The following is a 70,508-nucleotide window of genomic DNA, read 5'->3' on the forward strand; positions in this document are numbered from 1 at the left end:
AGCGTGTGTGTAAACGAGATAGCATATCACCGCAACTTTTTATACGCATAACATAGCATCTGTCAATGGGGCCCGCAATTTGCGGATCCGCAGTGATGTTAGCTCCTAACGGAGCAAAGCAAATAAGATAGAGATGCCAGCTAGCTGCTGGTCACGGTTTCACGATATTTGACAGATAGATTCCCCCTGGGTTTGACCTTAGATTATTGAAACATACACGTTGCTTTATTTTAACTCTAATTTGATTAGGATCTACTCAGTTTGGTATTCTTATGCAAAATGTCAAAAAGTGAGTTATCGGGTACTGGATAACTGAGTAACATTTACCCAAATTTTCATAAATACCATGTTTACTCAGTTTTGAGTTATTATACATGATGTTTACTCACCCCTGAGTATATGTATATGTCAAAAGTTTTCAACAGCGATAATATCTGTTTCCGGAGAACAATTGGTGTCGCTTTTTATTCGTTTGCTAGCAGTAAGTATTTGATCTTTCATCAAATCAATAATTTTCTAATCAATTACATTACAAACAACATGTAACAATATTCCATAACAATTTCAGCCCAACATCATTATTGCAGAGGATTTGAAAACATAAAAAACATCTCTTCAAAATGAACAACCGCATGTTGTGTGTCCTGCGATGCCGTTTTAAGTCGGGCTTTTATTCGTGATAATGAACGGAAACATTTGTATCGATGTACAGTGCCCAATACATGCAATCGATACAATTTAAATCATTCGCAGTGTTTGGTGACGGATTATGGCGGATTTTCTGGTGTGCGTACTGTACAAAAACATGAGCCACAGTTCACGGGCAACTGTGAACCGGTTGGTTGCCGCATTATATAAAGACACGTGAATGATTTAAAACTTTTATAATGTTTCGATGAAAAATAAATCTATGATTTTGATTGTTCTGAATTTATTTTATTTATTGAGTCAGATTTACAAAAACCAGAAATCATCAAATTTCCAAATTTAGGCAAACTGGGTAACTTGTGCTCATTTCGTTAATTCTTGGTTTGCATAAACAGAGTAGATTATAATCAGTTTTTGACGTATGACGCCCTTACTCAGAAGTGAGTAACCGTAAAAGTACTCAAATTAGGGTACCTCCACTTTTTTCAAAAATGGGTCATATCTAACTCACTTTAGAGTAACAAATAATGAGCGTGTAGATAATAATAATGATTTATTACAACCAGTGATGGAACCGAAACGAATATGATGCAATCGTCGTTTATTCATCATATGTGCACTTCACGATGTGTACAGGCCGGGACTAAACTCGAATCCTCTCAACCTATAATGAAATGATGATAGGGTGCATAGGTTTCTGGGAGAAAACAAACACATGACTAGACTACATCAGCTCTGAGAAGCGATTCGATCGTTGCGTTTGTCTCTCCATAGGCCGGTAGTTACGGGAATAAAGGATAGCAACAGGAGAAAATCATGTCGCCTGAACAGCAGCAAAGGTGTGGTGCGGTGGGAGGAATGTGTGGGGGAAGGAACTACTTAGGCAGCGGTTGAGTTTAAGCGAGAGTAGGAGAGCATACACTGTCATTTTCTTTCTTTTTCTGACAAAAAATCATATTCATGAGTCAAAAGAATAAGGATATAACAAGTTCTGATCACTCTCTGTAACAGAGAAGAATAACTTCATATACCGAGTTGTGCACATTGAGATCCACGTATTGTGGTGTACACTAATGAATAGAAATATATCGTAAAGAGGAAAGCAAAAAGAGTGCACCAGCACCGATACTTTGTTTTTCGCATACTGACGACGATGTCAACGCATCCTAGGCTTGTTTTATACGTATTCATTAATCGCTAGAGGTGATTTTTTTTTCCTTCGCTGATTACAACAGGACTAAAATAAACGTCAATGAATGAGATGACCATGATATGAATTATTTATTTTGATGATAGTATGACTAATCGTCCATAGTCGTTTCAACAATATGTTTTTAAGCATAAGCAAAGATGACTAGTACACAATACGTTACTCTTGCAGTATGCAGTGGACACGAGTTTCGCTGCGCGTGAACGAAAATTGAACTAATTTATATACTGTTAATTTGGTGATGACGACAAGGTGGTGAAGGTGAAGCATGTTTTCCAATATCATTGTATGGTCCTGTCTTCTAATTTTCAATAACCTTATACGGTATTGCCATCTTGTTTTCGTTTTCATCTAGCGGATTGAGCATGATAAATCGATTTTGCTAATAATCAAAGTTTTAAGGTCATCAGATGGCACCGTTATAAAGGTGTTGCGAGCAAAATGTATGAAGTTGTTGTTTGTACCAATTTTAATAGCCGATTGAGAACCGCTATACAGCTTTAATCCCTTTGCGGAACTGGTTGGGTTAATAATTCTGCCTCAGCCGTCAAATAATGCTGTAGAATGTTCTCCTATTCGGTTTGTAGCTTCCTTTGCAGATTATTTTTTGTGATCTCATTCATTATCAATTTCACTATTCCTTGCTTGAATGTTTAAATCGATTAATTAATATTTGCAAAGAAATCAAATTTGGAAATTTTTACTTATCCTTTTAAGTTCTATTTAAAAACGATACAATATTTATTTTTGTGAATACCGCTAAACGCTATTTTTAACTAAGGTTTTACATTCCTGCGTTGAAAATCGTTGTTATATACGTCTTTTAATATCCTCAAAATTCACTTACAACGAGTAGCAATGCATAGCATAACTTATTTCGTCAAAATTCACGAACGTGAAGTACTACATAAACAATGTTAAAATAATTTAAGTGAATGTGAAGCTTTTTTTTTCTTTTTGTCACCTTCGACAATTCGATGAGAGTATCTATGAGATTTTTACATTTTGGGACTCATGCTAATTTGTAAAATTTCGCGAGGTTTCTTTGCAGTGTTGTTGTAATAAATTGAAATTGCAAATCATCTAGATTATATTGTAAAGTCGATTGAAAACCGCCGTACAAATCTGATTGAAAGTAACATGATATTTTTCTGGGTGTGAGAATATGGTCAAGCTCACCACTGAAATGATAAGGAGTACCATGATATTTTTCCGAGTGTATATGGTTTAGTCCACCCAACGGCCTACAGATGGCAAGTTCATAGTGTTGCTTTGAGATTATATGCAGCGAAGCCCAACTTGGATATCTATGTCTCTTTAGTCTATGGTTTGACCCACCTCCCTGACACCGTAGTCCCATTACCTATAGTTTGACAGTACCCCCATTATGACCAGAGATGCCAGATGTTTTTGAAAAATGTCTGCAACTGCTCGAAAAACCGAAAAAATCTGAAAAAAATCTATTCGTGATTCGAAAAAGTTTCGCTCGCGCTGGTAAAAGTCTGTAAAAATCTGCACACATTTTGAGAAAAACTGCGCAAATATAAGGAGACTCTGACAAAAATCTGCAGAAACTATGGAAAGTCTGTGAATATCTGCAAATCAATAAAAATCTGCACACGAACTCTAAAAATCTGCGTTTTGCAGACAAATCTGCACATCTGGTATCCCTGATTATGACGAACCCCTCGATGCCGAGCCCCAAACAACAATGGCCGCAAAGGGAAGACATCTGACGTGCTCTTCACGCCCGTTCAGTGTTGCCCGTGTTGCCTAATCTATCGATGTCGCTGTTTATAGCAAAGTGATGCACGCAGGGGGGATCTATCTGTCAAACATCGTGTAACCAACATATTCGGCAACATGGCGTTTGTTTTGGTTTTTGTTCTTTTTAGTCATGAAATTGATCGATGTGAAATATTATAGAATTGGAACGATTTTTATCAAAACGCGAGAAACCGCGGAAAACTTTCATGAATGTGTTGTGTAGTGATATTTTTCCCCTTTTTCCCCCATTATTGTTCATAGTTACAAACATCATGGACCAACAAACGTCATGGACCAGAGTTGATCTGCGATAACGCACACATGTATGGAATTTGACAGCAGTGAATCCCCTCTGGATGCACGGCAGTGTAACATCCATTTCATTCTCTCGTATACAAAAATACAGGCTACGAACGTGTCAGGGAGGTGGTTTGACCAAAAAGTAGACGCGGGGAGAGAAAGCGTTTTTTCATTTTGGAGGGTTGGAGACAGGGATACCAGATGTGCAGATTTATCTGCAAAAGGCAGATTTTTAGAGTCCGTGTGTAGATTTTTATTGATTTGCAGATTTTCACAGATTTTCCATAGTTTCTGCAGATTTTTGTCAGAATCGGAATATATATAGTTTGCTTGTCTTTCAGTCACGCGCACGACAAACGAAAGTTACTCAAATTGCATTTTCCCAAGCAAACTCTGAACCTGAGGTACACTAAATTTTGTTATTTTTTAGTGGGTAGCAACGCAAACACTCCTTTTGTGACTACAAGTTACCTTTGCTTTTAGTCCTCCACTCTCCTCCTCTCGCCTGGTATGAAGCCAGTCGTAAGGAAATCAAAGCTAACTGCGTCCTTACTAATATTCGGCACACGTGTTAAATTAGCACATGGCTATAGGTTCTGATGCAGGTGCATCGACAAAAACCGCCAAAAACGTAATAAAGGGCGGGAGGCAATTTTAAGATGTAAGAAAGACATAGTATCAAAGATATTAAGCATGTAAATGAAATTTAAAATAAGCCAAACCACTTTCAGTTGATTACCCAAGTAACAATTTAAGTCGTATTGCATTCTTTCAGCGGTTTTCATGACCAATTTCGCAAAATTGCTGTTAAAACTAAAAATACTATCAGAACCTCCTGATAACCGCTATAAGTTTGCTTTACAGCCAGGTGGCCCACTCTTGCCAAGCTTATTGAATCAATTATAAGAATGGCAATAAAACTGCTTCAAAACCACATGGAAAGAGTACCGCATACTATAAGCAACTGGCATTACCTCTTTAAGAGCGCAATAAGTTTGGTTGCATTATTGCGCTCTGCTACTCGCCACAATAAGTCCAAATCAACTTTTCATTGCTTGACAGCAACCGTAATAAGTTGATTTGTTGTGCCGTTCCTGCACACACACCAGAACATCACGCCACTTTTTTTTAATAAGGAAATATCTCGTCGCGGGAGAAATGTTTCACCTGTGTTGGTTATCATCGTGCAATCCATTTTATTTGATGGTGATATTGTAGAAAGATAAGGAATAAGGAGGGGTTTTTGGTAGGTTTTGTAGCTCTCAAGTATATGCGCATGAAATTTTGTCGTGCATTTTGAGATCATAGGCGCTTAAAATTTATGCGCCATCAAAATAGTACGGGCTTACAAAAATGATCTCATTGTTAGCAAAAATTAATTGGATTGTTTCAGCTCAGTTTTCAGAAAAAAAATCTAGCCGTGTTCTTCAATACAGAGATAGATCAAAATCAACTTTGGATATTCAATTTATTTGTTAGTCGAACGATGATTCGATTTTCGTTTCAAGATTATAAAAAGTTTCAAAAATATCAGTATGGCGCGGTTGGTAATTAGTTGGCATTAATCGTAGCCGCAATAAGCCTAGTTCAATGATATATATATATATATATATATATATATATATATATATATATATATATATATATATATATATATATATATATATATATATATATATATATATATATATATATATATATATATATATATATATATATATATATATATATATATATATATATATATATATATATATATATATATATATATATATATATATATATATATATATATATATATATATATATATATATATATATATATATATATATATATATATATATATATATATATATATATATATATATATGTTGTAAGGCGCGGCAAAGGTTGGATGCCTGCATTATTAGGCCTAGACCTAGACAACTTTATTTTTATGAAAAATCTGACATCACACCGACGATAATGAGGAATCGACAAATTTTGATATAAATAGAGAGGTGCACGAAAAATGCAACGATACATACTTAGTTTAATTGAATATTGAATATATTTCGAAATATATCAATAGTGTCTTGCCCCTACCTTATTTTTAAGGACGCATAATTTAACGACATAGGAAATTATTTTCAACCAAAACAAGACAAACTGGCGATAAAATTTAAAAAAACTACCAAAAAGTACTAAGTTTGCTGTGTTACTTTATTAGATTTTTGGAGTTCTACGTCATCAATGTTCACAAATGCGCTGCAAGATGCTCTAAAGCATTTTACACACATCTTACGGAGACTGCGACAGAATTCTGCATCACACTAAACCAACTAAGCTGCTTTTGTCTCACCTGTATGTATATCATTGCCTGCATATATTTGTTTACAAGTTAGACAGGTTAAAACTGGGCATTTGAATGACCGCAATAAAACTGGTTTCTATGTTATATGACAGCAAGCTGGAGTGGTTTTAAGGGGCAATAGATAGTAATAATAAAACCAATAATAAAGCAAAATCGCATTGACTCTTGCCGGTTTTATTGGAAGTTTTATTAGAGTTTTATTGACAGCTATCAGTGTTTATTATGACTTGCTATTTTTGGCAACGGGTTTAAACGCCATAAAACCGTTGGTAATATTCATTGCTGTGATAAAACCGTTAGAAAACCAAGTAGCTATAGAATTGTTACTTGGGTATGAAAGTTATTTTATAGTTACATGTCCAGAAACTTCTGTAACATAATAATTTTGACATCGAATTTAGGTTGTTAAGTGATGAAGTAATGCAGTACGTACCCGTTGTAATTCATTGAGCATAGACTTCCTTAAATAAATCCTTTCCCAAGTAACAATTCTATAGCTACTTGGTTTTCTAACGGTTTTATCACAGCAATGAATATTACCAACGGTTTTATGGCGGTTAAACCCGTTGCCAAAAATAGCAAGTCGTAATGAACACTGATAGCTGTCAATAAAACTCTAATAAAACTTCCAATAAAACCGGCAAGAGTCAATGCGATTTTGCTTTATTATTGGTTTTATTATTACTATTGCCCCATAAAACCACTCCAGCTTGCTGTCATATAACATAGAAACCAGTTTTATTGCGGTCATTCAAATGCCCAGTTTTAACCTGTCAAACTTGTAAACAAATATATGCAGGCAATGATATACATACAGGTGAGACAAAAGCGGCTGAGTTGGTTTAGTGTGATGCAGAATTCTGTCGCAGTCTCCGTAAGATGTGTGTAAAATGCTTTAGAGCATCTTGCAGCGCATTTGTAAACATTGATGACGTAGAACTCCAAAAATCTAATAAAGTAACACAGCAAACTTAGTACTTTTCGGTAGTTTTTTTTAAATTTTATCGCCAGTTTATCTTGTTCTGGTTGAAAATAATTCCCTATGTCGTTAAATTATGCGTCCTTAAAAATAAGGTAGGGACAAGACACTATTGATATATTTCGAAATATATTCAATATTCAATTAAACTAATTATGTATCGTTGCATTTTTCGTGCACCTCTCTATTAATATCAAAGCTCGTTGATTCCTCATTATCGTCGGTGTGATGTCAGATTTTTCATAAAAATAAAGTTGTCTAGGGCCCAGGGATTTACCATATTTTTCTCTAATAATACAGGCATCCAACCTTTGCCGCACCTTACAACATATATATCATTGAACTAGGCTTATTGCGGCTTCAATAAATGCCAACTAAATACTAACCGCGCCATATTGATATTTTTGAAACTTTTTATAATCTTGAAACGAAAATCGAATCGTCGTCTGACTAACAAATAAATTGAATATCCAAAGATGATTTTGATCTATCTCTGTATTGAAGAACACGGCTAGATTTTTTTTCTGAAAAACTGAGCTGAAACAATCCAATTCATTTTTGCTAACAATGAGATCATTTTTGTAAGCCCGTACTATTTTGATGGCGCATAAATTTCAAGCGCCTATGTTCTCAAAATGCACGACAAAATTTCATGCGTATATGCTTGAGAGCTACAAACCTACTAAAAAACCCCTCTTTATTCCTTATCTTTCTACAATATCGAATAAAATCGATTGCACGATGATAACCAACACAGGTGAAACATTTCTCCCGCGACGAGATATTTCCTTATTAAAAAAGTGACGTGATGTTCTGGTGTGTGTGCAGGAACGGCACAACAAATCAACTTATTACGGTTGCTGTCAAGCAATGAAAAGTTGATTTGGACTTAAGGGCTTTTCCCACTGCTTCCGTTCCGGGACCGGGCCGGGACCGGGCCGTGGCTGTTCCGCGTGTCGTCCGGGCTCGTTTGAGATTGATTGCATGCGTTCTTATGAACGCATTCACACCGACGCGCCGTGCCCAGACCGGGGCAGCGTTGAGTTGTCGTCGTGCTGCCGCAGTGCGAGAGAAAAACTATCGTTGCCGACGATACTTTGTGTTGGCCGGAGAGTGCACGGAAGGCACTCGGGTGGATGCGTGTATGTTGTAGTGACATATATCGCGCGGAGTGAGCTGCGGTATGAAAAAAAGAGAAAGACGTTCATTTACATACACACATCAACATTTCTCAGCCAGAGCGCAGCGCAGGCACGGTTCAAGCACGGCGCAGTGTGAATGCATGAAAAGTCCCGGACGAGCCCGGTCCCGGTATGGAAGCAGTGGGAATAGCCCTTTATTGTGGCAAGTAGCAGAGCGCAATAATGCAACCAAACTTATTGCGCTCTTAAAGAGGTAATGCCAGCTGCTTATAGTATGCGATACTCTTTCCATGTGGTTTTAAAGTAGTTTTATTGCCATTCTTATAATTGATTCAATAAGCTTGGCAAGGGTGGGCCACCTGGCTAGAAAGCGAACTTATAGCGGTTATCAGGAGGTTCTGATAGTATTTTTAGTTTTAACAGTAATTTTGCGAAATTGGTCATGAAAACCGCTAAAAGAATGCAATATGACTTAAATTGTTACTTGGGTTAAGTATACTACGACGTTCACACTGTACGGAGAAAACGATAATTCTTTTGTTGATACGATTTCAGCAGTTATTATAAAATCTACAGTATAAGATTGACCCATTCCCGGCGGGTGATATTCAAACTTTGATTCAAGTTCATGGAAGAAAAGATCTATCTTTAATTTGCAATACAGTTTATTTAAATTGTGTAAATAGTTGATGAGTAATAAGAGTTTGAATTCATTTTTTGAGGTAAAAACTGATTTCACTCCGCCGGGATTGGGTTGGGTCAAGTTATATCGAAGTATTAGAGAGCGATTTGAACTACCCATCAATGATTAAAAGAGAACAGAACTCAGTTATTTCAAGCTTTGCTATGACTATTAACAAATTGCAGTTTGTAAATTTGCACGTGAAAATATTTTCTTTAACAATCCAATAGTTTTTCATGAGCAATTGTTGTTGTAGATTGTATATTTTTTTCAAACACATTTATGTTGTAAGTTTAGTTGAAATATAACATCAAACTATTATTTATGTTTTGAAGTTGAAAAAAAATGAATCGTTCGAAAACAAAATAATCAAATAATGGAGAAAGTCTTTAGATAATGAAAAAAAAAGCTGTGCAGTGGATCCGTATCTGAAGCGAGATGTAAATTCGTTTTCAAGTAAGCAATCAATCCAAGTGTTGTCATGATCCACTGAACGGAGGAATTATCGCAGTTCAGATAATTAAGTTTTAAACCAGCGTTGGCCATCTGCTTCGAATTGTCGATATTGTCATAGTTACATCTTGATCTTCAACTCGATATTTCAAAAAATAATTTATCATTTCGTATTAAATACCAACTTACAAGAGCCCAAAATGCATTTGAAAGTGGCTAGCCACTACGGGCCAACTAGTCTCCTCATATTTGCGCAGTTTTTCTCAAAATGTGTGCAGATTTTTACAGACTTTTACCAGCGCGAGCGAAATTTTTTCGAATCACGAATAGATTTTTGTCAGATTTCAAGCAGATTTTTCCGGTTTTTCGAGTAGTTGCAGACATTTTTCAAAAACATCTGGCATCTCTGGTTGGAGACGAAGCATCACTATGCAACAGCGGATAACTTTTGAAGTAGAATACTTCTCTCAGGAAGTTCGGCTACATAGGGATGTGAAATGAAAATCTAAAACCGAAAAAAGTGAACAATATGTCCAATTTCAAATGCTAATGAGTCGGTTAGTTTTCGATGGATTTCCTTCGTTTTTGCAGCAATAGATTGGAAAATCTTCTAAGATTCTTCCCAAAAGAAGATAATTGTAATTTTATTATTCACACTATTGTACTATTGAAAATAGCCAAGCCTTGTCAAAACGAAAAATTCGATTTCTGATTGGTCGTTATATGATTGCTTTCCCAAGCACGGTCGACAGAGTTATGGACCTAGTAAATTGGGAATGCATTATTTGGCCTATATAAGAGCCTTCATCAGATATTAAACAGACATCAGATATCAGAGAACAACTGAAATTTGAAGAACACAAATGAATATTTGAAGAGTTAATATTTTCTCGTTTTGCGCTATAATCCAAAGTTGATTATCGTCATCTACATGCATGCTCTGGCTATTATTACGTGTTTGCGTCGCTAAGTGTTTGGCTATGGTTATGCAGAACGCAAATGACGGCGCGATGCGATTCGGCAAGACGAAATGTGTTGAAATGTATAGCTCTACTTCGCCTTAAGAAGAGCTGTACATTTCACCACGGTAAGGCGAATCGCATCGCATGTGCATATTACAATTCGGCAGCACTTCAACTTCTCATTTGCGAAAATTTTTAAAAATATTCAATAAAATAGATTCAAAATATCAAACAAAGTGAAATTACAATACTTCCAATGAACGGTCAACGTTTATTTACTAGAAAAAATGACTGACACGCAAGCAACCGGGTTATCTTTCTTGTAAAAGTATTCTACTTCAACCTTGCGGTCGTGGCTTTGCATACAACCTTCCTGTGATTTTTTCGCGTTTGTTGATACGCCCTTACTAACTTGGCAATTGAATACCGCAAATTCAGGTGTCTTTAGTGGAAAATTGTTTCTTAAATTGATGAATATTGGTAGCAAGGTATGTAGCATTGCCATATTTCTGATTTAAATGCATCTAAATGATATATTATGAGATGCGATAATTTTTATGCCTTCTACTCATTTTCTACGAACATCGTTCTAAACTGAGTCAGAGTTGCTCAGTTTATGAGTTATTATTTACGAGCGTGTACATCATGGTATTGACAAGGCGCTAAAAAATTAGATTCTACACGCTCCTTTAATATTACTCTAAATTGAGCAACTTTGACTCAGTTTTACATTGTCTATTGAAACGTCAAAAATTGAGTTAGTTTCGTTTACCGAACTGAGTAACAGTTACTCAGATTGTCATAATTTTCTGCTTTACTTTTTTTTGAGTGGTATTGAAAATATTCAAAATCGTTTCGCTAAAAATAAGTTGTTGTTTGGAAAAACGTGTTGTATTGTTGTTTGAAAAAAGTGTTTTTTATTCGTGTATTAGAGTTCCTCCAAATATGGGAATGGTTATGGATTTTTTGGCATGTGTACTATTGAAAACCTCAAATCACAGTTCCTGGGTAACAGTGAACCGTATTGCTGCGGTTTTTAATGAAGCTGCTAAGGCAGAAGATACACTAATGATTTGATAAGGTTTGTTTTTTATTACAGATATGTATATGCAAAATACAGATTTGAAAAAAAAACTAGTGATTTTGTTATAATTTTATGGAACAATCCTCTGGCAGTTTCATTCATCAATGGGATCATAAGTCAAAACGAGCAAACTGAGTAGCTTTTACTCAGTTTTATTTCAAAGCGTTTTTTAAGAAGAGGGTGATTCCTACTAAATTTCTGACACATGGTGACTCTACCCATAAATGATTAATATCATAAAAACTCTGTTCAGAGTAGGTTCACTTTTAACGAAAGTGAGTGACATCTCACTCGGTTTAGAGTTAAATTTGACGAGCATGTAGGCCTAAACTAGCAATACTCAGAGGGAGAGATATGCGAAGAGAGTGTTGTGGGATGGCAACATGCTATCTCTTTCTATGTTGAATGAGTGAAGAGTCTTCCCGACTAAAGTGAAAAGTATATGGAACTTTTGCTGCGCGCCTGCCTCGGGGCTTTATTTTTAAATAAAGCCTCGATATGTTGTCTACTGTCAAACGTGTAGGGTTTAGATAGGGCTGCCATCCCCTTGGTTGTGAGCCAAACGAACATAACAAAATTCGAGCCGAACGAACCAGAAAGGTAACACATTGAAAGGTATTGCTATAAGGTTCAATACAGAATATTTTAATTTTTACACGTTTTTCATGTTCTATTGCTGAAACATTAATTGAGAATGCTTCAAAGTTGCTTCGTCGGTGTGATTTTTAACTGGTGATTCACAAACCCTTTGTATGGTCTACAGAATAATGATGAAAGTATATATAATTAAACATAAACATAAAATTTAACACCTTCACGGTTTTTGTGATGCACTTTATCATTCTCCAGGACTTCCACCGTCACCATCAGTTATACGAGTCGAATAAAAAAGTTAGTAAACATTGCGCTTTGAGAAAAGATCTGGCACCTCTAATATGTGAAACCTAGTTGCCAAATCAGCGTTTTTTTTCGTCGCTTATCTCTCTCTCTCTCTGAGGATCTCTAGCCTAAACACAATGGATATGTTGCGGCTGCGTTTGCGGCAATTTGACAATTAGCCCATACATTTTCTGTCAAATTACGTTAACGCAACGCAAACGTAACCATATCCATTGTGTTTGGCCGTTTACATACTGACGCGTTCTGCGTTGCGGAGACAGTTCGCCTCGCCGTGGGTTAATCTACAGCGCTAAGTAGAGCTGTACACTAACCCACGGCAAAGCGAACCGCCTCCGCAAGGCAGAACGCGCCAGTATGTGAACGGCCTTTGGCCCTTCTGTCAGCTGTGATAATCCGCAAAAAGGCATTCCATGATTTTTTATTGTTGTATGAAGGATTTGCACTCGCGATAGTAGAGTCGCAGAGAACAGACGTTCATCTTATTTTCGAAGGATGTGTAAAAGTTTGCAACCGTCATTTAATCGTAAGTGGTAATGATCCCGCTATAGACTTTCCTATCTGCGCTAGTATCTGGTCTACACCAAGCTCTATTTGGTGCTCGCGCCAGTGACAAATCTGATATCGATAAAATATCGATACGGCAATATTTATGCAGTGCAACTGGGGCACCACAAGACAGATGTCGTTAATGTATTAACGTATTTTAATTGTCTGTGCTAGAGCTACCGATCGGATAACATCTGTTTTTCACGCTTTGCGACCGGATTGTAGCCAAGTTGCGACCGATCGAACATACATACCCAGGCAAACAGACGTACCACGAAATTTATTTTCGAGGATCAAAATAACGGTCAATTCAAATAAGTTTCAGTTATGCGGAATATTCCCGTCGCAGCAACGATAATGTTCTTAGAATTTTGTACGGAGTGGTACGTCTGTTAGTCTGTGGTGTAGCTACACCAGCACTATCCAGGGGTGGCATTGCGCAGCTCGATTCAAACGATTTTCGAGTACGTCATATACTGCCAGTTTTGCTTTAAGCTCAAAAGGAGCGGTCATTGTTATTTGTCCTTCGGCTCATCTAACCCGCAAAGTCGAAAAAAAAAACTGGGAAAAGGAACATAACGCTCACCAGCGATCATTTAGTTTTGTTCGAGTTGCTCGAAACGAAATGCTAAATGTCACCCCAGCTTTTTACGCGCCATAATGGCGGACGCTATAATGCAAAGTTCGTAATAAATTACCCACCCTTTTGACAACTCTGCTTACGTCAGTTTGTAGTCTTCATATATTTTATCGAAAGAGAAATATATATGGTAACATTTGCGTTGCCAATTTCACAGAAATCGCAAATCTGACGTAAGCAGAGAGGTTCGCATATTACGAACACGCATTATAGCGACCGCCATTAAGGTGCGTAAAAAGCTGGATACTTTTACCTTGCAGCTGTGTTTTGCTGTTCCGGACTATACCCGAAAGAAACAGTGTGTAATTTGAAAAAACCAACAACAAAATAAATGCTCTACGACACAATGGCAGCTGAGTGTAATTTTTCCGTCATTGTTATTTCCGAGCTGCAAAGCGTAATCCGGGACGGTGTGGCACCTTCGCAAAAACGGATTCGTCATTAGTTATTTTGATGACTGTGCACAGCAAGGCTGTTTTACGCCCATTAAAAAGATCACGCTTGACAGCCCCAGGAATGCCAGGTCATTTTTCCAAATGTCTTCACGTTCCAATATAAAATGTCTTCACATGTCTTCCAACCCGAGATGGCCCGTTAGGACCGACCAAAGACTGAAACAGTTACCGGCAAATAAAAAACTGTCAAGCAAAAAAAAAGAAAAAAAGACCACCTCTGCAAAATGCGATCATATCACATATTTTCTAACGTCTTTACATATTTTTGAATTTCTTCCATTTGTCTTCACAAACAAAGATGTCTACGCCGCAGGGTAAATGTTTTCCATTTGAAGAAAAGTCTTCCAATCTGGCATCGCTGGACAGCCCCATCATCTCATTTTTTGTAAATGGGGCGAATAAAACTGTCGCTAGCTCGCTACTGTCAGATTGCGAAGAGAGAGAGAGTTTTCGCTCCTTCGCTATTTCTGAGCTGGCTGTCATGTGAGATCTTTTTTCTTTCGAAATCGCCAGTTTTCCATTGATACTACGGTTTTAAGTACACCATTAGGAACCAGCAGCAAGCATTCGCTTAGTAGTGGATGAGAGCCTGAGCAGCCGACGAGTAGAGTTGTAACAGCAGCAGATTGTGAACTCCAATTTTTCTCCGGTACGGAACAGATTTATTGTACCCTTATTTCGGTGTTCGAAGGATTCCCTTTTAACAATTATATATAATTCCGGCTTCAATTGTTATAATTTCGACTTGGCAACCATATTTTCGCAGGTGAATTCGTATCATAGTACCCTGACAAAATGGCCCTAAGCGACGCAGATGTCCAGAAACAGGTGAGTAACTATCCCAGGGAACTGGTACATAGCATGAGCTAATTTCACATTTAATTCTCGATATTCATTATCTGGTTAGAGTTTTGCAGTTTATCATGAAATTTGAGTTTTTCACCCATTGTAAAGTTTGATTGAAGTGCTGAATAGAGTCAAAAGCTCGATATATAAGCGGATTTTCTTCGTAATTCGTTTTGTTCAGTGTTAAATTGATAGATTCTGATTGGACTGTACCATGTTAGACAAGAAATCCTGGAGTTTTATTGAAAAAATAAAAATTTTACATTTGCTCTTGGTCACGGGATCAACTATCATGTGAAACAATTGACAGCGCATTGAGTGTGTATGTGTATTTATTTAGAGGAATATCAAATTGCACTCTCTGGCTGCAATACTACTGTAACAGCAGTATTTTATTCGATGTTTAATTGTAGACAACAGGTGAACATTAGGCATCCAAAAAACAGATTTATGATTGGAAATCTCAAAACCAACTATTTTGAGTTAAATGTGGAGTTGAACGAGACAAGTGTCACATGACCAATACAATCGCAACTTTCAGAGTCATGTTATTGATGCCCATTTCCAATGCAGGCATTGAAATTATAGTCTGAATTATAATTCAATAATTATTCATCAAATACATAAATCATTCAATGAAATACGAAATATCCTGTTAATTTTAAAACGCAATGAATACCTAATGTTGATATTTCTTTTCTATATTTCGAGTTTTATATATGCATATAGTGTCATAAAATGGTTTGGTGTCTTCAGTCCCAATTTCTGAGAAATGATGAAAAACAAATTTAAATAATTCGACAATGTATCATTTCAGATCAAGCATATGATGGCCTTCATTGAACAGGAGGCCAACGAAAAAGCGGAAGAAATTGACGCCAAAGCCGAAGAAGAGTTCAATATCGAAAAGGGTCGTTTAGTGCAGCAACAGCGTTTAAAGATCATGGAGTACTATGAGAAAAAGGAGAAACAAGTAGAGCTGCAAAAAAAGATTCAATCCTCGAACATGCTGAATCAGGCTCGTCTAAAGGTATGTTGATTGATTTGACTTTGGTTCATTTTTTTGTACAATTCATTTTTCAGGTGCTCAAAGTACGCGATGATCACGTCGCCAACGTACTCGAGGAATGCAGACGTCGGTTGGGGGAAGTCACCCGTGACCAAGTCCGTTACGGTGAGGTTCTTTCCGCTCTCATCACTCAAGGTTTGCTTCAGGTAATCTTTCAGCCAGATTATTGTTCTTACAAGTTGCAGCAATTTTTGCGTTTCGTCATTATAGCTCATGGAAGCCAACGTGTTCGTACGAGGTCGCCAGGCCGATGCTCAGTTGATTCAGAATGTTCTACCGTCAGCGGTTGCAGCATACAAAAAAGCATCCGGTAAAGAAGTCGAAGTAAGACTCGATACGGACACATATTTACCGGCGAACACTACTGGAGGAATCGATCTGATCACTCAGTCAGGTCGCATCAAGGTATGTTTTATCTAACGTTCTTTCTAGTTCGAACCTTAACAATACGTCTTTCAATGAAGATCTCCAATACTTTGGAGTCTCGATTGGAGCTCATCGCCCAGCAGCTGGTACCAGCAATCCGTAATGCTTTGTTCGGGCTTAACGTCAACCGCAAATTCGCCGATTAAACAGTATCCACCATGCAGCAAAAAGTGTGTTTCGTCACCCCAAGCAGTTTTCCTTATTTTCATTTTTTTCTGGCCAAAGCAAACTTTCATAGGGGAAGTTCAAAACAAAGTTCAGCATGAGTTCGAGGCAATTACACGCTAAGGTCAGTTCCATCAGATTCTAAGTTTATGCTGTATTATGCCCACGAGCTGTTGTGTTTATGTAACCGAATAAAACCATACCTTCAGACGGCCGCAGAATCGACATATAACCACGCTGTATTCTACTCAAAACCTTTTACTGTTGTTCTGCGTCCTCCAAAATTCCACCATCTTTCCATCCGGAGGGGGTTCTTTTACGTTATTCGGGGGCCGTCTTTTGGTAGTGGTTTTGCTTCCATGTTATTAAAACATACATTTACAAACAAAAATATTAATCTGTTTTTGCGATTTGCTATTTGTTTATTTGATTGTATATCATTTAATAGTTTAGAAACTTGTTTTATTTCATATCGCTTTAAGAAAAATCTTGTTGTTTAGTGAAATATAAACTGGCGTTAGGGATAATTGATTTTAAGTCGCAGAATCGAAACTATAGGAATAAAATAAATATCGACGATACACATTCCTTTGGTTTTTGGTTCAGTACGGTTCAACGATAGGCTGTGTAATGGATTTCTGCCATAGTTGTTCCTACGTTCAATTATGTATGGTTCGTTTCCGCTAATTTATCCATCTATTCGGCTTGCATGAAAGAATATTATTCCATCCACGACTAACTGAGGGAATGTCAATAATTGAAAACAATTGAATCAACGTCATTTTGGTGGATTTCGAGGTTTCTAGACAGTAACGTCTAAAGTTTTCGAAGCTCATGCTACAGCATCTTGCTTCGCTTACACCAAAATTTCAACAAAAGAAACTTTGCTGAATGTTGAAGCAATAGCATGAACTATAAAAAGTTTAGTTGATACCGGTCATCTAGCTACCGTGAATTTATCAGTATCGGTGTGTGAGTTACGCAAAAAAAAACTATTTTCAGTTCATATTCGTCAACAATAAGATCTGTTGAAAAAATGTTAACCGCAAAGCACTGCAACAATCGAGCCGAATATTGGTATATATTGGCATGTTAAAAAAATCCCAATTTAACTGCGAAATTAATTTTAAGCTAACATTAGCAGGTACAGAGTATGTAAAAGATAACATGTAATTATTATATAGATATTGTTGTAATCATAATGAGTATAATAGTTAAAATATAATGCATATAAATTGATCAATAATACATCCGTAATTGAAAGTTAAAAAAAAAACTTAACAATAATAACTAGGCTATCGTTTGGGAGACGCTTTCGATGGTATCAATTAAACGACAAATATGTATATTCGTAAACACATTTTGACCCAATCATGTAGCGGATTTTTAATTTTGTTTCACTAGTGTTGCACCGGCCCACTTAGTTGGTGGGAACCATCAATCAATTTAAAATTTGTAAAACACACAATACAATAAACTGAGTTTAGTGATTCAAATGGAATTACCGTTCATAAATATGCAAGAACACCTATCTAACAACAACCCAGAACATGTTTAAACGAGCTGTATACTTTGTATTGGGAGAATGGAGAAAAACCAGTTGTGTAGCTCTGATAAACAGGACAAAAACTAATTAAAAATATAGAAAAACCACAGTGGTTCGGGGTGAGGTACCGACCATGGTGAAAGTTTAATTTGTTTTGTGTAATAGAACAGAAAAGAAAATCTTTTTTCTTGATTGAATTTCAATAAATGAATTAATTTTGTTATGTTGAGTGAATGGAACATTTTAATGACTTCCTTATTTGAGGTTGAAGATTCAGCTATAAACTTCAATTACTTAGATCATTTGGGATCAGCGAGTAAGTGCTCCAGAATGAAACAATATCTCTATTCAAATTTTACTACTTTTATTTGGTCATAAACCCATATTTGTATATATAACCGGATTTTTTATGCTGTTACTGTAGCTCCAATTTTGTCTCCTGCACCAGCAGCCGTTACCTCTTTACTGTCTTCAGATTTAGCCGGCTCGGGTGGAGCGTCATCTACACGGTATGTTATGTAAGCCGGTGATTTCGGTGGCATCCAATCCGGAACAATTTTTTCGTGCAGGCGCCAAACTCCGTATTCATTGGACAGGTGTTTCTCGAACACCACGTATTCAAGGCAATCTTTTACTAAGACTTCACTTCCATGCATCAGCCGTCCAAAGCGGTCATAGATGGCAAGCATTTGCTGTGTATGGAAGCGAACCGTAATTTGAGCGAATAGATTTTCTTTGGAAATCACATCCGTAACACGTGCATGTACAACTCGTGGTGGCTCCAACGATTGCAGGAATTTCCAGTGAATTGTTTTATCTGCTACATTATGCATTAATTCTGGATATGCTCGCTCAGTTACTAGCTCGCGAAGTTTGTATTTATTTTTTTCTGCCAATGTGTTGTGTGCATTAATATAAATATCTTGAGCTAGTGCCGCAAACTCTGATGTTTCAAAATCATCATCGTAATTACGAATCTTCCGAATAGCCATCATGGATTTTGTTTTCTTTTCTAGCAGCTCAAACTTTTGCTTAGCCCCCTCTTTTGAAATCGCCGATATTTTACCGTCCCCTTCTGGCGGAACATACGGCTCGAATACACCACCTGTACAGCTAATATGGAAAGGTCGCTCCAGCCATGGCCTAGGAGGTAATAAACCACGTTCTTTCATTCTTGTTTTCATTTGCTCATTACTTAAATCCTCTGCGCGTTCATTCAAATTAGGTATATCCACCTTGACATATTTGGCTTTACGCAATCGCTTCCATTTCGGATCCCAATGTTTGGTACGGCGATGACGTACTTGCTGTTGCTGTAAAGCAAGCATGTTCTGCAGTCCCGGCACTAGCAAACCCGTTTGTGGAAGCTACAAGATTCAACATTGCGATAGATTTCAGTGCAAAGTAATTGTCATGTAGAATACCTGCAGTAATTTGAATCCTATGCGATGAATAGAGGCCATTGAAGCCATGATTATTGTTTGCAATTGCAGGACGAGTTAAGTTTGATCAAAAACACTAGCTTCTTATAGGATTTTATTTTGACAGAAAAGCAATGTCAATTGTCAACAACTGCGGAATTCGTGTATTGAACCGGTTGAACTATCCAGCTTTCCACAAGCGGTAATAAAGGATAGTGCACGCAGCCCATTTTGACGTTTTCTGTAGGTCGGGTAACTTCAACAAACAATGGGCGTTTTGTTATTTAAATTTCGTCGTGAACATGCACGGATCAAAATAAACAAAACTGTTTACTAAAGTTGCTATGCTACGTTGCAAAATTTATATGTTTTTCACTTCGTTACTGCCAGGAGGATGGCAACATGCTATCTCTTTTATGAAAAATGAGTGAAGAGTCTTCCCGACTAAAGTGAAAAGTATATGGAACTATATGGGTAAGTATATGGGCGCCTGCCTCGGGGCTTTATTTTGAATAGACCATTTCACGAACTAACAGGTGTCACGGATCCTGCTGATATTGATGCTGCTTTTACGTGCGTTATGTCAGCGGTTCCGATATTCATTCATGAATTGAGTTCACAAACGTCTCGTAAAATGGTCTATAAAGCTTCGATGTGTTGCCTACTGTCAAACGTGTAGAGTTTAGATAGGGCTGCCATCCCCTTGGTTACTGCGAGCGATTGAAAATCACCCGACCTACAGAAAACGTCAAAATGGATTGCGTGCTCTGTCTTCCATTACCGCTCATGGAAAGCTGGATTGCCATATTTTTTGTACTTCAAAGTACGAAAGAAAAGTGTGAAATTGACTGTCAGAGGGGGGTTTGTATTGAGGGGTTAGGTATATTTATTTTCAGGTGCCATTCTACCAAAACTTGAAGTTTGATATGTCGCAAGCCAAGTTTCAGAACCATTGTGCATATGGTCAGGTTCAGATTTTTGCTTTATCCTCGGCAAGAATGGAAAACTTGGCTGTAGAGCGTGCTCATAGCAGTAATTAGGAAGTTCTGATGGTACGCTTAATTTTAAATGATGCGCCGATAATTCTTGATTCTTCCGGAAAGTTCATGTTTGAGTACTAAATATTCGTACACATTATTATCATTTTTCGGATGGCAGCACCGTACAGTCGTAAACATGGATACTGAAAAAATGTTTCACCATTCAGCAATCATGTATTGGCCGTGTCGTCAGTTGATTTTGACGTTAAGTATACATCATATTAACAGTGTATAAATTAGTTCAACTTTTGCTCACGCGCAGCGACAATCATGTCCGATGAATTCTGCAAGAGTCAGCTATCTTGTTCCAGTCATCTTTGGTTTTACTTGGAAAATGCAGCTCTTTCAGATGATATAAAAAACTGGTATAGCTAAACAACCTAAGAGCTAGACACCTTTATTTTCATGAAAAATATTTCGATGGTACTCGATATCAGTAGATATATTTTGATATTGATCGTTTATCTGTCAATTGACAACACTCTTACGATAGTATAACGTCAATGAGCCATGGTATTTATAGCGGGGTGCCTAAAACTGCAACGATAAATTCTTCGTAATATCGAATATTGGAAATATTTCGCAGTATTGTCGTCGCAGCACTAAATCGAAGTCGCGACTAGAGTTGTGAGCGACTTTTCGCTGCGACTTTACTGTCAAAGTCAAAATAAACTGCATTTCGTTTTCTTCGTTTTCTTTGTTATTCAACATAGGAAGGAGTGCCAATTTTTATTTAAGAAAATAAATAATTAGTGTTGGAGTTAGTTTATGAGCAATTGATAACAATATACTAAATAATGTTCGCCGAAAACATGCAAGTTCCAATACAGTATATCATGCGTTGTATGGGTACTTCTTTTTTGGGAATTCGAAGAAAAGATTTGGCACGAATATACAACAAGGCATTTTCAACCATTTGTGAATGGATATCGAAGTACGAGAAAGATGGATTTTATTCACGTAAACAGCGCCAGCAAGTTTATAAAAAGTTTGGAACAGAAAAGCGTTCCTGGATTATTCAACTGTACCGAAGAGATCTAATTCTGTTCCTTGACGAGGCTAAGGAGAAATTTCAGCTCCATTTTCACCAAAGCATCAGCGTTTCATCTATTTGTGTAATTTTACACGAATCTGAATTTTCATGGAAATTTATTGAACGGAGAGCCATACAGATTCGTGATTGTGAAATCATTCGGTTTGTAAAGGAAATGATGTCTATTCCTTGGGACATCCACAACCTTGTTTTTCTCGATGAGGTAGCTTTCGATAACCGCGATATGCTAAGGAGAAAGGGGTACGGAGTTGTCGGAAAAATATAATAAATATAAATTATTTCAAATCTGATCCAGCGAAAACAATTTTTAAACATTGTGGTTATAAGGCAGGAGGGACTTTTCTACCTGAAAAAGGCCTTAGCCAAGATCATAAGACGATGGACTTTCATATTATTTCTAAATGTAATCGAATTAAAAGAGAAAGAAAATCTAGTGTAATTAGTTGAATAAACAGACAAAAAAGCATTAGACATATGAAATCTTTTATTTTTATCTCAGAAACAATGAATCAATTCACTCGTTTTTCAGATAATTTGGTAAGCATTTTTATAACACAAACACTCACATTCATAAAAAACATATACACGCATTCATACATACACACACAAACACACACACATTTGTACATACACACAATCATACATACACACATACACACATTCATTCATACACACATTCATACATACACACATTCATGCATACACACATTCATACATACACACATTTATTCGTAACCAATATATTTAATTTTTTTAATTTTTTGCAATACAAAGGCTTCTCAAACGTTGTCTATGTCTTCGCAATCTGCTACTCTAGATGACAAAACTTGACTGAGTTCACTCTCCTGGGGTTGCAAGGACGTTTCCATCGTTGTAAATAGTTCGGACCCAGCTGCTCCTCTTTCTCTCATTGCACTCAGTCTACCAGCGACCGATTGTAGTATGTTCAAAGCCAAATTTACATCAGTTTCTATTTTAGATATTTCATTCATCCATCCGTCATTCACAACGTTAGCCACTATCATTCCTCGATGCATCGCCTGCAGCCTTGCCGATTCCGACACTGCAGCCCATCTGAAGTACTTTGCCAATTCCAATGGGGGTGAAGCAGCTCTTTTTAACTGTTCTTACTTATGTGCTGATGCAGAACTAAAAAAGTTTGCCCATAGTAACCAGGAACTGTAATGCACTTCAATGTCCGGGTGATTCGTGCGCAGTTCTTCGGCAAGCGCATCATCATCTCGAGTTGAATGAGCTCCCGAGCGATCCGGAATTTCCGGTGTTATTAGTGTACGTAACAAACTTTGATATTCTGCGTTTGTTTCTCCATTTACTGAGTACACATAAACAAACACTTTCATCGACCGATCTCGCCATGATTGGAGTTTCCGATGTGTAATAGCAGACACAGCATAAATTTTTTTTTCGTTTGATCCTGTAGTGTAATGAAATTGTTCATATCGTTGAAATCAGGTCGTTCTTTTTCACACCATCGCGGGACATTGTCAGTAAATACAACTTTTCGGTTGATTCGCGGCATCGCAATATCCCAGATGCAGTGTAAAATATCTTCTAAAGTATTTCCAGAAACATCTTTGGTGACAAAATATTTTGGGCGCTGCTGATTCCTGAATTGCTTTAGACAAAAAGTTGCCTCAAAATTAAACAGATGATCTGAAGAGGCTCCATTTGGGTATACGTAATCTGATTGAACACAATTCTGATTCGTATCATTGTCAGTCAAATCAGTTTCACCGAAATTAACTACTTCGTCCAAGAAGTCAATGTTTTCGTATTCTGCACCAACTTGTGAGCTGTAAATCGACATTGAATCGTTATTGATTAAATAAAAAGAAAGATATTCATTTACCTGTCCATTTTTTGTATCTCATCAGCAAAATTAAACGTTTTCCTTTTCGAACATGCTTGAACAAAATGCAAACAAAAACAATCATTGTACACTGAAAAGAAAGTGAAACTCGTTTTGAGGTTGTTATTGTTAAGTTGAACTCTACTTGAATATTGATAATATCTAAATCTGAAAGAATTTTAATTCCACTTTTAATTTCAACACCTAATAAATATGCACAAATGCATTAAATTAAATTTTTTTGTATAGCGTTAAATTAATACCATTTCTTGTTGATCCATATCGACTAACATTTTCTTCAGTGTGTAAATAACGTCGCAGGTCAAACGTCAGTTAGTAAACGTGCACGTTTTTTAAATTTTATTCAAATAGACAATATATCAATCCAGCTTTTTTTTTAAAAATGAGTAATGTCGTACTCAAATTTTGAGTAATAATGACTCATTTTAAAGACGCCTAGTGTTACTCAGTTTTGAGTATTTGTGGAGTTACTCAATTTAAGAGTTGTTCCACTTTTTACGAAAATGCGTCAAATGTTACTCATTTTAGAGTTATTATTTACGAGCGTGTATGTAAGTTTGAAGTCTTCATACATTTCATCAAAAGAAAAATATATCTGGCAACATTTGTGTTGCCAATTTTTCAGAAATCTCAAATCTGACGTTAACAGAGAGGTTCGCATATTACGAACACGCAGCCCTTTTTGACGTTTTCTGTCCAGCTTTCCACGAGCGGTAATGGCGGACAGTGCACGCAGCCCTTTTTGACGTTTTCTGTAGGTCAGGGAATTTTCAATCGCAGTAACGGAGTAGAAAATATCACAACATCGTAACGTAGCGTAGCAAATTCAACAAACAATGGGCGCTTTGTTATTTTAATTTTGTCGTGCGCATGCGCGGATCATAATAAACAAAACTGTTTATTAAAGTTGCTATGCTAAAAATTGCAAAAAGTTTATGTTTTTCACTCTGCGATTGAAAATTACCAGACCTACAGGAAACGTCAAAATAGGCTGCGTGCACTGTCCGCCATTACCGCTTGTGGAAAGCTGGGTAGGTCAGGGAATTTTCAATCGCAGTAATGGAGTAGAAAATATCACAACATCGTAACGTAGCGTAGCAACTTCAACAAACAATCGGCGTTTTGTTATTTTAATTTCGTCGTGCGCATGCGCGGATCATAATAAAAAAAACTGTTTATTAAAGTTGCTATGCTACACTGCAAAAATTTTATGTTTTTCACTCCGTTACTGCGATTGAAAAAATACAAAAAACGTCAAAATGGGCTGCGTGCAATGTCCGCCATTACCGCTTGTGGAAAGCTGGATAGCGACCGCCTGTCTTGTCCCAAGTAAACAACCCAATCCAGCTTTTTACGCACCATAATGGCGGTCGCTATAATGCGTGTTCGTAATATGCGAACCTCTCTGCTTACGTCAGATTTGCGATTTCTGAAAAATTGGCAACACAAATGTTGCCAGATATATTTTTCTTTTGATAAATTGTATGAAGACTGCAAACTGACGTAAGCAGAGTTGTTAAAAGGGTGGGTAATTTATTACAAACTTTGCATTATAGCATCCGCCATTATGGCGCGTAAAAAGCTGGATTGCGAATCTAGCAACATTTTCACAGCTTAAAGAGTGCAATTTTCTGAGCAAAGCGTGAATTTTAAAGAATGTTTATCGTTTTTCTTCGATTTTTAATTGAAGAATAAAAATCACAGGAGGGTTGTGTGCAAAGCCACGACCGCGAGGTTGAAGTAGAATACTTTTACACAGCTACGGCTGCACATTAACCTACGGCCGGGCGAAACGGTTCACGCCGCTTTTCACGTTTAGCCTGGCAGAGGCCTAATGTGCACGGCCAACACAATAGAAAGGTGTTTTCACATTGAAAATTAGACACGGCTTTACTGGAGTAAGTGTTGGCAAATGCATCTACCGCTAATACCGCCGCTATCGTACGAAAGCGCTTCGTTTCAAGTGGGGAATAATATCAACAACGAAAAATGACGCGCGTCTAAGCACACCCGAACTGTTTCGCCATGCCGCTTCCATTTACTTCCTTATAACATCCGCCTCATGGAAGTACCGGCTGCACCTACCGCTGAGGCTGTTACCATACTGCTACTGGTACCCAAAACTATTAACTCTTCAAATTAAGTGTTTTATTTGTCCTCAAAAGAACAATTGTTCAATTCCATATCGGATATAATACAATCGCAGCTCTGTAATATTACTGACAGTAATATTCTTTTGAACAAAATGATCCAACTTTTCCATTAGAGGAAGTGCCGGCTGATGTACGGCAAAAATCTTGCCCGATCGCTCGCGTTGGCGTTCGTTCTCAGGCAACGTGATTTGTTTAATTTGAAGGCAGCCATAGGCGCAACCCGCTGATATATTCTGTTACCGCTGAGTGCTGATATCTGCTGCTGCTGCTGTCAACGTTGTGGACGGTCCATCCAGCTCACCTTCCGACTAATGAATGTAGCTAGTTTTCCCAGAAACACTCTTTTATAGCCGAAGGGTGCTACGTAATAGGCCACGCCCTATCAGTTCAGTTGTTCCATTCACTAATGTTCTTCAGACAAATTATTCCACAATTCGCATTTGATTTTTGTATCCAGCGAATAAACACCGATGGTGCTCTCACACACGCAACGGTTTTAACCCGTATCTTATTGCGGTTTGTAACATCAAGCGATTTCGTTTGCTCGTTGTTGCGTGTTGCATCATGTTGCAACTTGGCAGCTGGGAGACGACGAAATTCTGTTTATGCTGATTGATTGAATCGACTTCATATTAGCTCTGCACATTCGAACTAACTGCTTTTGTGAATGCGTTCTAACAGGGCAGTTTATTATTCAATGTCGGTTATGCTGATCGCAGCCTTTGCACTGCCCTTACAGCGGGGGGTTTACTAAATAAAGTAAAAATTAGACAACTACAACAGAATTTGATTGCATCCCGCACAGAATGTCTGCTTGTGTTGATGTCAGAAAATTATTAACCTTCAATTAATTTTTTATTTGCCTTGAAAAAAAGCATTTTGCGGTTCAAAATCGGTTGCTAATTACAACCTTTGAGCTGCCCTAACATTGAGGGAATTAAGATACACGGACAACATGCACTGTGGAAGCTACTTTACATTCAGTAAATTCGACGGGTGCGACAGATTTAAATTGCTAGGATGCAACACAGAATGCTTGCTTGCGTTAACAAAAATTATTAACTTTCAATGACTTGTTTATTTGCATTTTGATTTCCAAAATTGGATTTCCTGATGCCAATCTTCATGCTGCCCCAACACGGGGGGAATAATGGCTGTCTGGCGACACACGCTGAGAAAAACCGCGCTGCTCCTGAGACGTGGTGACCAACCACAGGGCTAGTGCTGCTGCTTAGGAAGGACGACTGCTGTTGTCGCTGTCTAGAACTATTATGAGCGGCTGAAACAGGCTCTTATATAGGCCAAATAGCATGTTTTCAATTGCAAGGTATATGATCCTGTCGACCGTGCTTGGGAAGCAAGCATATAACGACCAATCAGAGGTCGAATTTTTCGTTTTGACAAGGCTTGACTATTTTCAATAGTACAATAGTGTGAATAATAAAATTACAATTATCTTATTTTGGGAAGAATCTTAGAAGATTTTCCAATCTATTGCTGCAAGAACGAAGGAAATCCATCGAATACTAACCGATTTATTAGCATTTGAAATTGGACATATTTTTCACTTTTTTCGGTTTTAGATTTTCATTTCACATCCCTATGTAGCCGAACTTCCTGAGAGAAGTATTCTACTTCAAAAACTGCACGAAATGCCTTGTATAACAGTACACAAGCATCATTTAAGACATTTGAAGCAGCTTTTTATTTTTCATTTGAAAATCACGTTTTGCTCAGGAAACACGGCTTATTCAGATGATATCCAGCTTTTTACGCACCATAATGGCGGGTGCTATAATGCGCGTTCGTAATTTGTGAACCTCTCTGCTTGCGTCAGATTCGTGATTTCTGCAGTTTTGGTAATTAATGTTGCCAGATTTATTGTTTTCCTTGCGAAATACATGAAGAGTCAAACCACAGACAGACGTCCAAGTAGCGAACCTATACATTAGAGAAATGACAAGACACTCACCGTTAAGGCAACAGTCAACATCAAAACGGATAACGGCAATGCAAAATGATACAACTCGCCCGTTTTGATGTTGACAGTTGCCTTAACGGTGAGTGTCTCGGCGTCTCTCTGGTGTATAGGCTGACTACGTCCAAGCAAGAACAACATTGATCAAAATTTCCGTGTGAATTTTCAAAGTAAATTGCGTTATAAATCACTTGTACACTAGCGCCGCCTGGTGACCATATCGCTACAATACATTTTTTTCGCTGGTGTACGAGGCTGGCGGTACTGGTAGCGCTATCTGGTTACGGATTGCTACTACAAAAAACTTTACACAAGTTTGGAACTCAGCTTGGACGTCTGTCTGCGATCAAACTGACGTAAGCAGAGTTGTCAAAAGGGTAGGTAACATATTACGAATTTTCCATTATAGCGTCCGCCATTATGGCGCGTAAAGAGCTGGATATAAAATTATATCAAAAACATCATATCAAGAAGACTGGGAACTCTGCCTGAGATTGAGCGACAGTTTTGGCAGTGCAGTCTGTAGAGTAAAAGTGGAACTGACGTATGCTAGTGTGTGTGCTGGCGATGCGAGCGCAAGCCGAACGCACAGACAGGACCACCACATACGCACACTCTGTCTTCGCAGCGATGTAATTACCAGCACTTTCATAGCAAACTTCCACCTTCAATAGAAGGAGTGCGCTGTTTGATTTGACGCTTGTCATTTATATGGGGTCGATCCAGAGATGCCAGTCTTCTTGATATGATGTTTTTGATTATATCCTGCTTTTCACGAGCGGTGATGAAGGACAGTGCACGCAGCCCATTTTGACGTTTTCTGTAGGTCGGGTAATTTTCAATCGCAGTAATGGGAGAAAAAAATATAAATTTTGCTACGTCAAAATGGGCTGCGTGGACTATCCGCCATTACCGCTCGTAAAAAGCTGGATAGATGTGACGTACCGTACGGATTGGAAAGTTTAATAAAATAATAAAACTGTTTAGATTTATGACTTAATTGAGTTGTAAGTAGTTAAAAAAAAATTTAAATTCACTTATCCTTTATGACTCAGCGGTAACCGTGGGTGTTTTTCATATGTTTATCCAGTCAAATTTTTAGATGAGATTTTTTTCAAGAAAATAGCCTAACTTTCCTATTGAATGTTCAACCCTGCAACTTCCGCTCATGATATAAGTGTTAGTTTAGGGTTCGAACCGATTCGTATCTGTATACATTTATTTTACTTACACACCTTCATGTATCGTATACCTACGTGAATATCGCACCCACACCACCGTATGAAACCAATTCCGCTTTCCGCGTTGATCTGCCAGCCAGAGCACGGAGTTTTCGACTTTCGTTAATCAGCGCGTGTGGTGTGAAGCATTCGGTTGTGTGTCGTGTGAATTCTCCCTGTTTTTCACTACTTCTGTCTCATTGCTCTCCGCGAGTTAGCCTAGAAAAAAATCTGTAAGTAAAATCGTGACCTCCGGAAGCCATTTTTCTTTTCGTTGCGACGGTGCTTTGTCTTAAATTTAGTTTCATTTCATTCGTGATCAAAATGCGTATATTTCACTAGGTCGTTTATCGATTTTACAAATACGTTTTAATTATTCAGTGAAGCAAAATGGCAGTTCCCCACCTGAAGGGAATTGCAAATTTTCCATTCACATTAAGCATAAGAAATAAAGTATAAAAATTAGTTCTTTGTGCATTGATAGGCCACAAAACGGACAAGGAAATGAATTACTAGACCTTGAATAGTACGATATTTGCGTGCCAAAGTAGTTTCAATCATCTAGAGTTCGGGAAACGCATTTCAGAATGAACGCACACATGAAAAAGTCGTCTAGTCGGATCGAGTTTGTAATTAACGGTACCTAATGATTCACTACTGTAACAGTTGATCCATCATCGTGTGGTTAGGATAGCCAAAGTATACGTGAACCGGTTCAGGATATTTCACGCTCCTAATACATTTAAAAGTGTTGGTGTGTGCGCTTTTCTCTGCAGAGAAACTCCATCGCGCGAAATCCTATACGATCAAAGTTTCGAGCCGAGCTCCCTTTAGCCCTCATTAATCAAACGAAAGTGGTCAGACGACGGTAAACGGTACGAGCGCGGAAATATCCACGTTTTGGTATCTTTCGACGTGTCCGCGATTATTTCACGTCATAGTTTTCGTTAATAAACAAAATTGTAGTTTTGTTTCTTTTTCTTTATGTTTTAGTGCAACCCGAAATTGTGATATTTTAGTTTTTGAGTTTAATTTATTTTTTTCCTCCCGGGACCGGAAAAGACAACTGATTTTAAAGAAAAACTATTTGAATTTGGACCCGTGCATTTCGAGGAAAACCAGTTTCTAAGTAAGCTTTTGTTTTATATCCTAATTTCTCTTTAAGTTGTCAATGGGTTTCGTCAGTTCTTTTGAAATATATTATCTAGCTACGGTCACTTGGAAAATACCGAAAACACCCCACATGGTAATAAGTAATGGAGGCACATAAGTCTCGCTCTTACTATTAGTCACCATTTTATTGAGCTTGCCTTGTCTCGTATGCTTTGTATCGAACTTCAAGTGCTATGAGTTACTTTGTTGGTCTCAAATTGTAACATTTAAAAAAGTCAGTAAAGAGTAACAAATGATTTTTGGTGTTTAGATATGTGTCAGTGAAACGTACACGTGGACTTTTTTGATTAGTGAGTTCATGAACTCTATCGAATATTGATTAGTATTTTCTTTAACGAATAAATCAATATGACAGAACATTATTTTTTTAAATTTGTTATTGATCGCGAAAAACTACCCTTTGTGGAAAAAAATCGGATAATATATCGATTGTATTGGGTACTTTCAAACAATTGAACAATTATAAGCAGTGCTATGATTATCTTGTTCATGATAATCCGCAGTCTGTTATGATTAGCTATATGTATACCATAGCTAAGGTAAAATTGAGGAATGACTTTGTTGCCCTCTTAGTTTCCAATCCTTTGTACCGTTGTTTCACTAAAAGAAATGTAAGGCGTAGTCCGAGAAGCATTTTAAGCTAAGAATAAAAATGTTTCCTTTGATAACTAATCCGGAAAGCTATGTGTAATGGACAGTAGTGGTCCACGGATTGAACAATCGTTATCAGTTCCTTGCGTGGAAAATACCGTTTAATATCGGAAAACTGTCAGAGCAAACCAATCAAGCGTGTGCTTAGCTATGTTATTCGAGCGTACAACCCGTGCTCGCTTTAACACGCAGCCTCGCTACAACGTCATAAATAGTATTACCGGATATAGAATATTTATTCTTACGCTGAATTATAGCTTCTCTAAGTAAGGGATTTTCCTTGCAACCGTAGTTTATTAGAAAAAAAAGAGCTGACGAAACAGATTTTTTTTTTCATTCAATCATGACATTAATTTATTTTGCATTAAAAGTATATTTTTTGGAAATAAATTATTTTCAATATTCGCAGTAATAATGCATGTTGTATTGTTTTCTTTTATTTTCTCATTGACGGTGCAGTAATTTGTTGTATGAGTCAGAAAGCCGAAAGACCAGTACTATCAGGTCAACGCATCAAGACCAGGAAAAGGGGTAAGTAACGTTCTTTGATAGTTGCTTATTAGTAAGGTTAATAAAATTCAACAAAAACTAGCGTGACTTTACAGCTCTTTTCGGAGTGTTATAGTTTAAATCGATATTTTAATATGTATTGACGAAACGAACGTGATTTCAAACTCAGTTATTTAAATTTGAACAGCGGTTGGACCATAACGACTAGTGTGCCGTGCGCATCAATCTGCGGCAATACTGAAAATTATGGTAAAAAAACGTGAAAAACTTCATGAACAATAAATGACCGTTTCCACATCCGTATTGGAAATTTAGATTATTTTTATCACTACATGCTAAAACAATTCATCGTAAACGATTGTAAATGTTCCCTGTTGATACAGTGCCTATATACGGTTTAAAACAGCATTTTCTACCGTGTCTTTTTCGAATCACCACGAGAGATATCGTTTTCACAATGCTGATAATAAAATTCATCTTCTCACATTGCCAGTTTTTGAATTTAAAAAAAACTGGCTTCATGTGAACAGAAGAACACGAACCGATAATCTCACAGTATGAGCAAACGAACATTTATAGCGTATGTAGGTACCTCGAACAATCCTAACGTCACCATCTGAAATCGAATAGCACTTCCAGTCTGCCGTAGTGGCCTCCAACTACCCAGGGACATTACGTCTATTTACAGTGCTTACAGTAAATCAATTCTCCACCCGCCTTTTTCGTTACCTTTTCTAGCGAGTTGGGCTTAAAGAGAAACGAACAACATGGTACGCGGGCCTGGATTGTTAGAAGTCAAGTTTACCAATGGATTGTAGTAGTTAAATAAAACTTTATTGAAAGCATAATTTATAGTAATAAGCAAAAATTCATTTATGTGATACAAAAATGATTACTTAAGTAGAATGGCAATCAAAGAATTATCAGGACGCAGCAATTAAAACAAATTTAAACGTCTGAAAAAACTGAAATTATGAGGGTGTTAGCTTACAAAAAAAAAAAAACATTGAAATACAATACACTAAGGTCGCTTTTTACGCGGGTTTTTTTTTACGCGGATTCCAGAATTTACGCGGTATTTTTTTTGCGCGGATTTCGGTTTCCCTTCACTCGGAATGCAGAATTAACGCTGGTTTTTTACGCGGATTTCGGAATTTACGCTTTTTTTTTTACGCGGATTCCGGAATTTACGCGGTTTAATTTACGCGGATTCCGGAATTCATGCGTTTTTTTACGCGGAACGTATCCCCGCGTAAAAAGCGACATTAGTGTATTCTAAAATAAAAACAAAAAAAAACACCCTAAAAACTAATATTCAAGCATGTGTTAGCAGGTGGAAAGTTTTTAGAGTTACAAAGTTCCCTGTTGATACAGTGCCTACATGTTCGGTTTAGAAGTTAGAACAGCATTTTCTACCGTATCTTTCGAAAAACCACAAAAGATATCGTTTTCACAATGCTGATATTAAGACTCATCTTCTCACACTGCCAGTTTTTGAACTTTGTATAAAAAACTGGTTTCATGTGAACAGAAGAACACGAACCGATAATCTCACAGTATGAACAATCGAACATTTATAGCGTACCTCGAGCAATCCTAGCGTCACCATCTGAAATCGAGCACTTCCAGTCTGCCGTAGTGACCTTCAGCTCCCAGGGACATTGCGTCTTTTCACAGTGCTTACAGTAAATCAATTCTCCACCCGCTTTTTCCGTTACCTTTTCTAGCGAGATGGGCTTAAAGAGAAACGTACAACATAATTCACGCAACTGGGTTGTTAGAAGTACAGTTTTCCGATAGATTGGAATTAAATAAAACTTTGACGAAAGCAAAAAAGAAATCTAGAAAAAATATATAAGATTACCAAGTGTATATTTAGAAATCTCAGAAAAATGAGTCCTTCTAGTAGATGCATTTATCATTTATTTTTTGTTTTACCCCTCAAATCTAAGTACGTTGAAACTTTTATCAGAAAAAAGTAAAAAAAACACTTAATTTTAAAAGTATAAATGTAAGAATCAGTTCTAACTCTATGATTCAATGTTACAATTTTAAAAAGCTAGCTTTTCTTCAAACCAAATTATTTAAAAAAAACTTGCATTCGGCAAATTTGATCAAAAAGTGCGAGATGAATAGAAATAGTAAATTTCTCAGCTAGGCTATGAGTAGGTTGAAACCGGAACTCCGATTTGGTAGGTCAAGAAAAAACAGAAACAACCTGGATGATAGGTATAGGTATCAGTTTAATTATTGCTTCAGAAAAAAATGTGTCAATTATTCGTATGTGTGACAATTATTCAGCTGAAGGTCAATTGTCATTGTATTAACTTATCAGTAGTTCGACACATGATCGAATTACAAGGTATAGTCACTGTGACAGTAAATCAATCATTAATTTTATATGGTGCAAGATTCCTGAACACCACACCATCCAACAAAGAAACAAATTGTGCGAAAGATGCAGCTTTCAGCTATCGCAATCATTATTGACTGGTGAAAATACAATAAATCCTGTTACCATGCTTAACGTACGTCATTGAGGATGAACAGAGAAAATGAGTAATGATGTGTTATGTATGTCTAACATTTATGTAACAGGAATGCCTAACTGCAGTATAGAAAGGTGGCATCAAAACATACTTGATCACTTGCTTCTACTATCTACTGTTCACTCGCTCGAATTTGTGCGCAGCATTCAGAAGAATCATAACAGCGTCAGTGTAGTTTATTAGGTTTTATGCTTTCGAAGTTTTTTTTTTTTCTTTCTGTTTTTGTTTGTGTCGAGGGACATAGCACACTCACAAGATGATTGGAAATGACGCAGTAGAAGCGTGTTTTCTTCGCAATCATATTACGCAACCAATCGTCTAGAGCAAACTGTTGCTGTACAAATTTAAATTGCCCTTCTAACAAATTTTCTTTGTCTGTATTACAGATGAAAGAGAGAAGAATGACCCCACGGGATTCCGTGACGCGGTCATTGCAGGTCTTGAAGCAGCTGAAGATCTAGAGCAAATTTCCAAGTTTTTAGACAGTGCCGGTAACAAGCTTGATTATCGTCGCTACGGAGAAGTATTATTCGATATTTTGATTGCTGGTGGATTACTTGGTATGTATGGATATGTTTTCAATTTGTGAAAATTTTTAACTTTATCAACTTATTACAGTACCCGGTGGATCTATCTCGCAAGATGGCGAGAAACCACGTACCGATTGCTGTCTATTCGCAGCACCGGAAGACATGGAATCGATGCGTAACCATGAGCAGGTAAGAAGAGCTAACTCAATGTTTAAAACTTAAGAGAATTTTTGCACATATTTTGCTAGAGCCAGTTAATGTAGCCATCCAATTTATCTGGTGTGGACAAATGTGCTACAACAAAACGGAATATCTTTGCTTGAATTCAATTTCCTCCATAATTGGCATTGGAATTGTATCTTTCTAGCATTCCGACATAACGAACATTCGTAATTCACAAAAATGTACTAATAATGAACCATTTTTGTTTTATAACAGATCTTTACACGGCTTATGCGTCGATACAAGTACCTCGAGAAAATGTTTGAGGAGGAAATGAAGAAGGTTCTAATCTTCATTAAAGGTTTTACTCCACTCGAAAGGCTCAAGCTAGCGCGCATGACGGCACTATGGATTGGTAAGTACTATTTTGTGGTTATATTAGGCACCTGGATCCCTGGATATTTGAAAATCACAACAAATTGAAGGTTAAAAAAAACAAGAAGTGCCCATACTAAAGGGTCCAGTCTTTTTGCTTACATCTTTTCTCTTCTTGACTTGAAGACATGAGATTATGATGTCAATGATGATTGGAACAGTATTAAAAACTTTTAAAGAAACTCAATTAACGGTTACCTTTTCTATACAGCTAACAATTCCATACCACCGCACGTGCTGCTCGTCTTGAATAACGAGCATCTGACGAAGGATGGTCTAGCACTCGAGTTTCTGCTCGAGGTGTTCGTCACCTTCAAGCAGGAAAAAGGCACGGCCCCGCTGGTAGCAGTCCTGCGCAAGGGAGGTCTTGATAATCGTTTGCTAGATTTCTTGCCGATTAACAAGCGTAGCGAGGAATATTTGAAGACCGTGTTCATCGAAAAGGACTTAGCGGATATCTTCAAACTTCATATGGCTCAGGCGAGCCAAGAAGCAAAGCGAGAACTGACACAGGTGAGAAATTCTATCGAAACCGTTTTATTTCACTGGTGATTATTCCAACCAAAAAAAAAAAAAAAAAAAAAAAAAGACGCACCTAATTAGAGCCAACCGAAAGTGTGTTTCAGTCCTTCGGTGGGTGTCGCATGAGTGCAATATTAACAGATTGTATTTTTGTCAAGTTTTGACTTCTATCATGGGAGACGCAACGGGTTTCTTCGTATCAGAAATGTACACCATACGTTTTTTGTTCAAGAGCTAAAAATACATTCGACACAAGCGACAACTGCGCTCGTCAAGGCGTGCGATTTACAAATTTTCGTTTGTTTATCGTGTTATTTCCTTCATTTTTCTACTCTAAACTCGTGTGTTTTTGTTCGATTGTTTTTCGAAAAATCGCGCCATGACGTCGGCGTCTCCGGGACGAAGTTAGATAATTTTGTTTTGAGAAAACCTTTGTTCTGGTGTGGCAAACATTTTTAGGGTTACCTGATTTTTGAATGTATAATGAAGATCACATCAATGAAAAAGTTAGCAAACAAATAAAAAATCTTTTTAACAGAAGGCAGTACACAGTAAGTTTCTTCAGATATGGTTGAAATTACAGGTAAAGGCCGTCTATTAAGCAGAGCAAATGCATCTTCACTTGTGCGTTGTTCAGTCCGACGGCCAAGAGTAAACTGATTCTGAAATATATACTGCAGCCAGGGTTTCGATTCTTATTGCAGAGTATTTTATTGAAGCAGACACACTAAATGGCTGAAAAAAAAATGAAATTTTCAGAAGAAAAAATAAATGTAATTATCTGATGGCACATTATTAGTAGAACTAGTCGTAATTTTCCTGCGTGAATCGACTGGTGCGGAAACATGTGCTACAGTGAAGCCGGTCAAACCTGTTTCAGTGAGTGATCCTCTTTGCCAATATGTAAAGTAATGGAGCATTCACTAGCCTAAGGTTTGGTACAGCATTTATGTTGTTTTTACGACTCTTAGATAACATGTAACTTTCGATAAATTAGTTCCAGAATTTTGGTTAGCACACTGATTACTCAATAATGTGTGTGCTTTTGCTAATTCTGGTAAAGTAAGCCTAAGTCATACTGAATTCGACATCCTTTCGCTCGATGTCGAATGCATCAAGATCTAGGACAAACGCTTCCTCCAATCAAATATGTACTACTATCCCTAATACGTAACCAAGTTATGTAAACTAATTTTCATTTCCTCATTTACTTTCAGTTGCTGAGCGATGATATTAATGATGGCAAGTCAGCAAAAGATATTATAGCCGACCTTAAGGAGATGTCGGTCAGATCAAACATTCCTGAACATGAACTTATCGGTCTCGTAAGTATCTTCTTCACCTTAACACACGGCTTTGAAATTTAATGGCATCTGGACAAATCCATTTGGAAGATGCACTTTCTTCAGAATGGTTCAAATGGTTGCCAAATCATAGTCGGGATACCGAGACAATGTTGCTTGTTACCCAAACAACTGCGTGTCTCACGGAACTCTACATCAAGTTATCAGCCATACCAAAACGGAACCAACCTTATTTATCATTTGTTTGCTCTCAGATCTGGAACACCATTATGTCACTGGCTGAATGGAACAAGAAGGAAGAATTAGTGGCTGAACAAGCGTTGAAGCATCTGCGTACTTACACGCAACTATTCGAAGCGTTCACCACCTCGAATCGATCGGAAATGGCTCTGCTGCTCAAAGTACAAGAGTTCTGTTACGAAAATATGAACTTTATGAAGGCGTTCCAGAAGATTGTACTTCTATTCTATAAAAGTATTACAACCATCTACCATATTGCTGTATGTCATGCTAATATGTCTTTTCGCTTCAGCCGAGGTTGTCTCTGAGGATTCGATCCTTAAATGGTACAAGGAAGGACACTCAAACAAGGGAAAGATGCACTTCTTGGAGCAGATGAAAAAATTCATCGAATGGTTGCAAAGTGCTGAAGAAGGTGGGTAATGTTACATAATTTAGAGTTAATGCATCACGTAAACCCCGGACTTTGAGCCAACCACATTAGGTCTGTTTTTGTCTGGTCGTAAATGGATGCTAGAGTAAATTCGATTTCGTTTCACAGCCGATGATATATATTATCATCGCTGGTTAAAGAAGCCGATACATTGCTATTTAAATAGCTAGAAGTTTGGGAAGTGTAATATGTCTTATAATTTGGACCAAGATGCTTTTTTTAAATTTTCGATGGTATATTTTCTTTGTGACGATAACGTTAGCCGAAGGCAAAGGCTTCTTTTATTTTATAACATTGCTGCTCAACCTTTGTTTCGATTTCATATCTTACAGAAACTGAATCCGAAGAGGAGGATTAAATGGAGCCCCAAACAATCCAAAACTTATGACGAATATCGTGAAGACACGAAGGGAGATTCTTTAGACCCACACACACGCATACATTATATAGTGAGCGAAATGCAACATATTTATTCTATACAAAACACACCAACCAACCAACAACTTTCATGTGAATCATTGAGTCTGGAAACAGAGAAGCTACTACTTGAAGCAAATCGTGAGCCGAAAAGAAATTACTCGTGAAAAGGCGGTAAATTCGCTAGTGGAGAGCATCAAACTCATCTCTAGTAATCTAGAAAATAAAATAGATAAAACGGTCTACCGAAAACAAAAATTTATACAAAAAAAAAATGAAAACCAATAAAAACTGATACACCGCAAACCGAAACAAGATAAAAGTGGCAGTAATTTTTTTTCTGTCGTGAAAATTAGTTGAACAAAAAAGAAATTTGTTACACCAAATTGTATCACGCATACATAGGTCCTGTATCATTCAACCAATTGCTGTATCAACAGAAACAGTGATAATAGCATGCTTTTAAACATTGACAATTCTAAAAACAAACGACGGATGTTACAAAAATTGAAACCATTGTAGTTATACATTCGCTGTGTAACTTCGTGAACCCTAAAATAATCACAAATCAGTAAACTCTCCCGTGCAAAGTACCAACAGCTAGAACTAAAACGGCAGACCTTTCTATGGTTCAAGGTGTTCAGGTCTCAGCGAAAAATATTAAGGTAGAGCAGAGTTTGGAGTCTTCCACTTTTTCGCTAATTGAACTATAATCACACAAACAAGTATAGCACATTATAGAAATACAGAAGAAGTAAAACATAAACGAATTAGGTATCTACATTCTATTTGTCCCTGAAGTAAAACGAAAGGCGACTTTCCGGTGATTAATCGAAGCACGAATTGCATTTTTGAGACATGGTAGAATGCAACTTGAGTATAGCATGAAAGTTAAAATTAAACTGGAAATAAATTTTAATATTAACCAAGAAAGGTATAAAAAAAATTGAATGCAAATAGAGAAAATCCTCTATGTCTTATTTCCTTAGCTTTTTGCCAACTCGATCTAAACGCGCCCAGTTAAGGTGACAATATGCAACGGATGTAAACATCTTCTATTGACGTATCTGATCATCCTGCGGATCGTAAGATGAAATTCCTAGCAAAGCGATATTGGATCGAACTGTCCACATTCAGAAACGACAGTTTTTCATCGAAAAGAAGATTTATTTGAAAATAGGTCAACTGACAAATGGTCAGCGTGCGACCAGACCGAACCAAGCGCCATATTTTTGAGAGTTATTAACACTAGTGGATGTTAAAACCATGTTTTTAGCGCTTGGTTCGGGAAGACGTTTACTCTATTTCAATTGGTTTAGGGCAAACCAACCAACACTGATCAGACTAGCATTCCTCTACGGAAACGTAACATGGCCCATGCTTCGGTGAGTTGGGCATGTCGAACGACAACCCGACTGAAAGGAAGCGACGGGGCGCGCAGCGAGCAAGGTGGCTCGATCAAGTGGAAGCCGACCTGCGAGCCTCCGCAGACGACATGGCTGGCGAGCTGCAGTCATGGACCGAATTGAATGGAGACGACTTCTTCGAACAGCAAGAGACACTTCGGCCTGGAACTGACTGGTAAGGTAAGTAAGAATCAATAAGTGGTAGATGAAAATGTATTGAGTTTGAAAGCCACACGAGCCCTTGGTAGCGCTAGCCCCGCAATTGTTCTGTAAACTACTAACGGTTAGCTGCGAAGTCTGTGTCAAATCAATTGGTCGAACTCCGAGACGGAATGTAGAATCAGGGCTTTGCTTTGTACTTATTTGATAAAACATGCATCCTGTTTTTTTTTTTTTTTTTTTTTTTTAGAAATGACGCTCTTGGTTTTTTGCCTTTTACAAAAATCCTTGTGTCTTTTTTATAGCATTATGGTAAATCAGGAACATCCGAAAAAATGTGTAGGTATACGAATTCTTTTAGATACATTTACATGTCAATTATAAAGCCCAAATTCTCTCAGTGTATTTACAACACCTGTTGAATAGCCGCTAGTCGTCTTTTTCGTGGTGTTTTATTTTACGACAACACCGAAGTAATATTTGAACCGTGATAATTGTGAAATATTTAATGTTGGGCACCATTAGAGTGAAATGACGAGGACCTTGCTAGAAATTTGTGTTGATTCTTTCGAATCGGCTGTGGCAGCGATACGTGGAGGAGCAGATCGGCTCGAACTTTGTGCTGCCCTAAGTGAGGGTGGTCTTACGCCGTCCGTTGGACTTCTCGTTCAGATACGTGATTTTATAGCTCGGGAAGCTCCCAGTCACGAGTCACCAAAATTATTCGTAATGATACGATGCCGTCGAGGTAGTGATTTTTGCTACAGTGAACCGGAAATGCAGATTATGCTATATGATATGAAACTTCTCGCTGAAGCTGGTGCCGATGGGTTTGTGTTTGGAGCACTGACCGATAACGGAGAGATTCATCGGGAACACTGTCAGCGGATTGCAGCAGAAGCACAGGCTGTCAACAAACCGTTGACTTTCCATCGGGCCTTCGATTGCACGAATCGTGAGCAGATGTCCGAAACATTAAAGGTCCTTGTTTCGTTGGGTTACAGCACGATTCTTACTAGTGGCTTTGAGAAGACAGCTTGGACAGGTGTGGAAACTATCGCTCGACTTGTCCAATTGGCTACAGAGATTGAGGCTGTATGTTTATAAATCTTTCTTATACGTATTTCATACCAGCACGTTCTAAAATTATTTCCAGAGCTCCGGCGCATTGGTAACCATTATGCCCGGATCAGGCTTAACGCAATTCTACGCTGCGGAAATTATACGAAAGACCAAGTGTGCTGCAATTCATGCATCGGCTAGGTCTTTGAAAAAATCTACCCGGCCGAATTCCCTTTCAATGGGTGGAAACTCTGCTGATAGCGAAGGGTTGTTGGTTTGCAATGAGACAATTGTTCGTCAAATTAACAGCTTAATAGATGCTGTCGCGATCTCTGAACGCTACAGACCTAGGTCTAACCGTACGGAACGGTCAAAGTGACAGCCCTGTGCGTTGTTCAATCTTTACTACAGGTCGAATTTATTTCTACTTTAACCATCTTAAGTATAAAAAAAACGTTGTTTGTTCTAATCACAAGTAATTACGAAAAGGATCTTCACTGTGCAGTAAAAATAGGCATAAAAGCTCATACTACACCTATGCATGCTAATGCTTCGCATTTTTATTTTCTCGTCAATAAAATTTATAATTATAATAAACAAATACTTAATGCTTTTAAATTTTATTTGATCAGTTTGATTGCATCACTTTTCCACTTATTGTTCTGTAAAAGAAGGGACATATTAGCCTGTGCTAACCAAATATTTCGATGGGTATATACCAATGTTTTGAGTGCGTTCTCAGCGTAATATCGTTCACCTGTGCCAGCCTCCAAGGTATCACGATAGTTCTCTAGCTCCCCACGATCCTTCAAGGCAACTAGCGCGTCGACGATTCCTTTCTTCGCGTTAACCTTTCGAGCCAACGTCAATCTGCGCAGGGGTTCATCTACCTTAGCAAGAAAATTAGTCAGTACGGGTTCCGGTGCATGCAAAGCGAACAGCCGCAGAATGGTTTTGTCCAATGGAATATGTATATTGAACGACTTTTGCTTCAGATTGAGCCACGCCTTTTTCTCGAAGATGTGCTCAAAATCAAGCCAGGCCTGACGCTGGGCTCGTTCGTTCAGAGCTATCCACTCTAGTTGTGATTGTGACACCTGGTGGCTTTCCGCCAACTTGAAAGGATTTTCGTTAGTCTGCAGCGATGTGTCGCCCCATTTGTAATGGTTACAAACATAGAACAGGGTCTCAAGAACGGATCGATCCAAGATGGATCCAGCAGACACAACACTAGTCGAATGCTGTTTTGCTATTTGGAACTCTGTGAAGTGTATTTAAATATGAATTATGTTTTATCAGATTTTTTCGAGCTTACCTATAAGATTGATGTAGTTTGATACCAGCTGAGCATAGAAGCTGTTCGCACCAGGTTGTGAGAAATAATCAGCACTAATCTTTTTCAGCCTTTGGCGCTTGAACTCGATGTTGGTTGTACTTCGAACGTAAATCGAGAACTGGAGCAACTAAAAAACAAGCAACATTTAAGAATTTTTTCATCGGGTCATGACAAAAAATATGTAATTGATTATTATATATTTACACTCGCTTCGTGATGTCTGCCCAAAAATCTAAAAAATAATAATCGGTCATTAGTATATATAGCATATATTTATAAGTAGGTACTTACACTAACAAATCTGTACATTCGGTAACCCTCAATCGAACAGCCATATAGTTAATGTAGTGACTGACAGCCTCCGAGCGAATTTGCAGCAATCTGTAGAACAGCTTTTTCTTGAGAGTTTTCTCTAGAAATAGCACCACCTTCAAAATAGCATTTCCGTTACCAGATGCAATAGCGGCATCAATTAAGTCTTCCTTCTCTCGCAGGGATCGGAACATTTCCAGCGAACACGGTTTGGCCAGGATGAGCATCGCCATGGTTGATTTCGTGGAAGGTGCGTAGCTGTAATGCTGCAGTCTTTTCCTAAGTAGCTTGATTTCCTCCTCTACACTAATGCCCTTGGGGAGCGGTAACTCATGGCGTGATTGATCCGCTAGTACTGACGCCAGATCTTGCTCAGAAATCAGCAAATGCAGTGGAAGCTCACTATGGGTGCTTGGGTAGTTCACCTCCGACGTATTGTCCTCGCTGAACAGGCTTCGTCGATTCAAGCCTGGCACTTCCAGAACAGCTACCTATAGGTATTTCGGAAGTGAGTTAATTTTGAGTGCGATAAGATTAGATCATACCTCGTCATCGTCAAAGTTAAAGGACTTATTGGCGGTGTCGTTCCAGTAATCATCATCTTTCGCTTCCATTATTCGGTTTCAAGAAAATAAGCTATTTTTAATGCTGCCAAAAACGTAAACAAGAACCATTGCGAATTAACTGTTGACTGACTGGATACGAGGGGAGCTTAAATAGTAATCCAGTAAGAATTGGGAGCACGCTCACAAGTTTCCTAAAATTTGCCATGTGGGAAATCAGCTGTTAGCAGACGTCAGAAATGACAGCCGTAATTATTTCGCATGTTCTGCTGGCAAGCGTTTCATCATTGCAGCGTACGTATATAAAGCATTCTATCTGTACGGTTTGATTCTTCTGATTTCGAAAATAAAACAGTAGTTTGGTATTAAAGTAGGTGTAACACGAGAAATTAAAGTTACTGATTGAGCGTTCCCATTTTCAAACAGACATGGTTCGCGTTTTATTCGTTCATCCGGACCTAGGCATTGGCGGTGCAGAAAGGCTCGTGGTGGATGCTGCGCTGGCATTACAAAGTAAGGGTCATTCGGTCAGCTTTCTGACCAACCATCATGATCCGGAACACTGCTTCGAGGAAACTCGCGACGGAAAGCTGCAAGTGACGACAGTAGGCGATTGGATTCCGCGGGATATTTTTGGCAAATGCTATGCTGTTTTTGCTTACGTTCGAATGGTGTATGCGGCGTTATATTTCAGCTTCTTTCTGTCCAAACAGGAGAGGTTTGATGTTGTGTTCTGCGATTTAATTTCGCTGGGTATTCCTATTTTTCGGTTTGCCAAATCGAAACCAAAAGTACTGTTTTACTGCCACTATCCAGATCAGCTGTTGTCTAAACCTGGAAGTTTGCTCAAGAGATACTATAGAATGCCACTGAACTATCTGGAGGAAGTTACTACTGGTCAAGCCGATGGGATTCTGGTCAATAGCAAATTCACCAGCCGCGTTTTTAAGGAAACCTTCAAACGATTATCCGTAGATCCAGATATATTGTATCCGTCACTGAACACAAAATACTTTGACGAGACCGTAATTGCCGAAGAAGATAAAATTGCTGGAATTCCAGCCGATCATTTCGTTTTTCTTTCGATCAACCGATTCGAACGAAAAAAGAACCTTAATCTGGCATTGTATGCTTTTCAAAAACTTCAGGATTTGGTTACTTCTCAGGAGTGGAACCGCCTGATGTTAATTGTAGCTGGTGGATATGACGGGCGAGTTCTTGAAAATGTAGAACATTTCGACGAGTTGGAGGAATTGGCCGAGGATATGGGTCTTCGTTCGAAAATCAAATTCCTACGTTCTCCAAACGATCGCGAGAAACTATTTCTGCTGCAACGTGCACAAGCTCTGGTTTATACACCGGAAAATGAACACTTTGGCATCGTGCCGCTAGAAGGTATGTATCTCGGAAAACCCGTCATCGCGGCCAACAGCGGAGGTCCGACGGAGACAATCATCCACGACCAGACCGGTTTCCTGTGCGATCCACAACCGGTTAGCTTTGCCAGTTGCATGGCTAAACTCGTCCGAGAGACTAAAAACTGTGACCGAATGGGCGAAATGGGTCGCAAACGCGTCCAGCAACGATTTTCGTTCGAAGCTTTCAGTACCAAGCTGGATAACATCGTAACTGATTTGGTTGCTCGTCAGAACCCTGAGCCTCGCAAGCAAAAATAGCAGAGGATTGTATTTCCGCTGTCAAGTTTTTTGCTCTTGCAGGCAATGCGGAATGTAATTAATTAACTGTTCCACACATTTGAATCTAACTTCTTACAATTTCTGGTTCAATTTTTGGTGCCACTCCAAAGGTGTGATTGCTTAGACGTGTTGCTAAGGCATATGTAAAAATAACTAAATAATATTATAATTATGATAAGACGAAAGCATTAAATGTACATTTGTAACTAAAATATTCCCCATAAGTTTATAGTTTATAACTAGAAATGGTAGTTACAGTAGATTGTGCGTTTTTATATGAAACTTCTTTCTTTCTTATAGAAAACACATTAGTGCAATGGACAATTCTGACTTTGCTATCAATATCGCCTGTTTTTAGCGTATTTCGTTACCTTTCCACAGACCACTTGCCCTATTCTGGGATACGGAGTATTTTTTATGTCGATCGAGCCTTAAACAGGCCAACAAAATTGGAAGGATGGCTGACTCGATCAAGTCTACTATACGAAGTATTCTATAATAAGGATGTACGTGAAATCATCCTGTGAAAAATGGTAGATTAGAAAAAAATATTTATAAAATGTTAGATGAGAACTTCATTATAGTGATAACATGTAATACACTTGAAGGTTTTAATTTTGATGACACATCACAGATTTCATAGTTATCAATCCGAATTTCCTACAGTGTATTTTAGTGTTTAGCTTTACATCAAACTATAAATCAAGTCGTTAGGGTATGTATTTTAAAACTTGGAATAGATCTCCAAACGCTTCGTCACTTGTAAAAGATGCTATAATAGTACGCTCTTTGACGAAGTATTTTGAACCCTCTAACTGGCTTCTATATTATTTAGATATAGCATAAGTCTTTTTAGAAAAATAGTTTTCTTCTAATTGGTTATATTATAAGATTTGCAATTAAAAGATATCTTCAAAAGTTATAACGAATTCAATTTTTGTAACGACTTATTTCACATTTTACATCTAAGTTTTAAAATGCATAACAGGTGTCTTGTTGGAACTAGTTGCGCATGGTTTATTTTGTAAATTTTATGAATATACAAGAGTTTGAAATTGTAAATTTAATAATATGATATATTATCAAATGATTTCAAAAAAGAATAAACAGTAGAAACATATCGTGTAAAAACTGATTTTTCTTCAAAATCCGCATATGAAAAAAAGGAAACTCGAAAATTTGCGTAAGCGTATTAAAAACCGTTTTAGTTCCGTAATCTGCGTGAGAAGTGACTTCAGTGTTTTCGGTGTTTTCCATAAAAAAAAACTTTATTTCAAAGGATGAGCAACATGTCAAAAGGTCGTAAGTGCAAACATAGACAAAACAAAGGCCCAAACACAATTGGGTCCTACAGCTATACCAGTTTTAATATATCATATGAAAAAGCTGAGCAAAACGTGATTTTTAAAAAATGTTTATCGTAATCTTTCGATGTTTAAATGACGAATAAAATATTTGCTCGAATGCCTAAAATGACAGTTCGCCCAAATCCAGCTTTTTACGCACCATAATGGTGGTCGCCTGGGAGGGAGAAACGGATACGAAGCTGTGTGAGTGTCAAAATGAACCAGAATGAGCTGTTACTGACTGTCAATTTGAACCAAGAGAAAAAAAACGTTGGTTTTGTGAAAAGTATTGTTATAACTGAACGGTATCGCGTTGCTTGAAAAAATATTCATCGCAAACAGTTTTTGTATTCATTGTCGTTTTACAAAATATTTTAATTTATTTTCACGCGAAGGTAATAAATTTCATAGGCTTTAAGTAATAATAATGTTAGCGAACTTCGAATCTTAAACTTAGTTTTTTTTTCTGGATTTAAGGCTTTGGTTACTATTTCGAACACAATTAATCACGGCCGAATGTTAATTCTCGTTTCACAAAATAGTGAGAAGTAGGATTGTAAAATTTTCGAAGCTGCCTCACAGGTTACGCTCTCGTACACATTTTCAGAAAGTCTGCGCAAATATATATAAACTCAAAACTCTGAAGAAACTTTAACACAACGGCAAATTGAAATAAACGCAGACTCGAAAAATTTATGTTTTACAGACAAAGTTGCACTTTCAGTATTTCTATGTTACAAAAAACTTCGTTTGAGTCATGCATGCGTTACAGCAAGAAGATTGCTACACGCTATCAAAAAACGACGCATGTCTGTATTTTTTGTTTTGAGTGTAGTATTCGTTTCTCCCTCCCAGATGGTCGCTATATTCCGTGTTCGTAATATGCGAACCTCTCTGCTTACGTCAGATTTGCGATATCTGAAAAATTGGCAACGCAAATGTTGCCGGATATATTTTTCTTTTAATAAAATATATGAAGACTTCAAACTGACGTAAGCAGAGTTGTCAAAAGGGTGGGTAATTTATTACGAACTTTGCATTATAGCGTCCGCCATTATGGCGCGTAAAAAGCTGGATACCGTACTAGGGCGAACTGTCTCTTTTTATTTTTCATTCAAAAATCGAAGAATAATGATGAACATTTTTCGAGAATCATGTTTTGCTCAGAAAACTACATTCTTTCATTTGATACATAAAAATCAGGAAACCGTCTCAAATTTTAGGACCCCATTGATCGCAATGCTGAATAAAATTTCTTACCAGTTGCATTGTTAAGGCCCAAGCACAATGGATACGTTTGCGTTGCCTTGACGTTAATTTGACAGAAAATGTATGGGCTAACTGTCAAATTGCCGCAAACGCAGCCGCAACATATCAATTGTGTTTAAACCTTTATTGTCGCTGAGAACATCTCCGGCGGAGTGATTTGCGATTAGGGCGCACCTGGCAAAATAGAAACATTGGGGAAAATCAGTTTCAAAATTTGCAACATTTTCAAATCGTAATTTCAAAGGAAGTGACTAACATTAACATAAATATAAAAAAATCGACGTAAAATAAACCTGTTTTCTAACAATACCACATTGAATTTGTGCAATTATGGCTAAAATCTGCGCTTTTCTTCTAACTCTTATCAAATAAGCCTTAAAGCATTCTGACAACGAGATTCGCCCACCTCTATTTCGCCATAAAGCGTTCTGACAACAAGATGCGCCCCAGGATGCGCCCACCTGTATTTCGCCTTGTTTTTATTTTTTCCTCAGTTGCGCCCTTTAAATGCGCCTGTATTTTGAAAACATAATGTTGATCCGCCCTTTACTGTCGCCTGTTTACGAAATATTTCACAAATAAGCCCGTTGATTCAAAACAATGAAAAGTGCCAATTTCCAAAGTATCTTTTGTTTTGGGTGAACTGTTTTGACGCCCTTTACTAAAAACTTGATTTAAATAGTTTTTTCGATTATTGCTAAATGGCTGCCTGCTAAATTCTTGCCATGAATTTTGTCAGTCTTTTTGAAACCAATGGCGCAATAAAACGGTTTGTTTACATTTTGTTATTTGCGCCCTAATCGCAAATCACTCCGGATCTATTTTACGCGAATATCACCAAAAAAGTTTGCTGAGTCTTCTACAAATTGAATCTCTAATCATATTTGTAGTTCAAATGCACAAGACGCAATTTTTTTTTCATAATAGACATATATTCAGTAAACTACAGTAGTGAATCAGAGAAGTAAAAAAAATATATTTTTGGAAGATAAATACTAAAATTCGAAGTGCTTTGACGAAAAATTCAAAATAAAGATGCTCTTTTGCAGAAATCGACCATTTGTGCAAAATAATAGAAAATGTTGAGTGTATCAACCTTGTCTTCTGCCCCCATCTATTCCCCCGACTATGGAAAAGCTACTGTCAAACTGTAGCACGAACTATATCCGTTTCCTATAATAAATCTATCATTCTTTGTAAAACTACAATACAATAAAGACACGTTTTTCATCATTACTTTTGGAGTCCGATTATTTAATTGCGCGAGTGCCGTTCCTCCACCATATCATTTCAGGTTATGGGCCCAGGATCGCTGAGTGATAAGAATAAACGAAAATGACGGAGGTTGAAGTAGCCGCTTTGGATGAGCTGAAGGAAGAGCCAGCAGACAGCGAGGCTGTCAAAAAGGCAAAAATCGCGAAAAAGCAGAAACGATTAAAACAAGACAGAAAGTGTAAATTGCTGTTAGTGTCCCGAATTGACGACTCACAACTTGAGTACGTGCAAGAGAAGGGGACTCCGAAACAGATTTGGGATGCACTTGTTCGTGTCTTTGAACGGAAGAGCATCGCTAGTCGTATGTACTTGAAGCGGCAGATGCTATCGTTGCGTTTCGAGTCGGGATTTCTACAGGATCATTTTCTCCGGTTTGACCGTTTAGTTAGAAACTACCGAAATACCGGAGCTGTAATTGATGAGTTGGACGTTATTTGTCATCTGTTACTGACGCTTGGTACAGACTATGCCACCGTTATAACAACAATCGAAACGATGCCGGAGGAGAGGTTGTCGCTCGAGTTCGTTAAATGTCGACTTCTTGATGAAGAAATAAAGCATAAAGGAGCAGGTATCGAGTTATTCACTCCGAAATCTGACACAACAGCCTTCGCTGGTACGCAGAAAAAGTACAAAAAGAAAAAGATTGAATGTTTCGGCTGCCATCAGGAAGGGCATAAGTTGTCGGAATGCCCAAGGAAACAGACAGAAAGAAGTAAACAGCAGTCGAAAGCGAACCTAGTGGAACGTAGCGGTGTCTCCTTCGTGGCACTAAGCGGGGAGTGTCAATTTGATAAAGAGTCATCTATGCGACACCGAGTGCAGTGGTTTATCGATTCGGGGTGTACCGATCATCTATTGAAAGACAAAGACCTGTTTGTAGATTTGAAACCGCTCCTGAAACCTGTGGAGATTGCTGTCGCCAAAAACGGTGAATCGATTGTCGCTTCTCATTCCGGTACGGTGAAACTTTTCTGCATCGTGAAGGGTAAATACATCCCGTGTACTATGAACGATGTACTGTATGTTCCAACGTTACGTTTTAACCTATTTTCTGTAGCGAAGGTTGAAAGTAAAGGGATCCGTTTTGTGTTTAATAACGGTGAAGTGAAAATATACGATGGTTCCGAGCTGGTCGCCAGTGCTACGCGTCGCGACAAACTGTACGTGCTTGATATGTACACAAGTGAAGATATCGGAAAAATTGGAGCGATGCTTACGTGTAGTCGTATGAGCAAGGACTTGTAATTATGGCATCGCAGGCTGGGGCACTTAAACGCCAAACAGCTCGAACAGCTGATGAGCAACAATATAGTAGACGGTTTGACACCATTAGAGCGGAATACGGACAAAATCGGAATAGTGTGTGAACCGTGTGTTTTAGGAAAACAAACTCGAAAACCTTTTCCAGCTCGCGATGGAAAACGGTCGTCGCGTGTGCTTGAGGTTGTGCATTCCGATGTATGCGGACCAGTTACCCCGGCGGGACTGAACGGTGAACGCTATTTTGTTTCATTTGTCGATGACTGGAGTCATTTTTCTATGGTTTTTCCCAACGACGTGCAAACGAGAAGTGCTCGAATGTTTGAAGTATTACGAAGCGGTTGTCAGTGCGAAATTTGGACAGCAAATATCCCGTTTGAAATGCGACAACGGTGGCGAATATAAGAATAAAGCGTTGATGGCGTTTTGCCGAAACAAGGGAATCGAAATCGAGTAGACCGTTCCATATACCCCTGAACTAAATGGAACCAGTGAGAGATTTAATCGTACTGTTGTTGAGCGGGCGCGTGCTATGTTGGAAAATGCTAAAATCGACAAGCAGTCGACAATCGAGATTTGGGATGGAAGACGTCCGAATATTGCCAAATGTCGTATTTTAGGATGTACAGCATATGTTCACGTACCAAATCAGATACGACGAAAATTAGATCCGAAGGCCTGTAAGGGTATTTTTCTGGGTTATGCACCGAACGGATACCGAGTCTGGAATCCAACAACCAGGTCGATTGTCGTTGCACACGATGTAGATTTCGTCGAAGTGGAAAATAAAGCGACATTGCCAGAAAGAGTGAGAAATAGGGAATACAATTCAGTGATTTATGTGCGAGAAGAAAAAGAAGAGAGAAACAGTGTACAAGAAGAAGATAAAGAACAGTCAGAAAGCATTGAAGAAGAGGATGAAGAACAGTTTGCTAATTTCAGAGAAGAGGAGGAGGAGGAAATTAGAGATGATACTAACGTCCGTCCGACTCGAGTTCGTCAACCGCCAGGATTACGAAGTGGAAGCTAATTTCGCTTCAAATGCGTTATCGTACGTTGAAAACTTACCAGACTCGTTGACGGAGATGCAAAAACGAGACGATTGGCATTTGTGGCAAAAAGCGATGCAGGAGGAGATGGACGCGTTAATGAAGAACCGTACATGGACCTTAGCAAAGTTGCCAGAGGGTAGGAATGCAGTATCCTGCAAGTGGATTTTTAAATTTAAGCAATCTGAGGCGGGTGAGTCACCACGATACAAAGCTCGTTTGGTGGCGCGAGGTTATACTCAAAAAGCAGGCGGAGAAGAATCGAAAAGGATCTCGAAACCATACAGAGAGTTGATAGGCTGTATCATGTACGTTTCTTCAACATCAAGACCAGACATATCAGCAGTGGCGAACTATCTCAGCCAATTCCAGGTTTGCCCCAACGAAGAACACTGGGTTCATCTTCAGAGGGTGCTACGGTATATCAAAGGAACGTTAAATTTGGAGTTATGTTATCGAGGTAACAACAACAGTCAGTTGCTAGAAGTTTACAGTGATGCCGACTGGGCGAGTGACACTACAGATCGTCGTTCAATTTCTGGTGCTGTCTTTAAAGTCTATGGAGCAACAGTTAGTTGGTTTTCCAGAAAGCAGGCAACGGTGTCGCTATCGTCAACTGAGGCAGAGTTGGTGGCTCTTTGTGTAGCTGCATGCCACAGTCAGTGGTTGGTCCGTCTACTGGGTGATCTTGGAAGATTTCCTGGAGGCCCCATTTTATTTCATGAGGATAATCAGTCGTCGATAAAGATAGCCTCAAGTCGAAAAGATTCAAGTCGTCTCAAGCACATGGATGTCAAATATTTTTATATTCGTGAGCTGTTGGATAAAAACCTTATCAAAATTGATTACGTTCCGTCATCAAATCAACATGCTGATATCCTGACAAAAGGTTTGCCTGCTGCAGATTTCAAAAGGTTACGTAAATGTCTAGGGATGGCAGAGTCCAACGTTTAAGCGGGCGTGTTGAGTGTATTAACCTTGTCTTCTGCCCCCATCTATTCCCCCGACTATGTAAAAGCTACTGTCAAACTGTAGCACGAACTATATCCGTTTCCTATAATAAATCTATCATTCTTTGTAAAACTACAATAAAATAAAGACACGTTTTTCATCACTACTTTTGGAGTCCGATTATTTAATTGCGCGAGTGCCGTTCCTCCACCATATCATTTCAGAAAATGCTAATGAACAGATTTAATATCAATAGCTTGAGGCATCGAAGAACAACAGCAATCAACAACATAAGAAATTCGTAGAAAACCAAAAAATCGTATCAGGACATTACGCATATAACAGTTACTCAATTTTCGAATAATATTATTCGAACACTTTATTTTGCAACTGTCAGCGTTAAGATTACGGGCTGGATGTGCTCTCATCAGTCACCTTTTTTCTCTTTTCTCCATCGTCGGTGCCGTTGATCAAAATCAAAGTCACAACAAAAGAGTGAATCACTTCAAAGCGAGAACACTAATTTCGGATCGAAGGTAAAAAACGCGATAGCGAGCCTCCCCCAGCAGTGTAGTAGTAGCCGTTTATGTTTAGCGGAGTATAAATATGCCGAGAGCTAGAAGTGTGTCGCGAAGAAAAAAACCTTGTTCAATTGGACTGGCTATTGTGTTTGTTGTTCTAGTGAAAACTCTCGACGGATCCGTCGCATCCGCAATACTCAATAAGAGCGGTGAACAAAAAGGTTCCGTGACCAGCGATGACAGTGCTTTCAGTTCCCTGCCAATTGACAACGATAACCTGTTACAATATCAGCATTTGCTAGCAATTTCCTACCAGCAGCAGGACGGGAGGCGGAGTAGCTTGACCCGATTTCAATCTAAAAGTGATGAAGAGCTGCTGGTGAAGCTAGTGTCGCATGAGCAAGACTGCTGGAAGTGGATCTCATACTACAACGATGGAAGGGCTCATATCACCGATCGAAACGATACGCATTTGCTAGTGTCGGTGGCATTTTACGCTCGTCAGCAAAAATTGTTGAACGCTGGAATTGATGAAGGATCATCGATAGTTGGTGTCTGCATTGCTGACACAGAACGAAACAATTTGTTTTATTCGCCACTTTCGTCTCTGATAGAGGATAGGAATGGCGCGGGTGGTATATGGCAAGATGGAGCCAGTGATCGTCGTTTACCACGCAGTATTGATGAAGGAAGAAAACGGGTAAACCATCTTCCAAGCGAGGGAATGTTGGGTAGAAACTTGCTGATTTTCGGTTTTCGTGTTGAGCATGCTAATAAAGAGCCGACATTCGACGATGAGGCTGTTCCTTCAGTTTTGAGCCATTCCCCAGTGACACTGCGTCTTTTTGGACAAGGATTGACTGAAGAAACTGTGGTAGTTTTCACACAGGAGCCTAATGTCTTCGGCGGATCTTGCTTAGTACCGGTGACTAAAATTTTTCATGTAGTGCCAGGATCTGCTACCGATAACACCGCATTAATCAACGTTGAATTTCCTTTGCCCGTTGAAGGTGACTATTTTTACATTTGTGCTAAATATGACTCAAATAAGAAAGAAAAGCAGCAGACAGCCGAAATGGCCGAGCCATTCATTCATCAAGGCCGAGACCCGTGGATGCGCATGACTAGTTATGAGCCCTTCTTACCCTTGTGGGCATCATTTATTATCATTGGAGTTTGTCTGATGTTTTCTGCTCTGTTCTCTGGACTGAATCTTGGTCTTATGTCGCTGGATCGTACCGATCTAAAAATTTTATGCAACACCGGCACAGAAGAAGAGAAGCGCTATGCCAGAGCCATTCAACCGGTTCGTGATCACGGAAACTTTTTATTATGCAGTATTCTACTAGGTAATGTACTAGTAAATTCAACATTCACTATCTTGCTGGACAGTTTAACTTCCGGTCTTGTTGCGGTCATCTGCTCTACGATTGCTATCGTAATTTTTGGCGAGATAACACCGCAAGCAATTTGCTCCAGGCATGGTCTGGCTGTCGGAGCTAAAACGATCCTTATCACGAAGGCTGTAATGGTGATAACAGCGCCGTTGGCTTATCCAACTTCAAAGGTGCTCGACTATATTCTCGGGGAGGAAATCGGTAACTTTTACAATCGCGAGCGTCTGAAAGAGTTGGTCAAAGTGACCACTGATATCAACGACCTAGACAAAGATGAGGTCAATGTGATTTCTGGAGTGCTTGAACTACGTAAGAAAACTGTTGAGGCTGTGATGACTCGTATTGAGGATGCTTTTATGTTGTCGCTGGATGCGGTATTGGATTTTGAAACAATCACAGAAATAATGAAATCGGGTTTTTCGCGCATTCCGGTTTACGATGGCGACCGAAAGAATATCGTTACGTTGCTATACATAAAAGATCTCGCTTTTGTCGATCCGGACGATAACACGCAGCTTAAAACGTTGTGTGAATTCTATCAGAATCCGTGCCATTTCGTATTCGAAGATGTAACTCTTGATGTGATGTTTAAACAGTTTAAGGAGGGGCATAAAGGTCACATGGCTTTTGTACACCAGGTCAACAACGAAGGTGAAGGCGATCCCTTTTATGAAACTATCGGTTTGGTGACGCTGGAGGATGTTATCGAGGAATTGATCCAGGCGGAAATCATGGACGAAACTGATGTATTTACCGATAATCGTCGGAAAGTGCGTCGTGATCGTACAAAGTGCCAGGACTTTGCCGTATTTTCTCAGGGACGAGACGGGACTTCACAGCGACTGCGTATTTCACCGCAGTTAACACTGGCAACATTCCAATATCTTAGTACTTCTGTAGATGCATTCAAAGCTGATATGGTGTCAGAAACCATTCTTCGCCGACTGCTCAATCAGGACATTGTTCATCATGTTAAGCAAAAGGGTAAAGACAAAAACGACCCGAGCATGTTTATTATAACTCGTGGTAAACCAGCAGACTTCTTTGTACTTATTCTGGAGGGACGTGTGGAAGTGACGGTGGGCCGAGAGAATCTGGTTTTCGAAAGCGGACCTTTTACTTATTTCGGCACACAGGCTTTGATACAGAATGTGGGCGTTGATGTACCGCTAGACTCATCGCAACAAATTATGGGATCCCTGCAGTCATTAAATATGGACGCCATGTTGCGTCACGTTTTCTTGCCCGACTACACAGTCAAAGCTGTGACTGAGGTGGTATATATTCAGATCAAGCGCAACTTGTACTTAGCAGCTAAGCGTGCCACACTGATGGAACGTTCGCAACGTCTAGGTGACCACTCATTGGAGCCGATTGATGACGAAGTGGAGAAACTCTTGTATTCATTGGATGAAGATGATCGCAGCGTGGGTGCGGATACAGCAAATCTACAAACACCGAAGGCCAGTAAACCAACGAGTAATGCGCCTTCGCCGACGTTTATGATCTCCGATCGGCCTACTCCAGACCAGAACAATGGACCAGTATCAAATGCTGCGCAGTTAGGGCTTGGCGCCTTGAACACGCGCAGCAATAGCCTAGCTGTTACCTCTCAGCGTACGTTTGATGAATCAGAAAAACCGTTGCTGACCCGTTCCAAATCATAATCGCTAACTCCTGCTGTTTTTTTTTCGCAAAATAAGTTAAAAGTAATGTTTGTAGTCCTGGTTGTAGTCAAAAACAAAAACTATTATTACTAGCAAAGAAAGCAAATCAAATCAAAGCTATCATGTAAGTGGCATGTACTTCTTAACGTTTTATTTTTCTAAAAAAAAAAAGAATACACAAAGAAGATCTAGAATGTAAGTGAATCTTTCTCCCTTCTTCCTATTGGACTACTTCCGATCCGCTCACGTCGAGGTGGAGAAATAGTGTCGGTTCGTTGACGAACTCGAAATGCATCGAGTAAATTGATATCACCTTCTACCATCGAGATTTTAGTTAAATATATATATATCACCATTAGGTTAGTACACAAATTAAGTTCCTTCAGAGAGAAAATAATAAAAACTGTTGCATTATGAACAAGCAGAATTTGTAGTTGATGACGAACGATATAAATTAGTTACGATGTGTATCCACACAAAAGTCCCTGCATTTCACAACCACAAAACCAAAATAAAAACTGTTTACGATATGATATAGAAAATAAAAAAATATTTGTTTCCAACTCTTCGACCAGGATATTTTTATATATGGCTGATTTGTGAAACCTTGATCTTTTAAAGAAATTGATTTCTAACACTGCTTTCGATTTTTGGAAAACTGGTTGAAAAACTGCATAAATTTATAATTTCTTAAAAGCTTAAGCAGATAGAGTTAGTTTTAAAGAATCAACAGAAGAGTGGTTCAAAAGGTTTGAATTGAACGAAAAAAAAAGTTAAACCAATAATGCTAACCAACTGTGTTTTGAGAAAACAATTAAAATAGCACTTTTACAATTCTGAACACTTTTACTTCTAAAATGTTATTTTTCATATTTGAAGATGTAAAGGCTGTATGTAGTAGAAATTTTTCTCAGCTTTCAAATATAAGCAATAAATTTGCTCTAAGTATTATACATTCAGAATCAGAGCCCACTTAAGGGAAGAGTATTCAAGAAACGTAAAAGTTGAATAACTCTGAGTAGATTCTACGGCATACGCTAAGAATTTTATTTGTTCTAGAAATTATTCGTCACATTCAAATTCAAATGAAAATCATTATAGCGAGAGGTTTTCGAATTGTGAAAATTACTAAACCAAATCGTGAAAATTCGCTTTCAATCAGAAATTAATAAAATTTATTTAACGTAGATTAATTAGTATAACTTTAAGTGAAATGGCTTTGAAACTTTGATATTTTCAGAATGTGGGTCGCTTATCCTACATGGAATCGAAGAAATAAAATTTGTTATCAATGCTTGAAGTCATAAATTTTAGGGCGCTCACAATGCGAAAACACGATTTCAAATTAAAAAAAAAATCGGTGTGAGCGCATGGCTGTGGTAACATTACTTTGTAGTGTTTTAATCCATGCAACTTTAAAACTTAAGTTGCATGTTCTTTTCGGAAGGTTGTGAATATTATTACCCTGAACGACAACCAAATTGAGTCATTGCCCAATGCAACTATTATTCTGAAATTTCACTTTTACTGACTCATTACTCCGATGTCATTATCTTTCGCTAGTTGATAGTTATCCGGTGTCATTTCATATTTCTACGCCTTAGTACTTGGAATATGATTCACTATTTATAATGTTTGTTCTGAATATCCGTATTTTTCTTCATTCATTTTGAACACTTCAGATAAATTAAAGATGAGCCGCAATAAACGAATTTTTTACGATTTTAAAAAAGGAGGAGGAAGATTTTATTGCTATACGTTTTTCTAATTCTTTTTATCGAACACTTTTTGTTCGTTATCATATGGAAAGAAAATGGTATCTTCGCATATCGTTTTTTTTTTCTGTTCTTTAATCACACGCACTGCAGTATACGATATTAGATAAAGGAATTATGAGTCATTCTGCGATGGTCAAATACGCGAGTAAATGTTCAATCGTGTTGCTACTGCATTGTATCTTTTTCATTGTTAAGAATTCATATAATATCCGTGCAATTACCAAGCTGCAACTGTTATGTATGAACTTTATATTATTATAACTTATGTATTTTAATCCGCGGTAATGTTGTTTGCAAACGGTTGATCTCATGCATGTGATTCATCATTACATTTGTGAAAGGTTCTTAGGCGTCACTTAATGACGTCAACTGTTTACAAGCGTCAGACGTACTATCTGTGCTTGAATTTTGTCGAAGTATCACACTAAAAATAGTCCTCGGTCATTCAAACCAGCAAAGAAACCGCACACTGCCGGCGCATGTCTTGGATAGACGTTATGAGTGGGAACCATATTTTCACGTGCTTATGGGATCGTGCTGCTGTTTACGGTAAAACGAGACAAGACTAATATTAACCGGCCTCACCCGGCTCAATCGGGTTGAAACGTGCTTACGCTAGGAGTCTACAGACATGTTATGGTTTTTTTTTCTTACGTTTATGAGTTTGAAAGTGAAACACGCTACATAATGATTTATGAAATTACTGCACTTATCTGCTGATTTGAAGCTTACGATTAAAACGTGAAATCTTGAAAAGTGATTGAGCTGTCTCAAAGAAAATGCAATGTTTACCTCTAACCTGAACGCCAGTAAAGGATTGTTTATTGCAACAAAAATAATTCTTTACACAATCTAATCCCTTAAGGTTTTTATATACTCATAATAATCAGCTCTTTGATATAACTGTCAAATATTATGGATAAATAACCGGAATACGGTGAACGATCCTCCCCCCCAACCGAAAAAAAAGGTTCCTTTGGGATAATATTTTAATTTTCCATGTGAAGTAATGTAATGAAATTCTCATGATTACTGAACTCGATTAAACCGCTAATAAAGTAGTCAAAAGAAATCATTTAAATCTTTATTTAAAAATTATTCACACTTTTCATTGAATATCAGTGTGGCAATATAACAAACAAAGAAATATTCAAAGAATCATCCTCAGCTCAACAAATTTTTGCTTTGGCTTCTATGTATGATGACATTTTTCCGAGTTCTATGTATGACATTTTTCCGAGTTTGGACCCGCCAACAATGGCGCCAATTTGAACTTTTCGCATCGGTCTACTTTTCTTTTTAAACTGTCCACGGAAGGCCCATAAAGTACTACATGCAGTCATTGTGACATATTAAAACAATATTGCGAATATCGTTTGAAAATTAATGCGTTCTTGTTTTTCAGAAATGTAATTCATTGGAACAATTATCTCGGCTTCAATCAAAAATAGTGAAGTCTAGAAAACTTTTTCAATGAATTTCAAAAAATAAAAATAAATAAAATAGGGGGAATAGATGCATAATGAGCACCCTAACTTCGTTGCTGATTTAAGCATGGAAAACGACAAAAATTTTTAACTGTCTTCAGTGCGAAATTTGCATAAACTATCTATAATTAAAGGTACACTATTCACAAATTGAAAAGTTTATCGTATAATGGGGAAAAACACAAATTAGATTCATGCATCAAAAACTAGCAATCAGTCGATGTGTGGGGCACAATGAGCACCCAACTGGGGCATAATGAGCACCCGCGGGGTATAATGAGCACTCTTATAGAACATATCTTGAAACTCTGTAGAAGTACAACTGATGGACCAACGATTGTCGCGGAATGCCGTGATACTTGGCGGCTTGTTTCGTGAATGTCCCGTCGCGCCTTATGGTGGCCAATTCTGCCTGCAGTTCTGACCGATTCGGTCGGATTTTCTAAAATATGTTCGCACCATCATTGTAAACAAACACTGACTATGGAAACAGACAAACTCACAAGTCTACTGAGATGAATTTCACGTAAGTTTATGTGACAAGGTGTGCTCATTTCACCCCACCTAAAGGTGACCATTTCGCCCCTATCGAATTAGTTAAAGTTAACATGAGATTTTAACACTAATTATAGCTCAAAATCAAAACTTCAATGATGGTGAAATTTGGGGTACGTCATATTGATGTGTCTACATTTAAACGAGCGTAGAAGCTTATTTCGTAGTGCGCAATAATAATAATTTTTCCAACATTCGGGAACCAAGTTGATTTGTTCAAATTATTTCCATATTTCAAACAGACGAATCACTTTTGTTCTACAGAAAGAGATACTGTAGTAACTACGGAAGAGTTCCATATACCACATTGTATTAAAAAATGCGTAGTTTCGCATAAAAGAGAGGTGCCCATTTCGCCCCGTGTGCTCATTATGCCCCCAATCCCCCTACATATATTTTTAAACGTTATTCGCAATGTTGTTTTAAAACAAAATTGCGCATTTAAAGCCTGTAGTACACTCTTTGACCGAGCGTCAAATATTTGTCACTTTTTGACAGATTAAAATTTGGTCAAAGATAATTATTTGTCACTCTCCAATTTTAACATGGGGCAAACACGGGCAAACAACAACCATGATGTCAAATAAATTTGACCATTATGTCAGAAGGTCAAATATTTGACCATTAGACAAAAAGTGTACTACAGGCTTAAGGGTTAAGCATTTATACCTAAATTTATTGTTTTGAAAAACCGGCAGCTTTGAACAACCAACTTTGGTGATGACCACATTGATGAAATGCGGAAATGGCTGATAGGACAATCTTGCGATTATTGACAAAAGAATTTTCGAAGGCATGATACATTTCAAATGAATCAACTTTATCGAAGACGCATGATTCTGTGTCATAGGCGAAGCAATATCTTGACGTTTTGGCCAGAATCGGTCAAAACAATGAAGGACTGGCAAATGGGGGAGGATTATGTGAAGACAGATTGTTATTGTATCTTTGAGTATCGCTTACACTCTTGATATGACATTCAACAGGTTTCAATCTCACGTCGAGATACACCTATTTCAGTATCGTAGGAGAATTGGACAAAATTGACATGTTGGTGACATTTTACGTGAATCAGACATCTACCAATCGATTTCTGAGATTTTTTTTTTCTTAATACAAGACATAATTTCATCACATCACATTGAGATATTAGCGGATCCATTAATATTTTACATACTTGACGTTGTTTTACTTTGTCGGAATAATTAAACCATGACGAAACCGTTTTCCGATTTCTCAAAAAATTAAAATGTTGCCCCTTAGAGTGAAATGGCCTCAAACTCGGGAAAATTTGTTTTTGCGTCAAAATACATAAAAAACCAGCGAAGCCCGAGCAGAAAAAAAGTAAAATATTGCTGCACTGTGTAATTTAAGGCACAGACAAACAGACGTGCCTCTTCGAATAAAAATCCTGAAAAATCTTCGTCCTTATTCGAAACGTTACACTCGTGCGTCACCACGTGAGCTTATTGCCTACTAACTTTTTTTCGTAAAACGGTTTTTGTCTTTGATAATGGGTATGTGCGCTTGCTTAAATTAACACCAGCGGCATTACTGACGGTTTTTGTCTTTGATAATGAAAAGGCACGCTTGCTTATAGCGACACTAGCGACACTACCGTAAAACGGGGCGAATAGAAACAGTGGGGCGAATAGAAACAAAACTTCCGAACTTGAAAAATGCGATTTTAAGTCTTCAATTACATTTGAAAACCATGCAAAAAATATTTTCTTGGATAGTTCAATAATAAACAAGTCCTGCAAACCCATTTTTGGGTTAACAGCACTACTGTCGGTTTGCTTAAAAAAATGCAAAATGGGGGCTCAAATTCTGAACGTTTCCGAGTACCAGAAAACTTTATCTGTGGAAGCCATTCTGCTTCACTTAGAACTTGTTCGTGAGTATACTGGGTCGGTAGTTAAGCATTTCAAGTTTTTACGGTGAATTAAAGGATTGCCGTAAGTTATTCATCACCACGTTACCTATGTTTCATGGAAAACTCGCGGTTCTCAGTTTAACGGGGCGAATAGAAACAACGCCAAAGTGGCTATTTTTTGTACCGAAACATGTGGATTTGAGAAATGCTATAATGTTTTATATGTAAAATGATGTCTGGAACATGTTTTGTGTATTTTCAGACCATGGTGGTCAGGACTAACCAACAAAAAAGTCCAAGAACGTATTCGCTCCGCCTGTTGCTGTTGAGATTTTACGCAAAAAAACTGTTTCCTTGTCAAGCGGTTACGAAATTTAGAATCAAATACTCTGTGATAAATCGGATGTTACATTTAGACTTCAATCCAGTAGACCAGCACGCTAGTTTCCAAAAACGTGATGAAAGTCTGATTTATCTACTGCATGATGCTCGAATGGACTGACCCGAGAGATATGAATCAAGGTTTCAGTTCTACCAAGACAAAATGTTCCCGGATGTCGTGTCCTAGATGAAACACCTGAAGAATGCTTGACCCAACCCCGAGTCCTTCTGTTCCTAAAAAGGACCTTAATAGAACATATTCATTCATAAGATAACAAACATGAAGTAATAAACCGAACATTTCCACTATTTTGATATTTTATATCGTTTTCTTGCCTCTCATATCAATAAATATGATGCAATTGTTCTTCAAATTAAAACTAGAATTTTCTATCAGGACAAGGAAAACGTATTTTATTGCGAGTGTTTCTATTCGCCCCATTGCGGGGTGAATAGAAACATGTAACATTCTTTTCAATAAAACAATGAATTACTTATTTTATTAAAACGGACGTTACACCCTTGATAAAGGGAGGCAAGACCCATGTTTTAAAACTTTTATATTCATTCTATACATTATAGTATTTTTTGTACACTGCAACATATATCGCAGACTGTTTCTATTCGCCCCGTTTTACGGTACATTTTAACTTTCGTAAAGGCCACTAAAGCTTTTTATTTGATCAAACAATAAAATTATTTGCGAAAACATCAAAAAATCGATACCGTGATGATCTACAGCCTCAACCGAAGACCGGTATGATACCCTGACTAACGATCGAACTTAACTCCTCGCAAATTTGTTACTTGATTATTTAACGCCCAACTTTTTTTTAGTGTTGCTTTATGGAAACTACACTAAAGTCTTTATTTCTACTGGAAGAAAATGCGTAAAAAGAGACTAGTGTACTTTCTATTGGTTTCCCCAATTTCGGGTGTTATATCACAACTCTGTGTAGTTAGAAATGTAATCTAACTAAAGAAAATCGCAGAAACCTGCTCAGTATTTTCGAAAATAAATACCCAACATATTTTAGTTAAAAATTATCTAACTAAAGAAAAATGCAAAGAACGGCTTAAGCAGTGGCGCCTATTTCAATCAGTCGAAGAAAACAGGCTTCAGAGTCCTGAGTTTTGATCAATACCGACAAATTTAATGATGGAAACGAAAAACTTGTCTAGCTGTCGTACGAAAATAAGAAATCCCCTAATCACAATGAAATCTGTGAACAAACAACAAACAAACAAACATCAAACAATCGAACAAGTCAACCTATATTGCAGTCAGATCGACTTGAACTGTCCTACAGTACGGTCGCATTTTACCAACAGCTCGAGGCTAAGTCTTAGACTACCGAGAGATATTAAAATTTTGTTTTTCGCTTTCAACAGGCAATCTTTTTAAAAGACTATCTGTTGAAAGGCAAAGTAATAAATTTGTTTTTAAAGTTAACGAGTGTTTAGTGAATTAATTTGGTTTGAGATATTTCTACTTAAATTCTATAGTGAAGTGAAAGTGTAGTGAAGTTGTCCAGTTATGCCTGGAAAAAACAAAAAAGCTCGCTTCGATGCGGCATCTCCTCCAAGTGACACTGAAATTTCGACTAACAGGTATGATATTCTTTCTTCTGTTGGGGATCTAGAATTCCAAACTTCTCATACTGAGCATAAAGCCGTTATGAAGAAGGTTAAAATTCCACCTATTGTGGTATTTGTAGCAAACTTTGAAGCATTTCGATCAGAACTTTCATCATTTCTATCGAATGTGAAAGTTAATTTTCAAATTGGTCGCCAAGGCGAAATTCGTATTTTGGCCGAATCTTTTGATGGCCATAAACATCTTTTACAGTATTTGACTGAAAAGATGTATTAATTTTACTCTTTTGATGCCAAAAACGAGAGACCGGTTAAGGCTGTGTTGAAAGGTCTCTCAAATGATCAAAGTATTGATGAAATCAAAGATTGTTTGTCAGAATCACTTGGTTTTGCCCCCAACCAAGTTATTTTGATGAAATGAAAGGCAAATGCCAAAATTTTTCAAACTGGAATACACCAGGAAAATTACTTAGTACATTTTGATCGTACCAAAGTACATAATTTAAAATGTTTAGAAAAAGCACGTGTTTTATTCAACGTGCGAATAAAGTGGGAAAATTCAAGAGACATGGAGGAATCCATAATCTTACGCAATGTCGGAATTGTCAAGCCTATGGTCATGGAACTCGAAACTGCCATATGGCTGCAAAATGTATGATTTGTGGTGACACTAGTCACACGAAAGATATCTGCCCCGTGAAAGAGATCACTAATAGTTTCAAATGTGTAAATTGTGGGGGAAATCACAAATCTAATTTCTTTAATTGTCCTGTAAGGTCAAAAATTATTACTTCTAGACAACGTAGGAATTCTAAACAACCTGTTGTCAATGTGGGTAATCAAAAGACTTTCAGTACTGTTCAGGCATCACCAGCACTTTCATTAGCAGGTGTGTCTGAAGGTAATAATTTAAATTCAGATAACAAATTTCAGAAAAATAATCCTGTTCAGGCAACACCAGGCTGTTCATATGCCAGTGTCCTTTCAGGTAATATTTCAAATTCAAACAGTAACAAACCATTCGTGTTTGGTGCTGAAAAGTCAGCCAGTGTTGATTAAGGTAGTCCAACTCCAGAAAAGATTGAATACCTACAACTAGCAATGGGCGATATTGTATCGGTATCGGAAATATCGATACTTTTGAGGCGATATTTCGATTTTTTGAATCGATACACAAGCGCCCGATACTCGACCGTATCGATACTGAAAACCGCGATATTTGTATCGATATTCTTTTATGCATACGGACCAGCTAGCTGACATCGCGCCATGTTACAAGGGCTAACATTTCAATGTGTACATGAGATCACCGCCACTTTTCATACGCTATGTTATGCTGTCTGTCAGTGTCAGTGGAGCCCACACATCGTAGAACCGCTGCGATGTTTGCTGCGATAAAGCAAAGCAAATCGGACAGAGATGCCAGCTAGTTGATACGAGCTGGAACCACTGAAAAGCTGCCACTGTCAGTATAAATATCGCACAAGTCTATTTGCACTAGCAAAACTTAGATGGAGAAATAGAGAGAGAGAATGTTGTGAGCCAAACAAACTGTCTGAGCCAAGCGCTGCATAGGGCCAAATTCGAAATTTGTTTTACTTAAGCCACACATTTAAAGCCAAAAAGGAGTGCTCAATAATAACGTGTTCTCAAATACTTTCAAAAATAGGCATAGCTCTACGTTGCATTATCAAGCCACAAAACTTATATTGTTTCTTTGACAATTGATTAAAATATTGTTTGTTTACATTTATACTCAACTTCATTAGTTTTTATTTGAATTAATTCTACTTTCTGCGTTAAAATGCATCCACAAACCCCTCAAACGAAATTCAACGTTATCAGAAATGATGTTTGGCTTCGATTTAGTTGGGCTATAACTAAAGTGACCAGACAGTTAGGGCTTAAGCGCGGGACACCAATTCAATTCTTAGACGAGGGGGAGAGGGTTGTGTGGTTTGGTTTGAATACTTTTCTTCGAGATGATCATTGGTGGATTTTAATGTCACTCGATCCGAGCGAAATTTTGGGGGAGGAACGGTTATGGCATGGGGAGGTGATGACATTCAAAATCCAAATAGTTTTGAAAGAAAAATCTATGAAAAACATGGTGCGTCTAAACGAACGCATGTCACTGTAGTAGGGTGGCAATGACTTGACTTGTATGGGAAAAATTTGATGTTTGAATTTCGTTGTGCAGTAAGATTCAAAAGATTCGTATGAACAATTTTCTCATACAACACAATTGGACTTTGAAAAGTTATGCCTCAAAGCGGCCCAAGTTTCCCTATTTTAACTGATAAAGTTCATAAAATGTTCATTTCGATATCAAACTGTAACTGGGACGGTTGTCGGTATCGAATTTTTTAATGTCAAATGTTTTAAAAATGCAAAAACAGCAGGAACTGATGTTATCTAAAAAATCGAAAAATTGACTTTCTGGGCTTTTTTCGAGGAAATTTTTGGGCTGGAAAACTCTTCGTTGGCCCAACTCGAGAATTTCTAAGTCCCACGAAGTCGTTTTATCAGGATAACACCAGATCCCGACGTTTCATGTATTTTTAAGACATTTGGCATTTAAAAGTTCGATACCGACAACCGTGCCACAGTGGAGCACTTTGAACATCAAACCTGACGATACTGAAGTATCGATACTCTCCGTCGTATCGCCCAATGCTACCTACAACAATCCATGCTGCAGTTAATGTCCGTTTTGTTGAACTGTAATTCGATGTACGAGGCTGTTCAAGAAGGTATAAAATTTACAACTAATATTGTTATGAAATTGAATTTCAGCAATGATTTTAAATAATGCTGTAAATTTTCTAAATTGGAATGCTCGCTCTTTAAAAGCGAAAGAGGATGAATTTTTCAATTTCTTAACAGTCCACGATGTGCATATTGCAGTTGTGACTGAAACGCTTTGAAAGCCAAATATTAAACTAAAAAAGAACCCAAATTTTATAGTTCATAGGTTTGATAGAATTGATGTTGCCGGTGGTGGAGTTGCAATAGTTATCCACCGTCGAATAAAACATCATGTTTTACCCCATCTTGAAACCAAAGTTATCGAGAGTTTGGGAATTGAAATTGAAACAAGTATTGGCATTTTATTTATAGCCGCAGTGTATTTGCCTTTTCAATGCACTGGTGAGCGAAAAAATTATTTCAAGGGAGATTTGCAAAAACTCACAAGAAATAAATCTAAATTTTTAATCATCGGTGATTTTAATGCGAAACATCGATCTTGAAATAACGCTCAAAGCAATTCCAATGGAAAAATATTGTTTAATGATTGCTCGGCTGGATTTTATTCAGTTTTATTTTCAAATGGTCCTACATGTTTGTCTTCTATTAGGAATCCATCTACAATTGATTTGGTACTAACAAATCAAAGCCATTCATGCAGTGATTTATTAACTCATGCTGACTTTGATTCTGATCATCTTCCCATAACATTTTCTATTTCCCATGAAACTATTTCAAATCCCACTAGATCTGTGTTAAATTATCACAAGACTAATTGGGATAGATATCGTTCTACGATCGAAGAAAATTTGAATGATGATATTATTTTACAAAATAGTGCTGACATTGACAGAGCATTAGAAAATTTTAGCAGCTTAATACTCAATGCCCGGAATTTATCAGTTCCTAAGGCAAGAGTGAAATTTAATGCACCAATTATTGACAGTGAACTGCAACTTCTTATACGTTTGAAGAACATACGGAGACGTCAATACCAAAGATCTCGTGATCCTGCTTTGAAAATTATTTTTCAAGAATTACAAAAGGAAATTAAACATAGATTCACTCTCTTGCGAAATGAGAATTTCATGAGAGAAGTTGAACAACTAAAACCTTATTCAAAACCTTTCTGGAAGCTTTCGAAGGTTCTTAAGAAACCTTTACTGTCGTGAATCATAATCACCTGACATCCCGCTCGGATCCGTGCCGAAGGATGTCGAAGATTATAGGCTGTCATTAGCGACAGCTTGGAAGAACCAAAATAACAGCCTGTTTGGCATTGCATGTGTGTGCTGTCGTCAGTTACTGTCGGGTTATATACCGGACGTACAAGGAGCAGGGAGAGCTGTGCAATGCAATGACAGCCGAATTAGTTGAAAACTTGCTGTCATGGATATGCAGTCTTTTTCAGAAGCTTGCCCTCGAATGGTAACTTTATTTGATTATTGTTAAAGTTTGCTAACTTAGTTTTACAATCTGAAAGCAAGTTCTGAAGATAGAGAACAGATTGATATATATGTACTTATGTTTGAATTTCATCCAACACATTTCGAGTATTTCGTCTCAATACACAGGCGGTTCCTAAAGCTGCTTAAAATATGTTCCCTACCCTATTTTTGTAAATAAGATTTTAATTTTCCAAAAGTCACGTGCGAATATTACCATTAAAAATAAGTTCTAAAATGAGCGATTCGTATCAAGACTAAAGCAGGTATTAAACGACGCAAATATTTGCTATTTTTGGTACGATTTTTATTTGCACAAAATAAAATCTGTATTGAAAAATAGCAAATATTTGCTTCGTCTAATACCTGTTTAACAATTAAAAATATATTTTTTTTGACAATGACGTAGCTTTTTTCTAGGTTCTTTTAGGCTTGGTGCATTCCATTTCGAATTTGTGTGGGAAAACCTTCTTTTTTGCATTTCCCTATCTGGCACGCTTTGTAATTATGTTGAATATGTATAGTATTTTGGATGCTCAACAACTTTGCCGAAGACATTGATTGATTTCACCGTGAAGTGACTCCCGTAATAAGCACCAGTCTTCGGCAAAGTTGTCAAGTATCAAAAAACCTACCTTTTGGAGTCATAAAACGTTTGGTTTCAATCGTTTTCAATTCTCTAGAATCGAAAATGCAAAAAAGTAGGTTTTTCTATACAAATCTTCATACAAATTTGAAATGCCAGATGACTTACGATTAATTTAGGATTGTTTGGGGCCTCAAATACTCTTCTATGGGGTTATTGGCTGGGCGCTTCAAGCGCTCTAAGTTCTACACCAGGCCCGAGTTATCGAGTCAGAGAGCCTTCAAGAATCATTTCTGCCTGACGAGACAAGCCTTTGGCGACTTATTAAAACACAGTAGCGGATTGATTCTGGAGGCTTCCTAGCCAAAGGTCGTCGAATGCATATTGTCGAGCGCAAATGTAAATGACTTTCAGAAGTAAGTGTGACCGCCATTCATTTACCGATTTGTCTATAAGCCATGCACCACGTCAAGGTTCAGTTTTATCGCAGGGATTATTTGGGGCCCCAAACAGTACAAAAAAACTTTGTTCTGGTTTTGTGCTATCAAGTTTCATTTTTTTTCATATAACGACGCCCCACTCTGGTGCTTACTAGTTTGCATTAGAGATAAACGTATCCGTAGGGTTCGAGTTTGAAAATTTTTGAAAGTGTCAGGTAAGGGTTATTTATTTCCGAGTCTTGTGCTTCTGAAAGTTCGAAGTGGTGGCTTGTGGTCGGCCGTTCTTGGCTTGGCTTCAATACCGTTTCACCTTAAGTGAACAACGAACCACTGCTGTTGGCACTGTTGGATGCACTTACAGCAGCTTGGCAGTGAAAGTGACATTAGAACGGGTGTATTTTTACTGCTCGTATGCGCCGGTAACCGCAAGCCAGTCCCATCTGTAGTTTTGTCGATTTTGAGTTAGCATCGCATTTTGGCCTATCTTTGAGTGTATTTTCAGATGTACCGATAAGAAATAGTGGTTTGTTCAACAAAAGTGGAGATTAATACCAAGTCGAATTGTCCCATTATGAAAAGTAACCGCCAGTCAGTCCCAGAGGAAAAATAACCGAAAGTCAGTCCCAATTAAAAAAAAACATGCACAATAGGTACTATAAAATAGATGGGGAATGGAGAAGAGAAGTTTGATATGACCGTTTATATAAAAATAAGTTATCTAGTGACAATTATCAATTATTGGGATTATTTTTTAGTTTGAGTTGATGATGAATTTCTATGTAGCAATTTCCTGCTATACGAATTCAAGTCCATTTTTTCATGGTTCGCTTCTTCGTGGATCTATCCGGAAAATCTTCAGTACCGAAAAAACTTCCATCAGAATCCCGGGAATCGTCTCAAGATATCTCCAAAAATGAGGCTCGAACCTCAAACGGATTTTGATCATCTTGACATTTGTTGTCGGATGAACCAACTGCAGTCCCAGCTTGAGTTTCTTCATCTAAATCCTCACCGGATGAGCTTTCATCGGTTTTGTACATCTCGAGATTTTTCAATGCCGACATTTTTTAAACTGTTCTCATGGGCATACACTTCCGAACTGCGAAGGATTGACGGCTTTCCACGGCAAGGAATAACAACACGTCAACACACAAAATAACATCAACGTGGCAATGTGACTGACTTGCGGTTACTTTTCTTTTTTTTATCATGAAATCAATGATTATTATTAGTACGAAAACTATATTTTAGCATGAATATTGTTAAAATTATTCATCTTCAATAAGTGATTACTGAGCTGAGCGTGAATAAAATATCTTCCGAAGCTGTTTTCTCGATTTCATAATTTTACAGATGGGACTGATTTGCGGTTACCGGCAGTATGGCTGTATACGATCTTCGTAGTGTTTTTTTTGCTTACTAGAGTTGATTCGTAGTCTCAACCACATTGGCAGCACCATTTCGTAAAATTGTGTACGGTTTCAAGGCCGACTCATACGGTTGCGTACGGCCTCCGTAGCAAATTTGATACGTTCATAAGAATAGCGATACTCTCATCACTCGAAATCCGTAGTATGCAGCCTTTGTAGTGCGAATATTCAAAAGGGGTGAAATTCGAATTTTTTTTATTTCACGGTTGCCAAGGTTCAAAAACAACTTTAAAAGCACTCGCACGATTCTATTGCGAGCAGTTAATGTAAAAAGGATGTCGGAACGAAAAAGAATTCCTTCCACACATTCTTTTGCGTTCTATCGATTCTGGATTATGCAGCCTGTTTTGTTACAATAAATAGCTTTATATGTATTTACGAATGATAAATCAGCTTCAAAAAAGAACTAGTAATAAATATTACCTACACAGTAACAAATCACATTATAGTTTTTGCACCTACCTCTTGTTTGTGGCGAATGTTTTTCAAATTTTGATACACGAAAAGCATAACGTGTAATTTTCAGGTTAAACAGTGTTAGAACTAGGCAGTTTAATATTTTTCTTCTCCTACTGTAAAATAGTCTTCCTTATCCTCGATTATCGGTGTTTTTTGCGCTTGCATCACCTCAAAGTTTATGTCGTACTGTTGATCCAACCCGATGTAGCCATCGGACATAAGGTAAACCGTATAGATGTACCGGCCTAGAAAAAGTGTTTGCGGTTATGGTTAGTCCAACGAAATGATTATTGCTTGTGAACCTTTTTGCTCAGGCGCTACGAAACACAGCTGATGTGAGCTTTTAGCACTTCTGTAGACACAGCGTTTCATCGCTATTAGCTCTCCTTCAGCTTGGGAGCCCAAAGTAAGGAACCAGCCTTCGTCTTTGCCTTTAGGAAATTTGGGACAATGGATGTTGAGCGTCTCGAAGCTACCTAGCCGGATGAGCTGTACGCCTAGTGCGTATTCCTCGCTGGCGTATAGCGTCATCCAACGATCTCTGGATTGAGGCTGTACTACTGGACGGTCTGCGTTTGGGTCTGACTCATATGGACC

General features: G+C 37.9%; 8 protein-coding genes across 12 annotated transcripts in view; 5 read left to right on the forward strand and 3 right to left on the reverse strand.

Annotated features, from left to right (window-relative positions):
* Window positions 1-14,613: 14,613 nt before the first annotated feature.
* LOC129730233 (V-type proton ATPase subunit E) lies at window positions 14,614-18,316 on the forward strand. The gene is made up of 6 exons (XM_055689391.1): window positions 14,614-14,771; window positions 14,889-14,950; window positions 15,786-15,998; window positions 16,052-16,183; window positions 16,248-16,442; window positions 16,502-18,316. The coding sequence occupies exons 2-6, from the start codon at window positions 14,918-14,920 to the stop codon at window positions 16,607-16,609; spliced, it is 681 nt and encodes a 226-aa protein (XP_055545366.1). The 5' UTR covers window positions 14,614-14,771; window positions 14,889-14,917; the 3' UTR covers window positions 16,610-18,316.
* Window positions 18,317-18,521: 205 nt separating this feature from the next.
* On the reverse strand, window positions 18,522-19,773 carry LOC129730232 (probable 39S ribosomal protein L45, mitochondrial). The gene is made up of 2 exons (XM_055689390.1): window positions 19,599-19,773; window positions 18,522-19,541 (listed from the first exon to the last, which is right to left on the reverse strand). The coding sequence occupies exons 1-2, from the start codon at window positions 19,644-19,646 to the stop codon at window positions 18,582-18,584; spliced, it is 1,008 nt and encodes a 335-aa protein (XP_055545365.1). The 5' UTR covers window positions 19,647-19,773; the 3' UTR covers window positions 18,522-18,581.
* Window positions 19,774-29,003: 9,230 nt separating this feature from the next.
* On the forward strand, window positions 29,004-38,790 carry LOC129732908 (protein krasavietz). 4 transcript variants are annotated; one of them, XM_055694323.1, is made up of 11 exons: window positions 29,004-29,164; window positions 29,925-30,060; window positions 31,215-31,286; window positions 34,201-34,374; window positions 34,433-34,533; window positions 34,783-34,921; window positions 35,153-35,454; window positions 36,681-36,788; window positions 37,022-37,241; window positions 37,300-37,422; window positions 37,773-38,790. In XM_055694323.1, exons 3-11 carry the CDS (start codon window positions 31,226-31,228, stop codon window positions 37,796-37,798), a joined length of 1,254 nt encoding a protein of 417 aa, XP_055550298.1. In that variant the 5' UTR covers window positions 29,004-29,164; window positions 29,925-30,060; window positions 31,215-31,225; the 3' UTR covers window positions 37,799-38,790. The 4 variants fall into 4 exon arrangements, with proteins under 4 accessions (XP_055550298.1, XP_055550300.1, XP_055550299.1 ...); XM_055694324.1 differs by having other exon boundaries at window positions 29,007-29,164; window positions 29,994-30,060; XM_055694326.1 differs by having other exon boundaries at window positions 29,009-29,164; window positions 29,898-30,060.
* A 1,033-nt stretch (window positions 38,791-39,823) lies between these two features.
* LOC129731273 (copper homeostasis protein cutC homolog) lies at window positions 39,824-41,102 on the forward strand. Its single transcript, XM_055691134.1, has 2 exons — window positions 39,824-40,517; window positions 40,579-41,102. Exons 1-2 carry the CDS (start codon window positions 39,954-39,956, stop codon window positions 40,861-40,863), a joined length of 849 nt encoding a protein of 282 aa, XP_055547109.1. The 5' UTR covers window positions 39,824-39,953; the 3' UTR covers window positions 40,864-41,102.
* On the reverse strand, window positions 41,009-42,842 carry LOC129731271 (vacuolar protein sorting-associated protein 16B). Its single transcript, XM_055691130.1, has 6 exons — window positions 42,678-42,842; window positions 42,112-42,623; window positions 42,025-42,052; window positions 41,800-41,947; window positions 41,204-41,745; window positions 41,009-41,146 (listed from the first exon to the last, which is right to left on the reverse strand). The coding sequence occupies exons 1-6, from the start codon at window positions 42,744-42,746 to the stop codon at window positions 41,105-41,107; spliced, it is 1,341 nt and encodes a 446-aa protein (XP_055547105.1). The 5' UTR covers window positions 42,747-42,842; the 3' UTR covers window positions 41,009-41,104.
* A 90-nt stretch (window positions 42,843-42,932) lies between these two features.
* On the forward strand, window positions 42,933-45,018 carry LOC129731272 (alpha-1,3/1,6-mannosyltransferase ALG2). Of its 2 annotated transcripts, none has more exons than XM_055691132.1 (2): window positions 42,933-43,057; window positions 43,122-45,018. In XM_055691132.1, the coding sequence occupies exon 2, from the start codon at window positions 43,124-43,126 to the stop codon at window positions 44,369-44,371; it is 1,248 nt and encodes a 415-aa protein (XP_055547107.1). In that variant the 5' UTR covers window positions 42,933-43,057; window positions 43,122-43,123; the 3' UTR covers window positions 44,372-45,018. The 2 variants fall into 2 exon arrangements, with proteins under 2 accessions (XP_055547107.1, XP_055547108.1); XM_055691133.1 differs by having other exon boundaries at window positions 42,946-43,065.
* A 6,969-nt stretch (window positions 45,019-51,987) lies between these two features.
* On the forward strand, window positions 51,988-55,693 carry LOC129731237 (unextended protein). The gene has a single exon (XM_055691074.1). It carries the CDS (start codon window positions 52,152-52,154, stop codon window positions 55,128-55,130), a length of 2,979 nt encoding a protein of 992 aa, XP_055547049.1. The 5' UTR covers window positions 51,988-52,151; the 3' UTR covers window positions 55,131-55,693.
* A 14,104-nt stretch (window positions 55,694-69,797) lies between these two features.
* LOC129733211 (activating signal cointegrator 1 complex subunit 3) overlaps window positions 69,798-70,508 on the reverse strand; it is a 7,590-nt gene continuing 6,879 nt past the window's right edge. Inside the window, exons 8-9 of the mRNA XM_055694873.1 lie at window positions 70,214-70,508; window positions 69,798-70,156 (exon numbers count right to left, since the gene is read on the reverse strand). The exon at window positions 70,214-70,508 is cut by the window's right edge and continues 160 nt beyond it. Of these exons, the coding sequence (XP_055550848.1) occupies window positions 70,005-70,156; window positions 70,214-70,508 (447 nt within the window). The 3' untranslated portion in view covers window positions 69,798-70,004. The remainder of the gene's footprint in view (window positions 70,157-70,213) is intronic.

The sequence above is a fragment of the Wyeomyia smithii genome, chromosome 3, assembly GCF_029784165.1.
Source record: "Wyeomyia smithii strain HCP4-BCI-WySm-NY-G18 chromosome 3, ASM2978416v1, whole genome shotgun sequence".
Lineage (NCBI taxonomy): Eukaryota > Metazoa > Arthropoda > Insecta > Diptera > Culicidae > Wyeomyia > Wyeomyia smithii.

Coding starts and splice junctions, on each gene's coding strand:
- LOC129732908 (XM_055694323.1), top strand. CDS start 31,226: ATGAGTCAGAAAGCCGAAAGACCAGTACTATCAGGTCAACGCATCAAG. Junction 34,375..34,432: donor GATTGCTGGTGGATTACTTG/GTATGTATGGAT, acceptor AACTTATTACAG/TACCCGGTGGATCTATCTCG. Junction 34,922..35,152: donor CATGACGGCACTATGGATTG/GTAAGTACTATT, acceptor TTTTCTATACAG/CTAACAATTCCATACCACCG.
- LOC129730232 (XM_055689390.1), bottom strand. CDS start 19,646: ATGGCTTCAATGGCCTCTATTCATCGCATAGGATTCAAATTACTGCAG. Junction 19,542..19,598: donor TAGGATTCAAATTACTGCAG/GTATTCTACATG, acceptor TGAATCTTGTAG/CTTCCACAAACGGGTTTGCT.
- LOC129731272 (XM_055691132.1), top strand. CDS start 43,124: ATGGTTCGCGTTTTATTCGTTCATCCGGACCTAGGCATTGGCGGTGCA.
- LOC129730233 (XM_055689391.1), top strand. CDS start 14,918: ATGGCCCTAAGCGACGCAGATGTCCAGAAACAG. Junction 15,999..16,051: donor TGAATCAGGCTCGTCTAAAG/GTATGTTGATTG, acceptor TTCATTTTTCAG/GTGCTCAAAGTACGCGATGA. Junction 16,443..16,501: donor CTCAGTCAGGTCGCATCAAG/GTATGTTTTATC, acceptor CTTTCAATGAAG/ATCTCCAATACTTTGGAGTC.
- LOC129731273 (XM_055691134.1), top strand. CDS start 39,954: ATGACGAGGACCTTGCTAGAAATTTGTGTTGATTCTTTCGAATCGGCT. Junction 40,518..40,578: donor TGGCTACAGAGATTGAGGCT/GTATGTTTATAA, acceptor AATTATTTCCAG/AGCTCCGGCGCATTGGTAAC.
- LOC129731237 (XM_055691074.1), top strand. CDS start 52,152: ATGCCGAGAGCTAGAAGTGTGTCGCGAAGAAAAAAACCTTGTTCAATT.
- LOC129731271 (XM_055691130.1), bottom strand. CDS start 42,746: ATGGAAGCGAAAGATGATGATTACTGGAACGACACCGCCAATAAGTCC. Junction 42,053..42,111: donor GAATGTACAGATTTGTTAGT/GTAAGTACCTAC, acceptor ATTATTTTTTAG/ATTTTTGGGCAGACATCACG. Junction 41,746..41,799: donor AAACTACATCAATCTTATAG/GTAAGCTCGAAA, acceptor TACACTTCACAG/AGTTCCAAATAGCAAAACAG.